This window comes from Hemibagrus wyckioides, linkage group LG06, assembly GCF_019097595.1.
Source record: "Hemibagrus wyckioides isolate EC202008001 linkage group LG06, SWU_Hwy_1.0, whole genome shotgun sequence".
Classification (NCBI taxonomy): domain Eukaryota; kingdom Metazoa; phylum Chordata; class Actinopteri; order Siluriformes; family Bagridae; genus Hemibagrus; species Hemibagrus wyckioides.
Genome location: NC_080715.1, coordinates 38,177,142 through 38,236,145, shown reverse-complemented (window position 1 = coordinate 38,236,145; position 59,004 = coordinate 38,177,142). Strand labels below are relative to the sequence as shown.

Sequence of the window (59,004 nt, the reverse complement as noted above, 5' to 3'; positions counted from 1 at the left end):
CCTGGAGGAAACCCCTGAAGCAGATGAACTGTGGCAAATGTGTTAACCACTAAGCCACCATGTTCCCTCACAGGGTAGATCTAGATGTGTTAAACAACTAGAACATGGCACATTTTGTTTGAACCCGCCATAGTTCAAGTGTTCAAAAATATTGGAACATGTGACTGACAGGTATTAGTTCTTAGACCGATAGATCTAGCTATGAAAATCTACTCCTGGACATACATGAATACATGAATGTCGATTCTTGGGCCGAATGTATTCAGAAGACTGCAGAAACTTTCTGTCTGACAATTTACAGAGAAATACATCCAATCTAATTGAGAGGAACTTCATCATATAGCAAGATAATGATCCAAACACACTGACAAATCAATAAATGACTTAATCTGAGGGAAAGGTCAGAGGTTTTAGACTGGACAAGTCAGTTAGCAGGCCTTGACCTAAAAAAGCAGCATTTCGGACACAAACAACAACAAAAAGAAGCTCTGGTACAAACCTGGAAAAGCTTCCCAAAGAAGAATGCAACAGTGATGATGTCCATGGGCCATCAGATTGCTGGTGCCATGTTTTTAGTTGTTGAACTACATCTTTAGATATAAATAATATTTAAATAATAGAATTTGATCTTCCTGTTCCAATACTTTTGGAGGGGACTGTATTGGAAACTTTTACTGTGACAATTCCTCAAAAATGTAGCATTTTTTACTTTGTCAGTTTATGTCCTTGGTGATATTTATACAAATATTCATTTGTGTAAATAAGTAAAAGCCAAAATTTTGTTTTGTTTTTTTTGTCTCCCTTCAGCCTGCAAGATGACAGCATACAGACTAGTTTTGTGGTCACAAGACGGGTCATTTACTTTCTCCTGTGGCTTGTTTGGTCAAACTGAATGAAGCTGATAAGGAATGATGGAGCTTCTCATTGATTACAAATGTCTGATGTGATGTTTCCGAGGTGACTGAAGGACGAAGACAATTGATGGCACTTGTCCCTCTTATGAGTTTCTTGTTCAAGCTGTCAGGTTCATTCGTTCTCAGGCAGGAATTATAGTCTAGACTCAATCACCTGAAATCACAAATTTCTCTCACAAGTTCTGCAGTGTTCTGTATTATACCCTACAACATTTTTAAATGATCAGATTATTTTATGATATGATCTTTTTTTTCTATGTTTGATCAGAGTGAGGTTACTGAACTGTTCTACGGACTCTTCCACAGGTAGTGGGCTGTACATACTTATTTTCTGCTCGAGTAATTACAGGATAACTGCCAAGTTCTTTGTGCACGATGCTGCGTCATGATATTACAGCCTTGGAATTTGCATTTGGAATTGTAAGACCGAATTTAGATGAGCGTGCTGGTGCAATCAAATAAAATGTATCATTAGCAGTGTCATGTGTGGTTAGGCTTTCATTGCAATAACATAGTATTAAGAGTAAGTAAAAAGGAAATCTCAAATAACATGTGCGTAAGTGGGCCCAGTTCTATAACTGGAGAGAGAGAGAGAGAGAGAGAGAGAGAGAGAGAGATGGGTTCTTAAACTGCTATGCCACCACCAGGACCATCAGCTATATTGTTACAAACAACCAGGAAAAAGATTGTATTTTCGTTGCTGTTGGAATTATATTCAGAAATGCAAAGGCATTATGGGTGCTGTGAATTTGTGTGTATTTTTTAAGACATGTCATATTTACACATGATGTTTTACGCATATGATTCCAACGGTGCGGCTCCAGGGTTTGATCCTAAGCCTCACTTCACTGTCTGATCATGTTTCCCCAGTAGAGTGGCTTTCCTCTGATAGGTGGATTTATGCAAAATTGTCCCTAGCAGTGTGTATGTGTGTGTATGTACAGTGCCTTGTGATTGACTGTTGTTCTCTACCCTATTCCCATTGTTCCTGGGATAAAGAAGTCTGTATCAAAGTCTGTCAAAGTCTGTATCAAAAACAGTTGAAAAATGTTTGCCTAAAACAGCTAGTCTGTATGCTGGATGATTACGTTGCCCACTCTCAATTGCATAATCTTAATCAAAACTCTTAATCTTGATTAGGGCTATTATCTATGCCACTCATGTTCCTCTGCTGCCCTTTACATCATTTGGTTCGATGCTTTTATCCGAAGCAACTCTACAGTTGAGAAAAGAAATGAACAGAGCGCTTCCAGGTCTGAACAGTAGCAGAGTTCAGCTGGTTAGTGATGATAAGAGATGATAAGAGTTATGCTGTTGAGTGTGAAACGTAAAGCTGTGGAAGCTGATGAGTTTGAGCAGAATTCACAAATGAGAAAGGACTACAGAATACATGAGTAAAGCACTGCAGCATCACTCTATTTAAGTAGAGATGGGCCCAAAATCCAAGCAGAAAAAAAAAATCATATTAGTTGTATGGATGAACACGGAGGTGCCAGGATTTTTTTTTTTTCCTTTCCCTGAGGTCAATTTATGAGGACATTCCATTGCAGCATTAAAATGACTGGCACCATCATCAGCAGGTAGTCGAACGGCTTTGTGGGTCATGTAGTAAACGCCCAAAAGTGGACACAGTGGAGCTCAGAATTTCCATTTACAAAACAAATTTGGTTGAGAGCAAAGCTCACCTGCTAATGTTGTTAGTGATCACTGTGAATTTTTTTAAAGCTTAAATCAATGCTTAGGTTAGAATATTTTGTCTAACTTGGCATCAAATCTCCCAGATGAATGCCATGTACAGTGTCATTTAGCATCGCAATGACTAAATCAGACACTAGAGGGCGCAGTGACGCCTCTTCACACGCCACAAGTTTAGGAAAGAGCACCAAAAATCCCCACTCTGTCCGCGCGAGCTGCTTTTTTTTTTTAAATTGAAGTTTACTTGGATACAAACACACCGTTTTCACCTGCTGAATGATTTCTTCTCTAAAGGTACGATGCATTTTTTACTTGTACTTGCTCTCCAGTCAGGAGCAATCTCTTCTTTATGTAATTTTTCCCTTTAAGACATTTAGTCCAAGCTGTGTATTGCGCATTTAGTTATTTTCCTTTTAGGCGCGCGCACATGTCGGGATTTGCTTTTCTTTTAGTCTTTGGTTCAGATATGGAGTGAAAGCTAAACATATATAAGTTTATGCTGTGAAACACGGGTGACTGATGCTTTCGTATTATTCTGACATATCATGCAAGGGATAAAAGAATCATGCGCCACATTTGGGAAGTGAAGACGAGCGCACGTGATCCCGTAACAGGTTAATGCGTAGCTATTCATCAACATTTCTTTTTCATTGTTTACTTATTAAATATGACCGAAAGTAGTTTGACACACACAGAGAAAAAAGTAGTGTTGCAAATGGTGAATGTTTGTTTATGTATGTGTGTGTGTGTGTGTGCGCGCGCGCTACTGTAAACGTTAGGCAAACAGGCCATTCTGTATATATATATTGCCAAATGTTTTGGGACATCTGCCTTTAAATGCACATGTATGTAATATGAAGTTGACCCGCCCTTTGCAGCTACAGCATCAACTCTACTGGAAAGGCTTTCCAGAAGGTTTAGCAGTGTGTTTATGGAAATTTCTTCTAGAAGTGCATTTATGCATTTAACTGCTGACAGATGTCACTGATATTGGACGAGAAGGTCTCCACTCTAATTCATCCCAAAGGTGTTCTATCAGGTTGAGGTCAGGACTCTGTGCAGGCCATTCAAGTTCCTCCACACCAAACTCGCTCATCCATGTCTTTATGGACCTTGCTTTGTGCACTGGTGTGCAGTCATGATGGAACAGGAAGGGGTCATCCCCAAAACTGTTCCCACCAAGTTGGGAGCATGAAATTGTCCAAAATGTCTTGGTTCCTTTCACTGGAACTAAGGGGCCGAGCCCAACCCCTGAAAAACAACACCTGAATTCAATTATTTGGATGGGTGTCCCAAAACGTTTGACTATATAGTGTATATTTTTAAAAATATACATTATATTATAACATTAGAGGTTGAGGTTGATTTAACTCTGTTTCTTTTGCACTTGTTGTGAGACCATCAGGGGAAATGACTTGCACTAATTATGGTGTATAACTCTGGTCTGTAATTCCGTAAAAAGGATTTGATGGATTAATGTGACTGAGTGTTAACCCACTTCACATGGAGCTATCAGTGTGTTGCTGGTGGTGGCTTTTATGTGTGAGATGATTGGGGTTTTCCGGTTCAAGGATGCTTTTGACCACAGTCAAAACAATGCAAATAGCACCTGGTGTGTGTGTATTTCGCTCAAGTGTTTCGGTTTATATTAGATGTGTAGGTTCATATTACAGATCTCTGTAGGGTAAAGTGCAACTGAGATTACATGAAGGACACGCAATTAAAAAAAATAAAGCCAAATCTGATCAATCAGCATTTCTTTGTAGTATTGAGAATGTGTAATGCTCACTCTTACGCCTGTATTCAAGAAAGCACTGTGATTGTGCTTATAATTCTTTATGGTTTTTTAAACAGTATATTGGAAAGTATTCATTGACACTGTGTACAAAGAATAAGACACAACATGGTGTGCTGTTGTAGGAATTTAGCCAGCAATGTGCTTTTATTCCTCTTATACTGCAGGATCTTGTTACTAGTTTCTACTGTTACACCTTTTGATCAGTTAAAATGGAACATTTATTGAGACATAATCCAATCTCAGTCTTCCTAGTATTAAATTTCTTGACCAAAAGTTCGAAACTTAGCAGCTGAGCACACGCTTTAAAGCACTATACATTGATTAGAATTGGCATTTAAAATGCTATCACTGAGTCAGTCAAGTTACGTAAGAAATGTTAGAATCTAAAAAATGTCGTAAAGTATTAAAATTGTGGCAAATTACAGTGGCTGAATTGCAGTTTTGAAAGTAATATTTTGTCTATCACTAACAATAGCTTGGTTAGCAAGATTAGCTAGCATGCAGGCTCCACAGCAGTTATATAGCTTTTTGTATGTTCATTTATTGAAGTATTAAAGTGTTTACCATCTGTTTTAAAGATGTGACTATTGACGTCACTGCTCTACCTATTCTGCTCTAATATCACTTCCTGTACACCGTGAAAAAGATAATGTAATTCCGCTACAGGTTCCAACATGTTTATCAGTCATCAGTAGTATTTGCTACTTTGAACATGAATAAATATTATTATGATTTACAATATATTTACCAAGTATTAGTACTACATTATAAAGATCAAGAAAAACAGGCTTAATATTCATAATGAGTTCTTTCATTGCTTTTTCTTTCACACTTTGTCTCTTTTTGTCTGAACTGTAATCTACGGATGTCCAGGCTGTTTATCATTGTGCTGTAATATTCCTCTTTTCCGCTCTCTCTCATGTTAGATCGTTCTTCCGCAACTAACCCAGTCAGTCCAGTTAGTTTATTTTTTTCCTTTTTTTTAATTCCCCCATTGAAAAGCCAAACGAAGGCAGAATAGACAGACAACTTCACTCACACACAGTCGAAACTGTAAGCAGGAATAATCCCCAAGAAATCATGACAAACATTGGCTAACTTTGGCTAACAAACTTGGATATAACAGGAGTAAAAATGAGTGTGATATGGGACACGAGTAATTTTCACCTGGTGTATGAAAAGCTGTGCAGAGAAGAGATCTAACTGTTTCTTCATTGTTCTCTGTGTGTGTGTGTGCGTGTGTGTGTGTGTGTGTGAGTACCCACGTCATCAAGTCTGCCAATTCCAGAGAACAGGCAATGAGTGGATGAAACTCCAGGCTTTAATGTGAGATCAAGTGACATCTCCTGACAGGAAGGACAGAGGACTGGTGTGTGTGTGTGTGTGTGTGTGTGTGTAGAGGTACAAAGACCCAAATAGCAAAGTCATATATGATGAGTTTACAGTACATCTTTGTAACAACCTTTGCATTCAGGAGCAAAAACATTTACTGTAACAGATGAACTAACCTGACAGGATATCTGTAAGGATTTTTAAGTCGTGTGTTAAAATGGATCTGAACTTCACTCTTAAACCTATCAGCAGGCAATCCTGATCTAAACAGAATTCCTGACAGGAATTTTAAGTCATATTCATAAATGTTAATTATGCTGCATTTGATAGAACTTGGAAGGGGGAATTGTGAACTCTGGACTTACATAATTCTTGAGTTTGACACATTCAAGCTAACGTTAGCGTTAATAAACAGGAGTTCATACGATATTTGCTTTCTCAAAATACATTAGCTATATAGCTATGTATATTTACCCAACTGTATATGTCAATTGATGTGAATTTTACTGTTTACTCAGTAAAAGTATTATTATTAATATTGTTGGTGTGGGTGGCCATGTTGACTTAATCTGGAGCATATTAAATTCTTTGTCAGTGCTAATGCTAGCCAACAGGCAATCTTGAGCTAAACTGACAGCAATTCTGTGAGGATTTGAATCATATTCATAATGTAAATGCTCTACAATGTTTAACAAAATCAACAGGCAAGCATGAACTAGTGTGATGGGATTTTTCTCAGAGACGTTTTAATACATTTTTAGAATCCTGATATTTGCTAAGACTAACATAAAAAGCTAAACTGAGCAATAAACTGAAGCTAAACTGAGCAGTGTTTGCCCCAGGTTTCTTTCTGGTTTCTTTGGATATATAATATACAATAGTTATGTTAAAGAGCAAACCAAGACCTTGTCCACCAATTGTGTTTGATATAATTTATTGTACACTTAAGAAATACGTGACTAACTGTGTTTACGTTATCTTCACTAACCACAGTACAGCATGCTCCTGACTCATAGCAGGGTGTAATTTAAACCCCTCTAACACTGAATTCAGTGTAGAGCAGCTGCCCTGAAGCACGAAAGCAAACCACAGACTTACACAATGGAGTCTATAAAGGTGGAAAGACATTCGCATGGCTTTTGTCATCAGGTGTAACACAAATCACAACGCTTCACGGACATTCAGAACAGAATTTTTTTCAAGAAGTGTCAAAACCAACTCAATAGCTAAAGATTAAGGGTTTTTTTTCTGTCTTCACTTTTTGTATAATGCAATCACTGCAGTCCTGTAACACTTTTAAGGAAACTTTATGTTATTTTTAAGGATTATATACCTTATTGCTTAGTTGCTCTTATACATAGCTCTTTTTTGAATAGGCAGTTCACATTTGTGTTTTTTAACCTATATGTTAATGTGAATGTGAACTCACTTCTACCTAAAAAAGAGAAAATATGACATAATGGGTGAAAATTCCTATTTGGCTGTGGTCAATGAGTTGTGCACAACCAGCTGAGATATGACCATAAGTGGTTCAACCAATTTTTGTCTTTCTACAATAGTAGATCAGATTATAACCGCCTTTATTATATGTTATAAAGCATACATAATACTTTAAAATGCATGGAACGAGACTTTAAAAACATTTGAGGGGAGTAAAATTATATAACTGATTACCATTTTAATTATTTACCCATGAAGCAAGTTAGTTCCTGTCATCACTTATTATCCAACTACTTGTCATTAATTGTTATTTCGCAACACAACAAAGTTGTGCAGTGAAAGCATGAGCTTTGAGAACCCCTGATTTATCCATTACAGTTGTTTATCATTGTTATGTTACACTTACATTTAGTGAGCAAAAAACACAGTAGCTACTTTTAGCTATATGATGTATTTCGTACTGAAGAAGCCTGGTTATGCAATTGTCACTGAAATCGTTTCTGTACTGCTGCTGCAACCATGATCCAGCATATTCCTGATATATATGCATAAATAAAGAAGAGAAATTATTTATAATTGTACAATCTGTTGTCACCCAGATAAATATCTGTCCAGAAAAAATCTACATCCAGACCTCTGTAAAGCTGATTTGTGGTGTTATCTATTATTAAATAATTCTGGACAAAAAAAAATTCCATTGAATTAAATGGTGCAGTTTACAAAATTGAATTTGTCTCCTAATTCACAAACATATTTCATTTAGTTTTTGTTGTGTTATAATTCTGAAAATGCCTGAAAGGTGCCTTCACAAAGTCTGCAAACCCTCAAGCCCTGAACTGAACAGAGACGAGGAGGGCAAGAGCTGGAGTAGTGGATTTTTTCAAACAGACAACCATTTGCGCATTCTCAGGAGAGCCTTTCTTAAGGGCCTAACCTCTAACTGACCTCGCTTAAAGACTCTCCGCACCCTGCCCTCCAGCGTCAAGACACCTTTTAGAGCAGCTGATGTACAACCAGGGAAAAGTTGTTCAAAGAAGGTTAGCATGGTCACATCACTGACATTCATGTTTGGTGGACGATATATAAAATGTCAGTATGTAATATAAGAATTTCTGTTAGGGTGTGTTTTGTTTGTGCATCAAAAGAAAGAGACAGAATTTATGTGTCCATAGGAGAGAAAGAGAACACGGGCCCCCATCTGAAGGTTGGGATATAGAGGGGGGCAGATGACAGACGGCGCATTAATTCACTGGGCTGTAAAGAGCTGCCAGTCAGCCTGTAGATATGCTAATGCTTCATAGCAGGGAACGGACGAGAGGAACCAGGCTAACCAGGCTAACACAGACACACACACACCCTCCTCGTTACCAGATCACAACCAACAAGGACACATTCCATTCCTCTCATCTGATTTAGAGACATTTTTTGGAGTGGATTTGGATGTGGATTTATCCGAATTTGCTGGTGTTTTTTAAATTAGGAACAGCCTGATGTTAAAGATTGGGCTTCAATCCCTGCACTGATTAAACTCCAGCTGTTTTTGCAGGTAGGAAAGTACTGTTCCTGTCTGTCTGGCTTCTGCTTAAGCTAAGTTGTTGTTGAAGAAGAAGAAGTCAGGGTTAGTGAACACTGTAAGAGCTGGCAATGGGCTGAAAAATCCCCTGAGGATCATTGAAGCCACAGATGTTTGATTGCTTTATTCACAGCTAATTTTGTCTCAGAGAGAGAGAGAGAGAGAGTGAGTGAGTGAGTGTGTCTATGTTTGTGATATAACAGGTAAGAAACAAGACAGGAATGTATTTTAAATAGCTTAAAAATTGTCATTGCATAATAATTCATATATATATATATGCACACATATTTTAAACAGCTTTTTTCCTTTTCCCCTGCAGAAGAGTGAACATTAGATTTATTGCTACAATATGCATTCATATCATTTTTGTTTTTACATTTCTTTTGAGCTGATGGGGCAGATTTGTTCATTTTAGGCCTCTGTTTCTGATAGGTGATGTCACACAGACGGGAATTAGATCAGCACTAATTTGTGCTCGGATTTCTAACATGCTCAAGTTTCCATAATTAAGTTAAAAATGGCTTTTGTGTACTGCCTTTCTTGTGCAGTAATCCATTATGTGTGTGTCCATATGCCAATGCTCTTTATGCGGGTGAATATACAACGTCTGTGTCTGTGTGTTATAGTCCCTGCTCTATTCTCCAGAGACCTGATTAGTAGGTTTAAGGAGCACCAGGTGTGTAAAAGGCATCTAATGGTTTCAGGGTGGATGTTAATGGACGCAAGAGCAGAAGGTGATTTGCAGTCCCAATGCACATCACATACATGCTACAGAGATGTGCAGTATCGATCTCGGTGTCTTCTTCTTGCCTGAGGGCGGCTGTTGTTTCAGAGGCGCAGCACGAGGTCTGATAGCATGCTTTGGCGCTGTGTTTTGCTTCACAGAAGGATTCAGTAAGGCATGTTAGCTTCCTGGCATTCAGAGAATGACTCTGAAGCTTAAATTCCAAAGTGGTTGTTTACCTTAAACTAAATCGAAAGGAAAGCCAACAAGTAATAAATTAATAAAGCACTTGCAGCATGCTGTTGAAGAAAAATTAACTGGTGTTAATCTAATCTAAAAGTACAATTTGTCTATCTTGTCCATTTTATTAAGGTAGTTCATGTTTATGTTGCTTCTGTCTTTGAGATTAACATCAGAAAAAAAAAATCAGCCATTATCCTGAACATTTGCTAGTGTTGAGAAATTTATTTAAACAATAAACTTTGTCGCAAAGCAGCTTTACAGAAATCTGTATATATATATATATATATATATATATATATATATATATATATATATATATATATATATATATAGGATATAAATTTATCAGTAATGAGAAAATCAGAGGTGATGTTGGTGAGGAAAAACTCCCTGACGATGAGGAAGAAACCTTGAGAGGAATTAGACGCAAAATGGAACTTCATCTGCTTCTGGGTGACACCAGTGTGATTATAATCATTTCTTTTCTATAACTGTGTACTATATGATCAAAAATTGCAAATTAATGGACAATTTAACATGAACTTGTTGAAGTCATCAGCTAACTCGTCACTGATGGAGACTTGAGAGCAAAACCATAATCATACCAGCAGTGACATACCAGCAGTTCAAAATGATTTAATCCATTTGTGTGTCATGAAAGTCCCTATGAATTTGTTAACTGTTACTGTAGAAATAATGCAAAGCCTTGTGTTGTGATAACAATATAACAAACACAATTTGTGCAGTCTGACTCTCCAGCTGGCACAACATTTCTGTGCTTTCGAGCTGTCTGGAGTTTTTTCGTGCTTTTAGAGAAAAGCCCGGTTGCCCAGTTGCACCCAAGCGCCTGTTTGCTATTGTATGAAGCTGTGTTCAGGGGGACGAGGGAGGGAGAATGTCTCCTTCTTAAGTCTTATTCATTTTTCTTCTGCTCAGGAGGGGGTCTTTTCATTCGGGTACGACAGTGCTCTTTTTTTGCCCAGATATAAATGGTTTCTCAGACGTGATAAAAGAGAATCAAGTCTGCGAGCTGCTTTGAATTCTGAGGTGGTCTAGATGACTAAAGCGATGGCTCAGTTTTGTTTTTGAGATTTTATCCCTGCTCAGAAACTTCTGGGCAACATCTTTGTTTTAGTGGAACGTTTAGGAATCTGAGAATGTCTTGTGCAATCTCGCATTGGCATGAAGGAGGGACCTCTTCTGGGATTTCACTTCAAGCTGGTTCAAAGACCGTAACTGCTGACAATATTCTCGAAAACTTCCATACTATATGTTAAAAAAAAGTATTTAGTGGGTGGACTAAGTAAGCTATCAGGAATAAATCTAAATTCATTAGATATCATCAATAAGCAGAAATCTGGATGTCAGTTTAGATCCTTAAAGAGCAAAATATTTTTTTTTCTCATCACTAATTCACTCACTTTCACACAGGTTTTCATATATATTTGCTGATTCAAGTGCTTGATGAAAAAGGAGCACTTTAGTCTTTGCTTAAAGACTACACCTTAGACATAGACTTACACCTTATCAAATCACTGCAGGTTTAGTCTTATATGAAAGATATTCACTTTGGGTGTCAGATATCCTGAGTGGTTTATCTTGTCACAGGGTTACTGCAATCGATACACCTTCCTGGCAAGTGTGCCTTCTGAGAGCGTTAGATAAAAAAAACACATTTTGTGAAATCCTGCATGGTTTAGTTCGGAAAAAAAGCCCACCAAACTGTACGGGTTTGAACAACATGGCCTCCGGGGCTAAAGGATAAATGTGTAGGAGTGTTGTGGAATGGTTTTGCCAGGGTTTGCACCCTCCAGATCTTCTAAATCTGACAAGACGAAGCTAAAATTATGTAAAGAATTTGCACCAGAGATAGATTTTCAGGCTAAGAGCAAAGCAATAACAGCACATTTACATCTGAAGATTAAGAAGGTATGCGGAGCTCTAAACACGTCGAAAGCCTTATCATCATAGAGGTGATTTACTTCCATGCGTGACGGAAGGGCGACAAAATCAGATATGTGGGTAAGCCTGTAAAACACAGCTCACTCGCAGCACCGGTGCTTCGTCTTGGCAGGGAAATCTTTGTGAAGCTTTACAACATCAACAGCAGTGTATTAAAGCCCATGCCATAATTACCACTCTTTACGTGCTTCAGACTCCATAAACAGAGAATTATGGGATTAAGCACTCCAGGGTTTGGGGAGGTGTCTGATGGGAAAAGACACTAAACACTGATAACACATTTCTTTGTATTTTTAAGTCTTTTCAAACACTATGTAGGTGTTATAATATCAGCTATGTTAGAAATGTACGGATATTTAAAAGAAAACGAGCAACATTATGCGATATATATTTTTAATATTCAGGGAATATATGCGTCAAAACTACACAAAACAGTAATGTTTTGTTTATAATAACTTAAATCGATGCCGTGTTACTATAGATCAGTGGGCTGGTTGATTCCTTGATTCAGTGAGAAATCAAACTCAAAGATTGATGAGTCTTTCAGAACGATTCATTCAAGTGTCATTATTGTCCCTTATAAAATAAATTTAAAAAAAACATGACCCGTAATGTTGCTTGTTTTCTTTTAGGTGTTGTTAGAATGATGGTTAGAACGTGATTCCTCCATGATAAAGAGTTTATAACGTGAGAGTTTGGAGTAATATGACATTGCTCCCATCTTGACTGAACAACAAAATGTGACAGGTTAGAATGAGAACTTGCATCACCTTACATCATCACATATCTGCATGGAGAACACAACCATATCGACTCACCATAGTTTGTTGTTTTTTCATAATTTTGCAGCTGTCAGGTACGTCACCATGTTTTGTACATGTGTGTTATGGAAAGTAATGATGTCCTTTCCGACTACCTGCCTGAACTGAGTACAATCGCCAAGTTCACCTTCACAGGAATTGCAGCACAGTTCACATCATGCTGCACTTCTCTGTCCATATTTTCATGTAAACTGTGCTCTGAATAAACTGCTAGTGTGAAAACCTCCTTAAGATAATGGCTGTTTGGTGTGTAAGTGTTGAGAAAGTAATGGAGGTTGGTGAGGTTGGTGTAGAAACAGCTTCTGTCAGTAAAATCCTAACAAATGGCTCCAAGCTGTTAGCTGTGCTCAGTTATATTGTGTTTCACCAGGTTAAATTGATGTCCCTGTGTAATATACACTATATTGCCAAATGTTTTGGGACACCTCTCCAGATCATTGAAATCAGGTGTTCCAGTCACTTCCATGGCCACAGGTATAAAAATCAAGCACCTAGGCATGCAGACTGCTTCTACAAACATTTGTGAAAGAATGGGTCACTCTCAGGAGCTTAGTGAATTCAAACGTGGTATCTTGTTAGGTTGTCACCTGTGCAATAAATATATTCGTGAAATTCCCTCACTACTCAATATTCCAACAGCAGCTCAGCCACAAAGTGGTAGGCCACGTAAAATCACAGAGCGGGGTCAGTGCATGCTGTAGCGCACAGTGCGCAGAAGTCACCAACTTTCTGCAGAGTCAATAGCTACAGACCTCCAAACTTTATGTGACCTTCAGATTAGCTCAAGAACAGTTTGCATAGAGCTTCATGGAATGGGTTTTCATGGCCGAGCAGCTGCATTTAAGGAACTTTTAGCACTTCAGCATACCAAGACATTTTGGACAATTTCATGCTCCAAACATTGTGGGAACAGTTTGGGGATGGCCTCTTCCTATTCCAACATGACTGCGCACCAGTGCACAAAACAAGGTCCATAAAGACATGGATGAGCGAGTTTGGTGTGGAGGAATTTGACTGGTCCTGACCTCTACCCGATAGAACACCTTTGGGATGAATAAGACTGTGAACCAAGAGGAATGGTCAAAAATCCAAATAAACACACTCCTAAACCTTGGGGAAAGCATTTCAAGAAGAGATGAAGCTGTTATTGCTGCAGTAGGGTGGGCCAGGTCCAGATTAAATACGGATTAAGAATGGGATGTCATTGAAGTTCATGTGCATGTAAAGGCAGACATCCTAAAACTTTTGGCAATATAGTGTATATGGTGCTTTAGTATAACAGTGGATGTGTTTATGTTACTAAGAAAAAAAAGCAGAAATTATTAATTTACTTCAAATTAAATGTTACAGATTTATCGATTTATTTAGATAAAACAAACAAATCTAAGATTATTAAAAATATAATTAAAAAATCTATGTATAGTATGTAAATACACAACATATATATATATATATATATATATATATATATATATATATATATATATAAAATAATCTTTTAATACTCATTATTAGATGAGTGTTCATTCTGAGCTCACACACACTCTTCATACATTCTTCCTGTTTTCCTCTTTTCATGCTCTCACATTTTCACCCCATGTGTTTCCTGTCCATCCGCAGGCCCCAGCTGATGACATGTTGCTTCCTTTGCTCTGATGTCTATAGCGCTTCTCTGCTCTATATTGACTGGTTGAAGATGAGTTAGATTGGTCACGGCTGATCTCTGCTTCATGAGCCAGCAGGATGCGGCATCGGTGCGTGCACTCTCTGAGCGTCTCCTGGTAGCATCGCAGAAGGGCCAGGTCGACAATGTGGTGCAGCTGATCAACAAGGGCGCCAAGGTAGCCGTCACCAAGGTGAGTGAAATAGCCAGGCTTTGGTATGCTTCCATAAAGAGCTTTGCTCAGTGGGGACTTTGTTCTCAAAGATGGGTTTTGTAACAAGTGTGAGTGGTGTTTTTGTAGATTCCTAGAAGGGGTTTTGCTTGTCTTCTGAAGCATGGAAAAAAATGGTTATAGCTGAATTCCAGAAAAGCGAGGAATCAGGTTTTGTCCAAAATAGTTTTTTTTCCTACCTTTATTTTAGGTTTTGATACACTCTGACACCTCAACTTAAAGTAAATTAAACAAGTTGTTGGATATCTAACTGACTATTATGACAAGCTAAGAAACTGTTCTTTTCAGTGCTTTTTCGGTCACAAATCTCAGTTGTATCCTGCTAAAAAAGGGTGGTGGAATGTATGCATGATAATATAATGGCTCCACTGCAGTAAGTAGGTATAAAGTTAGAAATGAGAGAGAAAGAGAAGGAAAATGGGTCAGAGAGATTTCACAACTCTGACTAAAGGCAGGCACAAGGCAGAATCCGGATCAGAGCCAAAACCTCAAACGGCTTTCGTCCATAGAATGAACAATGAGGTATAAAGCAAAGCAGTTCATCAGAGAAATCCTGCTCATCTAAATAGCACCAGGCATATTATACACCTGCTCAAAGCTCCAGGAAATATATCACAAATACTATATTGTGATATTGCATCATATTGAAGCTGATACATAAAATGCACACTTGACTCTTTTTCTCAGCGGGTTAGTTATTAATCACCTAAATGAGCTTGCTGGAAGATTTTTCAGGAATTTTGTTTCACCTCTGAACTAGGAATTTGTGTGAAAGAGAATGTAAGTGAAGAATAAAGTAGAACTAAGCTGAGCGTTTCTGTGTACGTGTATGTGTGTGGCTGCAGGGCAAATGCAGGGTGGACTGAGATAATGGCTCAGTGTTAGGGGTCACAGCAGGTCACATTGCTGTGGCTATGGTGCCTTTGTCCTTGGAACCCGCCTGGGGCCTCCACCTGAAATAAAACAGGTGAAAATGGCAGTCCTCCAAAGCCAGGTCAAGGAAAACCAAACCCAGGAGAGCAAACCGCTCCTGCCACGCCTTGAAACCCCAAACAGTATGACCTACAGTACAGCGTGGAAAAAAAACAGCTTTTCTATTCAAGCGCAAACATAGGATGAGTATTTCATCCATGTTAAATGTTTCTAATAGGAAATCCCAGGTAATACAGTGAGGGAAAAATTATTTGATCCCCTGCTGATTTTGTACGTTTGCTCACTGACAAAGAAATGATCAGTTTGTAATTTTAGTGGTATGTGTATTTGAACAGTGAGAGACAGAATAACAACAAAAAAATCCAGAAAAATGCATTTCAGAAAAGTTCTACATTGATTTGCATTTTAATGAGTGAAATAAGTATTTGATCCCCTAACAATCAGAAAGATTTCTGGCTCCCAGGTGTCTTTTATACAGGTAAGGAGCTGAGATTACAGTAGGAGCACTCTCGGGGAGTGCTCTTAATCTCAGCTGGTTACCTGTATGAAAGACACCTGTCCACAGAAGGAAGCAATCAATCAGATTCCAAACTCTCCATCATGGCCAAGACCAAAGAGCTGTCCATGGATGTCAGGGACCAGATTGTAGACCTACACAAGGCTGGAATGAGCTACAAGACCATCGCCAAGCAGCTTGGTGAGAAGGTGACAACAGTTGGTGCAATTATTCCCCTTATCTTCCTCGGTCTGGGGCTCCATGCAAGATCTCACCTCATGGACTTTCAATGATCATGAGAACGGCGAGGAATCAGCCCAGAATTACACTGGAGGATTATGTCAATGATCTCAAGGCAGCTGGGACCATAGTCACCAAGAAAACAATTGGTAACACACTGCGCTGTGAAAGACTGAAATCCAGTAGCGCCCGCAAGGTCCCCCTGCTAAAGAAAGCACATGTACAGGCTCATCTGAAGTTTGCCAGTGAACATCTGAATGATTCAGAGGAGAACTGGGTGAAAGTGTTGTGGTCAGATGAGACCAAAATCCAGCTCTTTGGCATCAACTCAACTCGCTGTGTTTGGAGGAGGAGGAATGCTGCCTATGACTCCAAGAAGACCATCCCCACAGTCAAACATGGAGGTGGAAACATTCTGCTTTGGGGGTGTTTTTCTGCTAAGGGGACAGGACAACCGCACCGCATCAAAGGGACAATGGACGGAGCCATGTACTGTTAAATCTTGAGTGAGAACCTCCTTCCCTTAGCCAGGGCATTGAAAATGGGTTGTGGATGGATATTCCAGCCTGACAATGACCCAAAACACACGGTCAAGGCAACAAAGGAGTGGTTCAAAAAGAAGCACATTAAGGTCCTGTAGTGGCCTAGCCAGTCTCCAGACCTTAATCCCATAGAAAATCTGTGGAGGGAGCTGAAGGGTCAGCCACAAAACCTTAATGACTTGAGATGTGAGATGTGTGCAAACCTGGTGGCCAACTGCAAGAAATGTCTGACGTCTGTGATTGCCAACAAGGGTTTGCCACCAAGTACTAAGTCATGTTTTGCAAAGGGGTCAAATACTTATTTCACTCAATAAAATGCAAATCAATGTATAACTTTTTTGAAATGTGTTTTTCTGGATTTTTTTGTTGTTATTCTGTCTCTCACTGTTCAAATACACCTACCATTAAAATTACAGACTGATCATTTCTTTGTCAGTGGGCAAACATACAAAATCAGCAGGGGATCAAATAATTTTTTCCCTCACTGTAGGTAGTGACTAACAGAGGTGCTAATTATTCTGAAAGTAAAAGTGCAATTTAACATACTCAGGTAGAAATAAATTCTCTGGAAGAAAACTAAAATGCAGCTTCAAACAATTTTAAAGTTGGAAATTATAAACAAAAGTATAAGAACGTTTCACGGAAACACCACATACTGATTTTAATGCCACCAAAAAACCAACAGGGTAACTAACTATAGCTAAACTGATGCTGCTTTATGACTACAAATATACAATTACAGAGAAATGTTGTGGTTTTTAACTGTAATGAGGAACAGATTCCTCTTTTGAGATGTACCACATAAAAGATAAAAGTATTAGAATAAAACGAATACGAAACGTACACTATAACAAATGTAAAAAAAATACTCTAGGTACGTAAGAAAGGGCAAAAATAATGAAAGCTTAAAATAAATCTAAAATATCAATCAATGTTAATTCTGAGGAGTTGTTACACAGTCCTTTGTGTGTGTGTGTGTGTGTGTGTGTGTAGTATGGCCGGACTCCACTGCATTTGGCTGCTTATAAAAACCACATCGAGGTGGTGAGGATCCTGTTGAAGGCCGGCTGCGATCTGGACATTCAGGATGACGTGAGTAGCTGGAAACTGCACTTATCACTACTGATTTAAGCTTACATCACGTTCTTTATGTTAGTTGTAGTTAGTAATGAGTAGAGATACATCTTTTGATATGTAGCTCGTAAAAGCTAAAGTATTAGGACAAAAACTTGCAGCTAAAAGCAAAATTAGGTACCAAAGTAACAAAGCAGCTCCTGTACTGGCTAGCATTCTGTAAACAATGCCATGCTAATTTGCTCCTGTTTAGCTTTTAGCTTTCATTATAGGACAAGAAAGTTTTTAGAACATTACTTTACATTCTTTAGATAAGTAAGAAATTGCGGTAACAATGAAGGTTGTTTGTCCTAAATAGTCTGAAGACAGTATCCGGTACATTCTGCTAAGACATTGCTGACAGCATTTAGCATGAGGGAAATAGTAAGAGATCAGATTTAACTGTTTTTTTGCAGTTTTTATTTATTTTATTTTTATTTATTTTAGTAATATATTTATTAGTTTTTTTATTGTTGTATCGTTTATGATTTAAAAACTAACCTGCACTCGTAGAGTGGCTCATTGCTTGTTTTTGTGGTATTCAAAGAGCATGATCCGGTTTTGCATGTTGTGGTTTGCATGGGTCCTTGCAAATGTGGCTGGTTTGTACACGTTACTTTTGGTGGGAGCCTAGCGCTAACAGAGATGTGCTAAATTTTATAGTTCGGGAATCATGCCTTCAAGCTTACCTAGCTTTGTATGAATAACACTGCTGTAGGCAGTGCTGCAGAATTGGCCCTGATTCTCAGCAACTATCAGCATGAAATAATAGAAATTTCTTCATCATCCACATTACTCATTGTAATATAAAAACAAGACCTATCAGTGAAAACAAAAACTATCGCAGGCTATGATGACCAGTGTAATCCATCCCGTGCTCCTAGAACCAGAGCCTGTGGACACTAAAATAAACTCCTGGCTCAGGCATATCGTTTCCTCCCAGTCTATGACTTTGCTCTGGCGCTACAAAAATGCACTCAGGCACTCAGCTGTGAGCAAGAACTAGAAGATATTTAGTTTTCCCCTTTTTTCTTTCAGATTAGTTCAGGCTATCAGAGGTCAGTAAAAGTCTCAGCTTACTGCCGTATCCAGTATATCTCTTGTTTTGTCTATACTCAGCCATCAGCAAATGTTCATCATGCATGCAAAGATCTACATTTCAACTCGAAAAGCAAATCTTGATTCCGATTTTCTTTGTAACGTGACATAAGCCTGAACAGGTTTTACGAAAAACATGTGCACATTTGGCCAAAGAACAGCACGCACACAATTTAACAAGTTGCTGCATCTGTGTAATTATTCAACAAGTTAAAGTTGTATTGATGTGAATGTTGACCTGCTGTTACCAGGGCGATCAGACTGCGTTACACAGAGCAGCTGTGGTGGGAAACAGTGACGTCATCACAGCACTCGTTCAGGAAGGGTGTGCACTAGACAGGCAAGACAAGGTGAAAAACACAACACAGTACTTTTTATTAAAATTAATTGAAATGTTGAATAAATTGTATAGATTTTGTTAAGGCTGTAACATAAATTCAGGATATTATGCAGGCACCAGTATTTTTTTTAGACTCACACATGCACACACACACACACACAAACCTAATAATCAAGTGTGGAGACATGGATTCGTACCGATATACTACACTTCCCGTTGTACCCGAAACACAGGATTTTACAGCATTTTTCTTCTGTTTTATCTGACAGGATGGAAACACGGCGCTGCACGAGGTCGCGTGGCACGGCTTCAGTCAGTCTGTCAAACTGCTGGTTAAAGCCGGGGCTCACATCCACGCTAAAAACAAGGTACTCTTACTTTCATCCAATTCTGATGAACAATTTATAAATATTGGGATTGATTAATAATTACTAATACACTCAGGCCATGTTTTACTAACTAAATGTGTGTTAAAACAACTGTGTAAGGTGATCTAACACATTATACAGAGGGGAATTCATACAGCAAGTGTTGTCCAATTTAGTACATTTTCCTTAAGAATACCCATTACATAGAAATTTAGATAAAAGCACAAAATACAGGTCGGTGTCTATACCTATAATAATTTTCCCACAATGCTGTCACATTCTTAAATATGATTGGTCAGAAGTTGTTAATTTAGTCACATATTTAATATTAATTATATTATTTTTCTATTTTGCATCAAGTCTATTTATACTCATAATAAAATTTTATGAGATTGGAGATAACTAATACGAGATAGAGAAGATATCTTTACTCCTATTGGTAGTCTCTGCACCAAGTCACCCCATATTCACATAAAGAATAAATGATCCGATATTTAAATGCAGATATAATAATTAAGTCTTACTCTGAGACATTTATCTCACACTGATGTGTTTGTGAAACATTAGTAAAGTCTGAGGAAGCTGTAAGTTCTCAGGACAGGACAGAGGGCTTTGCAGTTTCTCAGTAACAAGACAGGCAGCATTTTTTTATCTTATTAGTTTTAAGAGAGAAAAAATGAGAGAGGTGATTGTTTATAGCTGCTATAACATGGTATGATAACATGATAATATGAAGCAACATGATAGGAACTTGTTTCTCAGACATGAAACGTATAAAAAAATATTTTTAATATGTTTAAAAATGCAAATCTGAAAGCGTGTGGTCTTATTAAATCTTAATAGTGATTACTTAGTAGTAATTTAAAAAATTCATCCTGAACTAATGTATTTCCGTAGCTGCTGTCAATTGATAAGAGTGCTATACAAATAAAATTAATTGCTTAGTGTGGGCAAGACAGCTTACTCAGAATTGCAGTGTGTAACAAATTTAACTATGAAAAAAGGGCCAGACCCCTAATGGTTTTCTTGATGATTCCTTTACAACTGAATGTTTCTCTCTTAGAAACAACGGTTTAAGAAATCTAACTATCGAATAACTATCTGAAGAATCCTTGAAGAAGACACACTATATTGTCTGCCTTTACATGCACTTCAATGTAATATGGAGTTTGCCCGCCCTTTACAGCTATAACAGCTTCAATTCTTCTGGGAAGACTTTCCACAAGGTTTAGGAGTGTGTTTATGGGAATTTTTCGACCATTCCTCTAGAAGCGCATTTGTGAGGTCAGGCACTAATGAGCAGGCCTGGCTCGCAGGCCTTGGCAATATAGTGTATGTATACATATTATGGACTCAAATTTGTAAAAATGTTCAAGTACACAAGTGTGCCTCTTTCCATTATTATTGTTATATTGATGTTATTGACATATTATATTATCAGGCCCTTTTTGAACATGTATTCTCTCTCTCTCTCATTCAGGCAGGGAACACAGCTCTGCACTTGGCATGCCAGAACGGTCATGCTCAGAGCACTAAAGTTCTGCTGCTGGGTGGAGCTCATCCCGACAGCAAAAACAATGTGAGTGCTCTCATTTTTACCCACCCCTCACTCTCTCTCCCTCTCTCTCTCTCTCTCTCTCTCTCTCTCTCTCTCTTCCTCCTTCTCTTTTTCTCTTTTCACTGCCCTGAACACGTTCACAGAAAAAGTAACAACTGAACAATATGTTCAAGCACTAACATGATGCAACTCATAATGTGTGTGTGTAGGAGAGAGAGAGAGAGAGAGAGGGAGGCATAGTACAAGGCTTTTCCATCATTCAGTGTGTTTAAGTGCTTGTGGCTGCACAAATGATTAAGCTGAAAAAGAGTAAAAGTTCCTGTCTGTGTTCTTTGAAAGGTATGGTATGGTATTTAGTTATGAATGCGTGTGCGTGTTTGTTTTCCTCAGGTGGGTGACACGTGCCTGCATGTCTCCGCCCGTTACAACCACGTGGGTGTTATCCGCATTCTGCTCGGCGCTTTCTGTTCAGTGGCTGAGAAGAATCAGGTATGTTTCTTTAACTGTTTTTTTTTTTCTTTGCTTGCTAAAAGAGGTCTAGCGACACTGTCATTGGTTTCTACCTAGAGGGTTTTTTTTAAACACTGTTGGGCTAAAAAAAAATAGGACGGGAAATGAAAATATGGAATAATGAAATATGTAAGGTGCTTTATGTTGATCTTTCATGTTTTTTTTTTGCACATATGATGTTTCACTTATTAGGCAGAATGTTGTTACTTAATATTTCCTTTAATATCACATTTTCTACAGCTATTAATAACAGTATGTGACTTAAAACAGCATGGATAAAATACAACTCATTGTAAACATAATAATCAGTTCCTCTAGGATTTCCCAGAGTATTTTTTTCTTTCGGATTGTTGAAGTATGTATCCTTAGAAATCTTACAGGAACAGCTGGTTATCTGACTGTTACACAATGGATACTCATTCCATAAATGTTAAATAAGTGTGTGTGTGTGTGTCCGTTTTACTGGTGGAGTAGGCAGGAGATACGGCCCTGCACATAGCAGCAATGCTAAATCATAAGAAGACGGCACGTCTACTGCTTGAAGCTGGAGCTGATAGCAACATCCAGAACGACGTGGGTTCTCTTCCACCACACACACACACACCCTTACTCAGCTACTTTGTTTGACTCGACTCGCAACCGATTGCTATACGTTTGTGTTACAATTAGACACACGGCATATTAATAATTTTCGGTGATACTGTTAGTGTTGTTACACTATGAGTGCCATGGAGATAACAAACACCACACCATAAATGCTGTCGTATGATGAAGCTAAATCCCAAATGTCATGCTACTCTGCTTCAGTTCACTATATACCAGAAAATATTTTTCATTTTGTAACGTAATGGTAATTGAGATGGATGCAAGTGCTGTTCAAGTCAGGCAGCAAAACACTGAATACACTGAACATTATTTCATGCTGAACACTTAAAAACAAGGGATTAAATGCAAACTAGGTAAGGGATGAAGTGAGTTAGACAACCAGTGACAAGACAGGGGAAAAGAACCTATGGCCAAGTAAACACAGCATAAACACATGACAGCTGAAAGCATGTGTTGTAGTGTGAGGGAAAGATCCCTGACATGTTTATTAGATGTGGTTATTATAATAACAGTGTTATTAGAATATAGTGGTTGGGCATACAGCAGTTATTCCCCCTTATTTTGCTCGCTCATACTTAATACTGATTTTTTAACCCATTCTGAGCTCTTTACACAGGCTAAAAACTTAAAAAAGCAAAACCTCTAAAAAGTCGTATGATATGTCTTATGGATTTCAACAACTGCATAATCTTCCATTATGAGGTTATAACCTTTCTGTTCCTTTAGGCAATCAGCCATAACCTACATGCACAATGGACAGAGATTTTGAGCATTCAGCATATAACATGACCCTTCTTGACCCTTCAGCTTTGACAGCAGAAAGTGTTTCACTTTTTTTATATGCTATGCTTCCTCATTAAAAAAACAACTTGGGTGACTTGGGAGAAAGTATGGTCATCATTATGTAGATTGTTTTTATATTAAGATTACAATAAACCAAATATCAGATTGTTAAACCTATTTCTGGACATAGGACAAGACTATTTCCAGCTTGAAGTGAGTTCATATGGCTTGAAATGATCTTACATTAGATTTATTGTAATCCTTTAATAAGAAATACTATATAAATATGATTATAGTTAAGGTATTTCTACTGGCTAAGACGGCTTAGAAATACTGTATGTAGAAATACTGTATGTAGCGGGGAAAAAAACATCTGCTTGCTATGTAGCAGAAGAAGACATGTACAGACTTATCTATCATACCTGTGTGTGTGTGTGTGTGTGTGATATAGGCAGGACAAACTGCACTGGACAAGGCCAGAGAGAACAACAACCCTGAAGTAGCCCTGCTGCTAACTAAAGCACCACAGGTGACCAGATAACACACACACACAGTTATTTTCTTTGTATTGTCCCTCTATCTGTTATAATAATTAATAATATTTACTATACTAGAATGCAGATGCATTGGTTTGTGCTGTTATCAGACAAGACTGTTCATCACAACAGGCCAAAGATAACAGTGCAGACAGGAAACTGAATTTTATTACAAGTAAAGACAGAGTGCCAAAAACCACAAGCACACACAAACACACACCATGCTGAACTCAGTATTAAAAATCTGTCAAGTAAAAAATCTACCCAGTGAAAAATTCCTGTGTGCTTACAACCCTGTGTGGTCACACCATGTCAAAATTGTGGTAATTAGCATCTCACTTCACATCTGCCTCGAATGCTATAATTTTCGGAAAACTCAGATTTGTCAGGATGTGACATCACCTTTTAAACAAACCTGACCACAGTATTCATTTTGGCATTCTCTCACAGACACACACTCACAGACACATTCACACCAAGGGGTATTATTTTTGTATGTGTGTGTGTGTGTGTGTGTGTGTTTAGATCCAGAGCTTCACCCGTGGCAGAAGTGTGAGGAAAAGGAGGGAAAAGTTGAAAGCTGAAGGACGAGCACTGTCTGTCCCACGTGATGAGATGCTGCAGAGTAAGGTAGACTGGAGAGGCCACACTTGTGTACACACACGTATTATGGATTAATTAGTGTCAATATTTGACATTATAATAACACAAACATGATCTTAAGGGGATGTGAACATACATATGATGCTTGATCACACATCAGATCGCATGCCAATGAACATACTGTGCTTAATGGGAATCTAGTAAACACAGATAGTGATTTACAGAGGATCCTGTAACTCCATTTGATTTCCAGTACAGTGTCTCTGCGGCGGAAGAAACTCCGAGCAGTGATCGTTCTGCGCAGAGACGTGGGAACTGCAGGAACGAGTCACCACATGGCCCTCGGCATAGAAAAAGCTGCGACCGGAGCCGCAGCCGAGTCAAAGAAAAGGTGGAGTTCATGCTTTTTTTTTCTGTCTAAAACAGGAATCGCTGTAAATGCTAGTCTTCAGCTGTACAGTTTTGTTGAGTCCTACAAGTTTTTACCTCAGTGTGTGAATTCTGAAATACTTTTCAGCTCACCATGGCTGTACAGAGTGGTTCTTAACCTTCCTGCTAGCTTGAACTTGTCTAAGCCATTCTCTGACTGTTTCCATCTGCTGCTGGCTGTAGGTGTTTTTTAACACCACTGAAAATGTGATCAGGCATCAGGGTGACTCCCACCAGCCTATCTGGCACCTGAGTCACTGAGATGACATTTTTCCGCCTCATTTTGATGAGCTGTAATCTGCATGATTTTATACACTGTGCTGCCTGATTGCATAAATAGACGTGTACAGAAATACAAGTTTTTGGCTAGTGTATAACACTGGCAATACAACAAACGGACAAAACTTTTAGAGAAGATGATATAAAAAACAATGCTAAGGTGTGATCTGTGTATCGTAAATATTTTATTAGACTAGCAGACTAAAACCTGTGTTATTTAGTCATTCTTTTGCACTGACATCACTGGTGTGTGTGTTTATTGCAGCCTTCCCTATCGGACCCTCTATCCAGCAGGGAGAATAAGTGTAAAGAACAGAGAAAGAGGAGTAAATCGAGAGCTTCACCTTCCCGAGCTGTTCCTCCTCCACACAGCTACAAGGCTTATCAGCTGTACACGCTGTACAGGGACAAAGACGGCAAGGTCATGCAGGTAAACATGTAAAACTATTATACCACTGAGCTGCTGAATTCTCAAATCCGATTGGTTATGATCAGACATAGAAGGATAGAAGGTGCCTACTCAAGGATTTGACACAATCACATGAATCTAAGACTAATCATGAATAGATTTAAACAGGATAAAGTCAGTTTTCGTTAAACAAATTTCCTTAAATAAAGTCACACTAAATGTGAACTGCTCTCTCACATTAAAAACTGCAACTGATGTAATACCATTGTTTTTTTTCTCTAAAAGAGAGACTTCCTGTTTGTGTGCTGTTTTGTCTGCAGGCTCCTCTGGAAGGCTGCAGGTGTGAACCGCTCATCAACAAACTGGAGAACCAGCTGGAGGCCACCAAAGAGGAGATGAAGTCTGAGATCCACATGGTCCAAGAGCTTATGAACAGCAAGATGGGTCAGCTGGACCGCAAGAACAAGCACCAGGTACACACGTTATATAGTGAAGCTTCCTCACAGCTTGTTGTGTTACAGAAAGATGCTTTACATGTTTACTAATGAGTCAATCTGTAATAAAGTCATTCCTAAAATCATAATGTTTATAACACCGGGGAAATCCCCTGTGGTTGTTGTGTTGCTGGTCTCAGATCAGAGCTCTAGATAAGATGACGTTAGAGAGAGTTTCTGCTGAAAGGATGGAGTGTTTACGTCGCATTGACGAGAGGACAAAACAGGAGCGCCTGGAAGGTGAAAAGAGACAGGTAGTGTTCACATTACATGGGACGCAGCGTATGATGACGACTTCTAGAGTTCTGCCCTCTGGTAGCTGTGGATCAGGTGCTCAGCCAACTGTTCATTGTATACAACTGAAAGTTATTTGTGTTCTGGAATAACAAAGTGTACAGACGATTAGCAGTTTGCCAGTGAAACTGTCATTAAAATTAATTTGATATGAGCTTTCTCACAAAATCTCAAAAATCATGTGTCAGTCCTTTCCTAATATTTGGTCCAAGACTGTAAAACTAAATCTTTTTTTATCGTCCAGGTTCTATTAACATTGAAAGACACTGCTATTGGTGGATGCAGCAAATGGCAGTAATAAATGCTACAATTGTAAATGCAACTCATTTGGTTGTTTGTTTGAGCTAAATTGTTTGTACTTACAGAAAATTCACCAGATGTAAATAAACCTTCTTACCAGCGCATTAGCTGGGGCAACAAGCTCTTTTTCCACTGTGATGGATCATGTCACATGTAGCTAGTTGCAAGAACAGAAATGAGAAACCACACTATTGCTCTTATAAGATCTTATTACCCAAATTCCTTCCACTGTACCTCCTGTGGACCGGACAATCCTGACTGTGTCTACCAAAGCACTACTTTCTTACTTTATTGTTTCCATATAAAATATTCACACAATAGACAGCTTTTGCATTTATTTTCAGCTCTCGTCAGGTGAAAGTTTGTGTGTCATGTGTGACTGTTTGTGTGTGTAGCGGGCACACCCCCACCCACAACACCCACCACACTAAATAACTTTTTGCAAGCTATTGGTTTGAGGTGCGTAGTGTGAAAGGGTCAGCGAGTCTGAGATTTTGAAAGTCAGGTAGCTCTTTTGAGAGCTTAAAAGCTGGCACTTGGATGGATGGTTCTTGTATTAAGTGCCTCTCTTTGTTGCACGCACTCACACAGGCCTCGATGGTGAGTGAACTGAAAAACTGGTGCATGTCTAAACTCCAGAGGATGGAAGCACGCCTGACAGCAGATGCACGCTGCGTACCTCTACGCCGCTCATCCTCTCTAGATGGGTGTACAACGCTTCGTGATGAAACAGAGGGACTGTCTGCAGTCAGCACTCACTGTCTGATACCCAATGATCCGACTGAGCACAAAGAGGGACAAGGAGAAGGAGAGGGAGGAGCTCCAGGTGAAGAGGATGTGTTGGACAATCACTACTTTGTGGTTCAGATGGACAGCTTTTCAGGTGAGTGACACACTGTTCATCTTAGACTGAACCATAACCTTAATAACCAGAATTAAACATTTTGGCTCTTTTCAATATTTTTGGGCACCAGGTGATAAATAGATAAATTATATATTTAATAATAAACTGAGACATACTTTAACAAATTTAAAGATAAGGAAAAGTGGCTTATTGAAGACAAACAAATGTTAATAATGTCTGTTGTAAAATTTACTATTAATATTTTTTTCTGAATTGAAAAGAATATGTTTAAAAGACATCTTTTGTACAGTGCTTGAAAAGACCTTGAAATGATTGGACTCAAATTATTACACATTTATGTATTTATTTATTTAAGATAATGTTGAACAGCTTTTCATTCACTACTGATTTAGCATTGTTCCACTTGTTAGAAAAGTGTCATTTTGAACTGAACTGAAAATAAAGGTTAATTGTGTTCCTTCTTTTTTAAGATGGCAAACAGAACATCCAAGAGACTTTCTCCGTGGCCCCGGACAAATCAGCAACGTCCTCTCCTCTCGTAGTACGACCGAAAGAGCGCACGCTGTTCTCTGCTGACCCCCACAGGCCAGACTTTGAACTACAGGAGACCTTAAATTTGGGTCAATCCAACAGCCTCTCGCTGACCACAGAGCGCCGCAGCAATGGCCAAAAGGACCAAAAACATGAGCGGAACTACAAGCACAGCAAGAGATCTAAAAGCAGACACCATAAAAGGCATTTTGAAGGGAGGACTGAGGACCAAAATGGTACCAAGACCCTTGAGGTGTTCGGAGAGGAGACGTTTCCTCAGGAGCGGGTCAACTTGCACGCTCTGGAGGTGACGCAGTGCTTCTTCGAGGCAGTGTCAACGCAGATGGAGCGCTGGTATGAGCGCAAGGTCCAGGAGGCGAGCTGGCAGGCTGAGCAACGAGCACGAGTCGATCAGACCACCCTGCTGGAGAGGATCAACTGCCTGGAAGATGAACTGAGGCTCCTCAGAACCAACAGGCAGGAGGACAGCTAGCACAGGCTTATGTGAAGAACGGGATTTGAGGAGTGGATGACTGAGATCATAACCTCCTGTGAAACTTCACATGTTTTGTCCATGAAGGATTTCAGTCATCCAGATCTTATAGATGGATATAAATAGCATTTATATATTATAGTAGTATTAGTATAACGTCAAGGCAACTGGACTTTAGTTTTAGATGTTCGCCCATTTATTCCCTACTCACAAGACGTCCGCTGGAGTCTTTGTCTGAAATGATATTTTAAGTATTAATTGCTTAATTTTTTTAGTCTAAAAATTCTTTTCAATGTCAAACAACTATTCACTTCCTGCCAAACAAGATTTGGGACTTTTTTTCCCTTTTTTTAATTAATTAAAAAAAAAAAAAAAGAATTGTCCTATAATTGTCCCAGTTCTTTATTCTCACAGGGTCTAGAAAGAAATGTCATTTCAGCCCAAACCTCCTGCTGGTTAAAACCTCCAGTGAAAGCCTTTGAGCTTTAAAACACTGTACGAATTTGTCCTTTAATTGTCATATTTTTTGCTGTAACCCCAGGTGATGTTCTCTGGGTGATTTTGAAGTTATTTTCTATTTTAGGACACTCAAGGTATTCATTTTCCTTTGTGGACATCCTGCACTCAACCATTTATTCCCTCAGTTTAGTTATTTCCATTTGAGACCAAATAAAGCTAAATAAGTTCAAACACAATTCCTTACCTACATATTCACTCCTCTTAAACTTTTCAGGTTGTCACTAAAATCATTGGGATTAAAATTAATGAATCATTACAAAATAGCTTGTAAATATTAAAATAGAGGGAAGTCAATATATCATTTATTCCTGTTGGTATGAAACCTCTAAATCAGATCTGATGAGAAACATTTTTGACAGAACTCCATCACCCAGAGAACACCAACGTATCCCATGGTGAAGCATGGTGGTGGTAGCATATTGATATATATCTGTGGCCTCTTGGTTGCTTCTCTGACTAAAAGGCTTATGAAAGGCAGCATACATGATGTACAATTCTCCTGCCTTTTGAGTGTTTGGGGTCAGATTTTATGACAGGCACATACACACACACACAAATACACTGTACTTAAAGACTGTTTACACTGGACAGACAAAGATGCAGTAAAAGCACAGTTTACAGTTTACATTTATTGTAAATAAAACTTAAACTATGAGTTTAAGAGCTCATAAGCTGGTAGATTTTATAAGCTGTTAGAGAAGTGGCTCTTTCATTTCTTCCAAAGGAGTGGTCAGAAGAGTCACTAGGTGTGTTCATCTTTTTCAATATTTACACTGTATGCTGCTGTCAGTCTCTCCTACTGATTCTTGATGCCAGTATGAGTTCAAATGATCTACGATCCTACGTAACTTTGTTTCTATAGTGCAGGCACAGCAGATAGGGAAAGGGCAAAAAACTTGCTTAGAATAATAAGCTGAAGGGATTTGAATGTTTTGTTTTGCACACAGAGGTGTTTCTCTCTACTGAGGTCATGCTGATTCCTGTTGTTTTTATACATTTTTATCAAACTGACTTTTTTATTATTATTTTTTTAACAATGTCTTCTTTTGTTTGCATTTCACACCATCTAAAATCATTAAAATGACTAAACATGCAAAAGCAGCTACCTTAGCAAATGTGTTAACCTAATGAAACATTTGTTTTGCTAGAATTGAGCTTCTTTCATACCCAAACTAACCCCACTTTCACAGATTTCTGTAACATTTGCATCATGTTGCGAGGCTTGGTCATGTTTATGACTAAAAACAAGGAATTATAGAATTCAAATGGTTAAAACCTACACGATTCACATGTTCACACTGTTTCGGTTCCAGTCACAGCCGAGACAGATCAGGACATGGCATACACTTTGCATACTAACCATACTAAACCCTACCTACTGTAAAACCTCCTCAGATTTTATTTAACTCAGTCTCCACTGTGGAATAATTCATTCTAAAGCTTTGTTGTTTGTGTTCAATAAATATGATTTTATGGTTAATTCTTTGCTTTTTTATTGCTTTTTTATGCACTAATGCACTGCTGTCCTTAAGGTTAAAGTGGCTTTTTTCCTGGCTTAGTATCAGTGTTTCTTTTTGTACATTTTATTAACAATTACACTGAAATAGAGACATTATCTGTGACTAAAATTGCTGGTACAGTGACAGTATATTGCATTCAGTACCTTCTAAATTCAATTCAGTTCCTGCTGCATTCGATTTGGTATCTACTGCATTTGATTCAGTACCTGCTGTATTTGATTCGTACTTATTGCATTTGAATCGGTACCTACTACATTTGATTCACGACCTGCTGTACTTGATTCGTTATCCACTGTATTTGATTCAGTACCTGCTGTATTTGATTCGTATTATTGCATTTGAATCGGTACCTACCTACATTTGATTCACTACCTGCTGTATTTGATTCGGTATCTACTTCATTTGATTCTGTACCTGCTGCATTCGATTCACTACCTGCTGTTTCGGTATTTACTGCATTTGATTCAGTACCTGCTGCATTCGATTCTGTATCTATTGCATTCGATTCACTACCTGCTGTATTTGATTCGGTATCTACTTCATTTGATTCAGCACCTGCTGTCTTCGATTCGGTATTTACTGCGTTTGATTCAGTACCTACTGCATTTGATTCGGTATCTATTGCATTCGATTCACTACCTGCTGTATTTGATTCGGTATCTACTTCATTTGATTCAATACCTGCTGCATTCGATTCGGTATCTACTGCATTTGATTCAGTACGTGCTGCATTCGATTCACTACTTGCTGTATTTGGTTCGGTATCTACGGCGTTTAATTCAGTATCTGCTGCATTTGATTCACTACCTGCTGTATTTGATTCGGTGTCTGCGGCGTTTGATTCACTACCTGCTGTATTTGATTCGGTATCTAATGCGTTTGATTCAGTATCTGCTGTATTTGATTCACTACCTGCTGTATTTGATTCGGTATCTAATGCGTTTGATTCAGTATCTGCTGCATTTGATTCACTACCTGCTGTATTTGATTCGGTATCTACTGTGTTTGATTCAGTACCGACTGCATTCGATTCAGTACCTGCTGTATTCAGTACCTACTGCATCTGTCATAACCACAAAAACTTTCTTTTTCTTGGAAAAAAATGGCACTATTTTTTCTTGTTTAAATTGGCAACAAGTTGACAGATGTTGTTAAACCAATACAGTTTTACCACAATGAACAATGTTTATTACTTATAGCACTCTGCTCTTCTGCACCAGTCCCTTTGCATTATGGGATAGCGCAGTGTATTTTGGTTCCATACTGCAGGATCTCTGAGGAAGCAGTACATCATTGGGGTATTTCTCTCCTTCTAATTTCTGAACAATGAGAATTCACACTACTCCTCTGATGAAGTGCTTTTCACCTACTGTACAGTAGAATAGTAGGGATATTTGGATACATCCAGATGCCGTCCTCAGTAGCCATGTTGGATCTGTCGTTTATCTGCTTACCTGCTCATTCACTTCTATTCTGTTGTACATTATAGAAGGTGTAGTGTGACATTCATTAATGCACTCAAAATGACCCAGGAGAGGACAGTCATTCAGCTTAAAATACAAGCTACATTTATTAAGCTTGTTTGTTTAGAAAACCTTCACTGTGAAGAGACTGGAGCTCAAACTCAATCACTCTGACATAATCCATCTGTCTCCAAAAAAAAAAAAAAAAAAAAAAAAAATGAACCCAGCATAATCTAATGATTTCTCTGCTCTAACATACGATCAGGTGAATGAGAGCTAGGACATGTAACAACGGTGCAGTCCGGACATGCAGGACTCTCCTGCTTTACAGTCCAACAGCACTCACAGCTTATGCTGGAGTTGAATGTGGTTATCTCTCTGTGTGTATCTCTCAACACTGTCCCGTCAGCACAGATCACTCGTACAGGAGCCTGCAGCTGTTCACCTTCCAGCCAGAGCAAGGGATCTCTTCAGCTCCTCCAGGTGATTGTTGGCCTGTGTGATCATCATCCGGACAGCATCCTACAGGAGGGAGTAGTGATGCTGAAAACATCCAAAACAGCATGGCTTTTTTTTATAGCCTTGCTCAAGTTAAACTGGAATAAAAACTAAGTTGTTCTGATGACACAACTTTCATGCTTTCCATTTCTATGCCATGTACCAGGAAAGTAAGTTGTAAGTAAGTTATGCTTGTTCACCTGATCTGTGGCCTCCTTGTTCCTCTTGAACTCCTCTCTTGCCCAGTCCTTCAGATATTTACGATCTGTGTCATCTGGAACTTTGCGGATTGTCCTCAACATATTACGGTACAGACCTAAAACTTTTTGCCTCTGCAAAAACTAAACAAAGGGGGAAAAAAGTCAAGCAAATAACAAGAACAACAACAAGAACAACAACAACAACAACACATTACTACTGCAGTTAACCTACTGCTAACCTCTAACACTTATTCTTTCATCTCTGTAGCAAACACAGAAACGTGAACAGACTTTAAATGGAAATAATTAAATGGTCAGTATATTAAAAATCATACACGCGCGCTAACCTGTTTAAGGTTGAGTGTAGCAGTTGGTAATCTTGACACGGACATTTTCAGTCACATTTTGAGAGCCACGGTCAGAGGCGTTATGGCGTAGTACTGCCACCTAGTGGACTGGAATTACATGAGTTGGAAGGCTTTTTAATATTCATGAAAAGCGCCGCCTGATTGGCGGGGAAATACTTTCCGTGACTATGGCAACCTCCAACCAGCACCGAGTTTATCGGCGGATGTGAAAGTCTGTTTGTGTATTTCGATTTAGAAGCATTTACTAACAAAATAAAACAACCATAACGAACAAAATAATCAGATTATCATACAGAAATTTGAAAAAAAAATCAAAAATATGTATTCAAGCATTCCAGCGTCAAAACGAAACGTCAGAGCCAAATGTTTTACTGGCCAATCAGGTATTGCTTTCTTGAATATTAATTAACCGTCCCTTGCGTGCCCTACGTTTTCAGATTACTTCTTCGTCGTCTTTTTCTCCCCCCCCCCTCCTGCTTCTTCTTCTTCTTAAACGTAAGTCTACAGCCAACGTTATTGTGTATTACCGCCGCCTAGTGGATTGGAGTGGAGTTACACGGATTTCCCAGAAAAACATACGGAAGTAGAAGCCTCACTAATATTCATGAGGGACGCGCCACCTTATTGGCCGGTCAAATGGTGTCCGTAACTATGGCAACCTCCAACCAATACGGAGTCTAACGGCAGATGTTTTTACATATTATAAATTATTTCTTCACATTATAAAGAAATAATTTTGGAGCAATATACAATTTGTTGTTGTTGTTGTCATTTGTTCATTTTTTAATTGCTGTTTTAATTGCTCATTTTTAGCATGGAAGGTGCCAGATCGAAATAACCTTTGTTTTGTATTTTTAAATTGTTTGGTTGGATTTAGTAAAATGCTAAATGTTTTTATTAAAGTGTATTTAATATTTAAACATCTGTCAGTCAGTAAAGTGTCATTTTTGTTCAAATTTATTTATTTATTTATTTAACCGCAAGTTGTTGAAAAAGTGCTCTAACTCTTTTATTGTTGTGAAATAAACTGATAAAGTAAACTGAATTATACTGATCCGCTTATTCCATCCCTGTATCTGTAAAGGAATTCCTTTACAGATACAGGGATGGAATAAGCGGATAAGTATAAGTATATAATTGACCATTGGGTTTAAGTAATTGACCAACTAAGATAATGTTTTTGTTAAAGCAATTTTACAAAAAGGTAAATTGGTTTTTAGGAATAATGTTAATGAGATAAAGGGAGCGCTGCGTATGTGAGTCTGGAGAGACCTTCTGCCTTAGAGAGCAGAATCCTTCCCTTTAGAAATAAATCTCTCTGAAGCCATAAATTCAATTTCTTTTGAGTTTTTTTCAATAATGGGGGAAATATTGGAAGGGCGTCTTGTTTTGCAATCTTTGGTTATAACAACTCCTAAATGTCACCTGATTTTTAACAGGGATATTGCAAATAAATGGAGTTGTGCAATTTTTTAATTGCCATTAACTCACATTTATTTATATTCAAGCATAAGCCAGAAGCTTTTGAAAATGAGTCGATTAAATCTAAAGCAAGAGGAATTTGAGACGCATCTTGCAACAACAGAGTGGTATCATCAGCCAGCTGACTGATAATAAAATGTCTTTCTGCCAGCCTAATGCCACTTAAACCACTTTGCCATATATATGTTGCCAAGAACTGAGAAACAATCAGGAAAAGGTAAGGAGAGATTGGGGCGTACTTGTCTGATACCACAAGATAAATTAAACCAAGGAGAAGTTCCATATTTTAGTTTAATTTATAATTATTATACAAAGTTCTAACTGTTTTGCAGAAAAAGAGCCCAAAGCCACATTTTTCCAGTGCTGTAAGTAAAACGTAATAAATGAATTAAACGAGTTTGTTTGATGTCTGGGTTTGTGTTATCTAGTAACAGGAGGTGGAAAGGTTTCACTGACCAATCAGGTAGAGCTTTTAGGAATATTAATAAACCTTCCCCTCGCCGTCCTACGTTTTCAGATAACTTCTTCGTAATCCCTTGGATTTATTTCCAACACCAACACAACTGAAAAAAAAAAAGAAGAAAACACAATGTATGTGTAAGTATGTGTGTGTGTGTGTGTGAGAGAGAGAGAGAAAGAGAGAGAGAGAGAGCTTTGAAATTTGTGGAGCTAGCAAAGCCCATTTCATTACATCAAACTGAACACCATGTATATGTATACTATGTTACCAAAGGTTTTGGGACGTCCCAGTCTTGCAGTCTCCACTCTAATTCATCCCAAAGGTGTGTTTGAGGTGTCATCCTCAAACTGTTCCCACAAAGTTGGGAGCATGAAATTGTCCAAAATGTCTTGGTATGAAGCTGAAGCATTAAGACTTCCTTTCACTGGAACTACGGGGCCGAGCCCAACCCCTGAAAAACAACACCTGAATTCAATGATTTGGAGGGGTGTCCCAATATTTCTGGCAATATATTGTATATTAACTCCTGTGCTCTTCTATAAGCTCACTTTTCTCCATCATACACTCACGGAGAGAGATTTGGACACTTTTATTGCTGTTTGATGGAGTATCTGTTATCCAAATGTTGATCTGAATAATTTATGGACCTTCCCTCATTCCAAATAAAATTAAACAGCTCTATTTCAAAATTAGTCATAGATATTCCCCCTGTAACCTTCGTCAGATTCTCCGTCATGTTTGTTTTGTGATGCTGAAGAAGAGTCTATTCTACATCTGTCCTGCCACTGTCCATTCACTAAGTGTTTTTGGTCAGAAGTTACCGTGTTTCTATTCCTTTGTTGTAAGAAAATTGTACAATTCACTGATACTATTATTTTTCTTTCAGATGTGTGCTCTAAAGATGTTCATTTTGAGTATACTGTTATGTTACTCTGTCTCTTGGGTAAATTTAATATTCACAAAGCCAGAGTTATTCATTGTAAACCCAACTTTAGATTATTTTGTTCTGATATTAAGTCCCTCTTCTCCTGCTTTAAATACATGTCAGAAACTCAAAGGCCTCCAAAACTTACTAAAATTACTAAAAATACTATTCTTGACTCCATTATTCAACACCTTTAATGTTTTATGGTGACAAAGATGTGTTTTCTATGCTTTTGTAATGTCTGTATGCCCCCTATTTCTTCTGCTTCTGTGTTATTATATATATATATATATATATATATATATATATATATATATATATATATATATATATATATATATATATATATATAAAATAAAATAAAATAAAAAAAATCTTGACACGGACATTTTCAATCATATTTTGAGAGCCACGGTCAGAGGCGTTATGGCGTATTACTGCCACCTAGTGGACTGGAGTGGAATTACGTGAGGTGGAAGGCTTATTATTATTCATAAAAAGCGCCGCCTGATTGGCGGGGAAATACTTTCCGTGACTATGGCAACCTCCAACCAGCATCGAGTTTATCGGCGGATGTGACAGTTTGTATGTGTATTTCGATTTAGAAGCATTTAATAACAAAGTAAAACAATCATAACGAACAAAACAATCAGATTATCATACAGAAATTTGAAAAAAAAAAAAAAAAAATCAAAAATAGGTATTGAAGCATTCACGCGTTAAAGCGAAACGTCAGAGCCAAAAGTTTTACTGGCCAATCAGTTATTGCTTCCTTGAATATTAATTAACCGTCCCTTGCTTCTCCTACATTTTCAGATTACTTCTTCTTCGTCGGTTTTTTTCTTCTTCATCTTGCTTCTTCTTCTTAAACGTAAGGCTACAGCCAACGTTATTGTGTATTACCGCCGCCTAGTGGATTGGAGTGGAATTACACGGATTTCCCAGAAAAACACAGAAGTAGAAGCCTCACTAATATTCATGAGGGACGCGCCACCTTATTGGCCGGTCAAATGGTGTCCGTAACTATGGCAACTATGGAACGAGTGCAGTGCTGAACAGAGCTCTATCCTCCTCCATCAGTTCTAACTGCAGCTACAATCTAAAACATGTTGCACTGAAGCTTTAAGAGAGTTCCTGAAACTTTCTCATCTTTCTTGTTTGATCTGGAAATCAGCTTTTTAAAGATGCACCAATCAGATTTGCAGACAAAATGAAAAACAAAGTGAGGTGAGTGAGAGGAAGGGAGCTTGCCCTTGGATTTATTTCCTACACCAACACAATTGAAAGAACAAAAAAAATGTACAAAAATGTACACTACATAATTTATAAATACATTCAAGTGTATAAATTAGAAAATACACAAAATGCTAATAATACAATCCACACAATGCTCTATGGATAAATCTAGTGTCAGTTCAGTTGACTGGCTAAGATGCTGCTACTTCCCCTCGAGTTTTTGGTGAAAGAGTGTAAAAGAGAAAAGGCACAGCAACAGAAAGAGTTAATAATTTCATCAATCCCTGGATAGGCCGAGCGAGACCGGATCGGCATGAGAGAGAGATCTAGTCAATCATAAATTAACAGGACATTGGTGAAGAAGGCATAATTGAGCGAGTCTTTTCCACTAGAGTCCTCATTGTACGAGGGTTCAATAAATTACGGCTTTAAACGGCATCAGGACAGATTCTCATTTAAATCCTAGTTTTGTTCAAACGGCACTGATCAAAGTGCAAATAAATTATACACAACCGCAGCCTCGAAATCGTACCTCTACATACAGGTGGGAGGCTGAACACACACACACACACACACACACACACACACAAACATACATACAAACACACAGACAACATCCAGTATATATATTCTGAAAATTCTGTACACACACACAGGTCCCATCCCTGCTTTGACATATAGTAGTGTTCCATGTAGTGTAAATGAGAATGCTAAACATAGACAAGGCCCCGCCCCTGTCCATGGGCCTGTCTCTGGAGCTCCTCCTCATCCTCCTCTCCGGAGTCCTCGTACTCGATGGGCTTGGGGCAGCTGTACGGGTGGCCGTTATCGTCGAAGAAGCGGCGGAAGGTGAACTCGTAGAAGGCGTGCTCCGGGTGCTTGCCGTTTCTGAACCAGGCGCTCAGAGTGTCATTGTGGTTGCCGTCGTCACTCCAGAGCTTGTCTGGGTCCACGGGGTCGAAGTTGGACGTGTCCGTACAGTGGGCGATCTTGGGCACGTGAGGTGGTGGGTGTGGCTGCTGCCTCATGTCCACGCTAAAGTCAACATGCCTGAAAAAGGCGTGTGCTTTGATCTCATCTGCCCCGTTCTTGCCCAGCCGGTCCTCGGGTCCACGACACAGCTTCACGATCAGATCGGACGCCTCGGGGCTCAGCTTGGCCTGAGGGGGGATGTGCAACGCCGTCTGCCAGTTTATCACCTGAGAAGTGAGACGCACAAACAGAACATCAGGATGGATTTTTATCAAACAGTTATTATTTTGCTCACTCCTGTGCTTATTGTTTGTTAACAAGATCTGCTGGAGTGGTCCAAAGTAAACAAGACAACATGTCCCACATACTCAGAGACACAGGCTCACCTAAAGTATATGTAAATAACAAAACCTTGACTGAAACGTTTTCATATTTTTGTCCTGGGTAGATTTTAATAGCTACCCTGTTTTATAGACTCTCAAACAAACCCGTGTATTTATATAAATCATGTGACAATCTGAGATACAAATTTAATATACTTTCCAGACTATATTAATATTATAGGATATTTTGTATAGATTCCTTATATCCTCCTGACTACCCACAGCTCAAATGTGTCCTCTCTAGAGGACATATGTAAACTTGAATATCTCCCACCTCCTACATAATACTGAACTAACTCCTTTTGTTCTGTAAAGAGGACATTTAGGACTTTTAAATGATACCAAATTTGTAGGGGTGGGGTTTTGGGAACACCCTCTTCCCCTTCAAAGAATATGATGTCCATCATCAGAAGGACATTTTATGGAAAGAAGAAAATTAAATGCTTAATCACTTTCATTGAGCAAATTTTCTCTTGAAATGTTAGTTATTTTTTTATATGAATCTCTAAACACTTTAAATAATTTTCTAAATGTCATGTTACATTATTTTACCATGATTGGAGAGTGTTTAAAAATGTGGAAATTTGTAGTTATTACCTCCTATTTTGCATTTTTCCCCCAAATAAGCAGGAAGGTATTAACTATCATTCCCTAGTTGTAGTGCTACAGCATGTCAAACTGCTTAAAGGGGATAAATACTTTTTAAAATAACGTTTAATTCCTGGACATTGTCGTGTTCTGGTGTCTGCAGCTCATCTGCGAATCGGTACTCCTGTTACTGGAGACTGAAATCCGAGCTCTGATGATCTGCACTGTTTATTGCTTGTCCTACTTTCACTCCCTACATTACTGTTCCACTATTCAGTTTTATTTTGCATTTATTTTTTAAAATCTCACCTTCATTTGAGTCTCCAGAGGAGTTGTAGCCAGGAAAGGAGGCTGGCCGACCAACATCTCGTACAGAATCACGCCCACGCTCCACCAGTCACACAGCTGTGTGTAGCCTGCCAGAATACACATGCGCGCACACACAATATATTTCAACAGCATCATGATATACTGCATCTTGTTCATCTAAGCACAGAAGTTGTATTGGTGCCCAACTTGTATGTATAAAACTTGCCATTAATGTATATAGTGTTTGTACAATAGTGTGTATGCTGACACTGTGCATGTACCTGTGCGCAGGAGCACCTCTGGGGCAATGTAGTTTGGTGTGCCAACTAATGAGTGTGCCAGGCAGCGCTGGTGCTGTCTCGCTGCTCGCCTCTCCAGCGGTTTGAGCCGATCACCACAGCGGCAGTTCGACGGGTCCTCCCACTCCTTACTGAAATCCATACTGTCCTGCCTCACATGATCACCTAAAAGAGAGAGTATGTGTGTATGTGTGTGTGTGAGTGAGAGAGAGAGAGAGAGCTTTAAAATTAGTGGAGCTAGCAAAGCCCATTTCATTACATCAAACTGTACACCATGTATATGTATACTATGTTGCCAAAAGTTTTGGGATATGTGCCTTTACATGCACTTTAGTTGGCCCGCCATTTGCAGCTATAACAGCTTCGACTCTTCCGGGAAAGCTTTCCAAAAGGTTTTAGAGTGTGTTTATGGGAATTTTGGACTATTCCTCTAGAAGCACATTTGTGAGGTAAGGCACTGATGAGAAGGCCTGGCTGGCAGTCTCCACTCTAATTCATCCCAAAGGTCTTCTATCAGGTTGAGGTCTGGACTTTGTGCACTGGTGTGCAGTCATGGTGGAACAGGAAGGGGTCATCCTCAAACTGTTCCCACAAAGTTGGGAGCATGTAATTGTCCAAAATGTCTTGGTATGAAGCTGAAGCATTAAGAGTTCCTTTCACTGGAACTAAGAGGCCGAGCCCAACCCCTGAATTCAATGATTTGGAGGGGTGTCCCAAAACTTTTGGCAATATAATGTATCTCATATAATGAACATGTCAGTCTTTAAAACTGTGGTCACTACTGAGTCATATTATTGGCCAGAATGTTTTACTTTAACTGAATACTAATTTTTTTTTAAGAATAAACAATGGTTGTGTAATTTTTCTCCACGTTCCAAACACAATTGCTGTTGCTGTACAAAGTCTGCTATAGGCTTTCCATAAAATCTGAATGCTGATTTTGTCTTGCTGTCATGACATTTTTTTGCTGTACAGATCACAGTAATGGCTCATTTTGAACACGGGGAACACATCAAACTAATCCTATCAACCAAGAACAGGCATCTGAATCTACAGTGGACTCACGCTCTCCCAAACTGGACAGGTGAAAACTGGAAAAGATGTGAACATGAACTTGACCTGTACTATCATTATTTTTATACACTGTGCTTCTGCCACATGATTGGCTGATGACGTAAATTGTATAATAATTCTCACTGCACTTGTTCACTCCCATCTTACCGCTCTGGTAATACTTGGAGTCGTGTGTCCAGCGGAAACCTGTGCATAAGCCAAAATCTGTGAGCTTTATATGGCCGTCTTGGTCTATCAGGATGTTGTCTGGCTTGATGTCACGGTGAATGAAGCCCATCTTGTGCACGCTCTCGACAGCGCACGTCAACTCTGCGATGTAGAAGCGTGTCAGCTCCTCACTGAACACGCCTAGGCGGATCAGCAGGCTCATCATATCACCACCAGGGATGTAGTCCATGACGAAGTACAAGTTGTCTTTGTCCTGGAAGGAGTAATAAAGCCGCACCACCCACTCGTTGTCCGCCTCAGCCAAGATGTCCCGCTCGGCCTTGACGTGCGCCACCTGGTTCCTGAGGAGCACGTCCTTCTTGCGCAGTGTCTTCATGGCATAGAGTGTCCCCGTGTCTACCTTGCGTGCCAGGCACACCTCACCGAATGCACCCACTCCCAGTGTCTTGATCTTTTCAAACATGGATTTTTCCATTTTGGCACGCTTCAGTCTGATGTAGTTCGATTCTTTCTGCGATAGCATCATGCGCATCTGCTCTTGGGCGTCCTCGGACAAACCGACCTGTAGGTTTGATACAAGTATACAGGTTACACAGATGTTTAAACATCCACCTAACTAAAGCACTGGATTATTACAACACACACCATGTTACACAAATCAGCACAATCTTAGATCATTAAAACATCCATCTGTTAACTGGAGTTTGTGTTGATCCAACACGATCATACTGCCCTCTCCCATCAATAGAAACTTGGTGCTGCCTTATGGACTAGCAGAACTTTTTAAAGAGCTGGTATTTAAACTGGTTATAAAGCTAAACATTATGATCAGATGTAGACTTTCTACATGGCATGTCCACTCTAGTAATGTTTACTATTCTGCTTTTTTTGATAACAGAAACATTTCTATGTAAATTATTCTATTCACAAAAATCCCTGGCATCAGCGACTTGCATTCCACTTAAGCTAAGCATGCAGTCATGCAACACAAGAACTCCTGCAATAACAATACTGCAAAAATAATTCACTCTGTTTCATGCCAAGTATGTTTGCATGCTTTTAATCTACAGAGCCTTACTTCTTCAGCTGTCTGCGCAGACTATTTGGCTGGCAGGAGAAAGTGTTACACCCTCAAACCCAGCTGCCATAGAGAGAAAAAGCAAGAGAAAAGAAAGATAGGGCTAAAAGTAAAGAACAAACACCAAGAGAGTGGAGTAGAGCCTCCCATTTAGAGCAAGACTGGAAAAGAGAGGCTTGGAGAAAATGGAAGATCAACAGAGGAAAAACACGGGGAGGTAAAGAAGGGGTTCTAACCCGCTGCATCTCGCTCTCCAGTTGCTTTCTGCGACGTATTCTTTGTTGGTGGTTCTTCAGAATGTTCTCCACATGCTGCTCCATATAGAACTTGAAAGCCTGCGGTGAGTAAAGCTGCACCCTTCCCTCCCCCCGCCGCTCCTCGTCCCGTTTGTTCTTCCGCACAGGTACCGGAGACGTAGTGATCTGCTTCTTTTCCCGCTCTGTGTTGCATGGGACGGTCTCTAAGCCATCTGCACGCTCACTGGAGCAAGTGCTGGCATTGTCCGCCTCATCTTCAGCACCCTCATCCTCCTTGGCATATGAAGCGGCTGGCGGCGGCTGCTGCAGGAGATGCTTAGGGTATGGAGGTGGGGGACCTTGGTAGCTAGGTACCTCCGAGACTGGCATTTGGGACACAGGCATGGAAGATTCCTGATATGGAGAGGGGGCTGGAGGTGGCTGTTGCTGCTGCTGAAGCCAAGGTGGGTGCGTTGGTGCGACAGCCGTGTGCAGCTCAGGTTTGGGAACACGTGTGCTCTTGACTGGCTGTAGGACTGGTGCCTGAGTGATGGCTGTGACTGTGGTAGCAGAAGGCTGTGAGCTAGCTGCTGGTGAGCACTGACGTGTACCTGGTGCAGCGTTTGCGAATGAGTTCGAGCGTGCTGGCATGTTGTGAGGCCAAGATGGGGATGGAATATCTGGACTGTTGCCATTTCCAGAGGAAGAAGGAGGCTGCTGTGGTAAAGGTCTAGGCTGGGAAAGGACCCCTAGGTTATACATCTCCAGGTTGTGACTGTTTCGGTTGGGCACCTGCATCTGCTGCGCAGTGGGACTGTGCCCACTTGCCTGAGCTAAAGGGTATGGAGGGGGAGGTGGAGGCTGCCTGCCGCTTCCCACCATGCCCATGCCATGTCCATAGTCCACCTGTGCAGAGCCGTTCTGGGGCCAGGAGGGCGAGTAGTTGAACTTATTTCCCCCAGATCCCTGCATTATAATGGGCTGACGCCCCATGGGCACAGGGCTGATGCCTCGCTGCGCCTGGGCAGGAGGGTTTGCGTAGCTCTCAGCCCATGGCCCCTGAGGAATAGGTGAGATGCGAGGTACGAGGTAGTCCATGTTCCCAGAGTAGCGTTTGGTGGCAGGGTTTGAATCCCATGAGGAAGGTGAAGGATTCACCCGCTGACCACCAACTCCAGCTGCATGACCCTGGGGATAAGTTGAAGGTCGAGGGAGGTCAGGCTGAGGGCTGGGGCTGTTTGAGCGGTATAGACCGCTGTGCCGCTGAGTAGCCAAAGATTCCTTGGAGCCCTTCCAGCTTGGTCGCCGCAGAACTGGCTGCTGGACATGTGAGGGGCCTGCATAGGCAACACACACTGTTAATGGATGAAAACACTGTTCACTGTAATTACAGCAAGTCACCAGTTTATTAGCTGCACAAAGCAGGGTACAAATTGCTGATTCAGAGTATATGAGATTATCTGAGGAAAATTTTACCATTCCTTTTAGTCAAAATATTCAAAAGATTACTTCAGCCAAAAATAAATATACACATTCTTCCCATTACCCCAATGTACTACTTTGTACATACACTATATTGCCAAAAGTATTCGCTCACCTGCCTTGACTCGCATATGAACTTAAGTGACATCCCATTCCTAATCCATAGGGTTCAATATGACGTCGGTCCACCCTTTGCAGCTATAACAGCTTCAACTCTTCTGGGAAGGCTGTCCACAAGGTTTAGGAGTGTGTTTATGGGAATTTTTGACCATTCTTCCAGAAGCGCATTTGTGAGGTCAGACACTGATGTTGGACGAGAAGGCCTGGCTCTCAGTCTCCGCTCTAATTCATCCCATCGGGTTGAGGTCAGGACTCTGTGCAGGCCAGTCAAGTTCATCCACACCAGACTCTGTCATCCATGTCTTTATGGACCTTGCTTTGTGCACTGGTGCACAGTCATGTTGGAAGAGGAAGGGGCCAGCTCCAAACTGTTCCCACAAAGTTGGGAGCATGGAATTGTCCAAAATGTCTTGGTATGCTGAAGCATTCAGAGTTCCTTTCACTGGAACTAAGGGGCCAAGCCCAGCTCCTGAAAAACAACCCCACACCATAATCCCCCCTCCACCAAACTTTACACTTGGCACAATGCAGTCAGACAAGTACCGTTCTCCTGGCAACCGCCAAACCCAGACTCGTCCATCAGATTGCCAGATGGAGAAGCGTGATTCGTCACTCCAGAGAACGCGTCTCCACTGCTCTAGAGTCCAGTGGCGGCGTGCTTTACACCACTGCATCCGACGCTTTGCATTGCACTTGGTGATGTATGGCTTGGATGCAGCTGCTCGGCCATGGAAACCCATTCCATGAAGCTCTCTGCACACTGTTCTTGAGCTAATCTGAAGGCCACATACAGTTTGGAGGTCTGTAGCGATTGACTCTGCAGAAAGTTGGCGACCTCTTCGCACTATGCGCCTCAGCATCTGCTGACCCCGCTCCGTCAGTTTACGTGGCCTACCACTTCGTGGCCGAGTTGCTGTCGTTCCCAAACACTTCCACGTTCTTATAATACAGCTGACAGTTGACTGTGGAATATTTAGGAGCGAGGAAATTTCACGACTGGATTTGTTGCACAGGTGGCATCCTATCACAATTCCACGCTGGAATTCACTGAGCTCCTGAGAGCGACCCATTCTTTCACAAATGTTTGTAAAAACAGTCTGCATGCCTAGGTGCTTGATTTTATACACCTGTGGCCATGGAAGTGATTGGAACACCTGATTCTGATTATTTGGATGGGTGAGCGAATACTTTTGGCAATATAGTGTATATGTATACAATATACAATGTACTACAATGTAAATATATTTGCTTTGCTCTTTCTATTGCTTTTTTTCATTTAAATTCCCACATGTTGATCATATAATATATAACAGTCTTTTGCAAATTATGAATTCAGACCTGTACCAGCTGCTTTGATAGCTGTATTAGTTGTGCGTGCTGCTGCAGCTGCCATCTGGTCTCTCCCTGGGTCCTGGTAGCTCATCTTACTGATGTACTCCAAAGCTGCCCCCAAGCTGCGACTGTTGGTCTGCTTCAGAGCCCAGATCACCATCTCCTATATATATATACACACAACTTTATAAACAGATATGCATTTGAAGGTCAGACTGTCTAACAAATGATTGTTCAGTTGCTGTTAAGTGTTAAGTTTGCACAACACAAACCACTTGCAAAGGATGTCTGAGAAGCAAGAAAATTTACACCGATCAGGCATTACATTATGAGTAGTGAGAGGTGAAGTGAATAACACTGATTATCTCCTCATCATGGCACCTGTTAGTGGGTGGGATATATTAGGGAGCAAGTGAACATTTTGTCCTCAAACTTTGTGTTAGAAGCAGGAAAAATGGGCAAGTGTAAGGATTTGAGCGAGTTTGATGGCTAGACCACTGGATCAGAGCCACCTACCTAAGCATTGTTGCAGACGGTGTACACCCTTTCATGGAAACAGTATTCCCTGATGGCTGTGGCCTCTTTCAGCAGGATAACGTGCCATGCCACAAAAATGGTTCAGGAATATGTTTGTTGAGCACAGCAATGAGCTTGAGGTGTTGACTTGGCCTCCAAATTCCCCAGATCTCAATCCAATGGAGCATCTGTGGGATGTGCTGGACAATCAAGTTTGGTCCATGGAGACCCCACCTCTCAACTTACAGGACTTAAAGGATCTGCTGCTAACATCTTGGTGCCAGATACCACAGCACACCTTCAGGGATCTAGTAGAGTCCATGCCTCGACAGGTCAGGGCTGTTTTGGCAGCAAAAGGGGGACCAGCACAATATTAGGCAGGTGGTCATAATGTTATGCCTGATCAGTGAATACTTGCAACAACATTACACTGACTGGTTTCCAGACTTTGTCACTGTGTTATAGGTATTTGTTATTTGTGACAATATGTGTGTTGGCCTGGAAAAACGTACAGGATGTCAACATGTGGGGGGAAAAAAACTAACAGTGCCCAAACCTTGGTCTTTCTTTTCACAACATGCTTTCACATATGAACTATAAGAAACCATAAATATATTTCAACAAAATATAATTTACATAGAAATGTCCATATTGCTATGGAGTATATCTAAAAACATAAGCATTTTTATTTCCTATAAAAATATTAAGTCATTCACTGAATTATCTGAGAATATTGTTTGTAGCCTGCAGTATCATACGGACATTAAAAACATTCTGAATAGTGCGAGACAGAATATTTTCTGAAACCGGTTGAAGGAAAAGAATGCATTGCAAGACAGAAAGAATGAGGAAGGGGACTAGGAGTATGTGGTGGTTGAAAACAAACAAGCAGAGAGATTCTTTGAGCCCTGTACTACAACTAAAACCCGTCTGTCCACATACCAATGCTGTCATACCTAAAGTATGTCGAACGATCTCCTGACGAGGGAACGTTGTTATCCTGGCCAACATGTGTTTACATACAATAAAGAAAAAGTATTCACAAACAATGTTCCAGATCATACCTCTTCAAACCCTGCAGCCAACAGCTCCTGCAGCATCTGAACATTGACCTCAGGGGCATGTCCCGCAGGGGCAGGCCCGTTGGCAAAGGGCTCAAGAGACTCGCGGATCTCCTGCAGGGCTTTGTGATAGGGGTTCTTATGGTTAGTGCTGCGCCCTTGCTGCCCTTGGGTCTCTACCTTGAGAGCGTCCGAGGGCCGGGACAGCGAGATGTTGCGCAGGCTCTCCCGGATCTCGTGCAACATCATCTGCTGACTGTTGCCGCTGTAGTTGCTCGCCGGGAACGTCTTGGGCCGCATTTGCCTGTATCCTTCGGGTCTGTCTCCTCTCTTCATGAAAAACACATGTGCTGTGCCAACCAAGGAGGTGAACAGAAGAGGTTGGCCAGAATGTGCCAGTAGTAGGGTGTTAACAACCTGATTCACCTGCGTAGGAAGATGAAGAACATGTTTTTATAAAGAAAGAATGTAAAAAACCAACAGCATCAAATCAAATCAAGGTTCACACTTCGGATAGCATGTCCAGTATCCCAAACAACCTGCACACAAAACCTCCATTATCTAATCTTATAAAAGGGTTTGCAGTGTGGTGCTTTCGACATAACACAGTTATAACGCAGTAATAACTTGTTAATGGCTAGGTGAAAGGTTTCTACCACATTCCTAAGCGCTGACAGATCAAACGAACCAGTTAGCCACTTCAATTAATAAAATTACAAAATGAAAAAATAATGAATATGTTGATATTTGGACGTGATCGATAAGAAGCCGGTGTGTGATTTATAAAATATCAGCTATGACTACTTTCTAACAGGGCCTTGTCTATTCATTTAAGCTAAGCTCTTCTATGACTATAGCTAAGCGACGTAGCTAACACGGCTAAACCTGGAGTAAATTTATTTCCCAAAAGCTAAATCGTTTTGACACACAACTGCCTGAAACACTTCTCCCTCGAGTTTGTTGGCTACATATAGGGAAAAAATATCGCTAACATAAATCTATCGGGCCTAGCTAGCAAACTACAAACACAAGCTAGGCTAACTTAGCTTCTTTTAGCGTTTAGCTAGAAACCCCGAAGCTTGTGGTGCAAAAAGAATTGATAAGCCACTTACCCTCGACTAAAGAATATCCATTTTGCTTGGGACAAACATTTCTAAAGCGGATATCTTTTCCAGAAATCATACAATTATTGAAATATTTTAAAATTTTTTTAGCTAATTAGCGCGTGAGGTCTTTTTTTATCGCTTTTGTATTGACACTGTCGCCTTGGTGCTCCGCCGGTGTCTGTCAATGTGAGCCGATGAGAATACCCGGATGTACGCGCACTTTACTCTAATTCCCAGAATGCTTAGCGCCTTCTAAGCCTCTCCTGCACCATCCTCAACACTTTTAATAAATCTTTTCTTTTAAAACAAATGATCAAATCTCAAAGTCCCTGCGATGAACTAGAGATTATGACAGTAAATATTTCACACATGCACGAAAACAACTAGCAACAACACCGGTTTATATATTTTTTTTATTTTATTTTTATTTTTTCCAAGTGCATTTCCATCCAAAAACAGTATGTATTTTCATTATGATTAAAGTCAAACAATTTAATCCGAAAAAAAATCACACAGGGACCCGTCTGTGAACATAAACTGCCTCCCCGTCTGTCCCGCACACTAAACACTGTCCCAGCACATCCAGACTGTTGACAGAGAGCGTCTGGCTCGGGAGCATGTGTGTCGTCTCCAGTCTTCCTTTGCTGGAGTCTCCATTCAGCCAGGCGCTGATGAGAGACTGGTTTCCACCTGCAGGAGCTGCGGCACTGCGTGACATCATGCTGCTGTTACGTCCTGACCGACAGAAAGAGCACAATATAAACCACATTTAAACCTTACAGAGAAGAGAAAAGGCAGATGTTGGCGACAATGTGAACTTCTGATCTTAAAGCTCACTTTTTAAACTGTACATTTATGGCATTTGGCAGACGCCCTTATCCAGAGCGACTCATATTTTACCTCATTTTTATGCAACTGAGCAATTGTGGGTGACAAAAAAACTGGGTGACAGCCTTTCAGAAAATGTTCAATAAAAATGGAAAACAATAAAAAAAGAGACAAAGAATACTCCACACGTTTACTCTCCAGTGAGTGTGTAATATGAATTTTGTGACCTTGCGAGGCATAAATCAACTTAAATGTATTTACACACAATGTCTATTCATTTACAAACATGAACAAAAGGGTGTATTTTTAAACAAACAATCATGCTTAAAAATTAAAGAGATCCAAAAACAGAGAAGCCTGCGGTTACTTGAAGAGTTGAGGACGACCTAAAATCAGCAGGAACAGCAGCTATACAGAGAGCAAAGAACATCACGATCATCTCCTTTCCTAAACCTTATGCAAAACTCCTGCTAGTCACATTTGGAGAAAGAAAGATTGTGTATATGATCCTAAGAACACCAACACCAGTGAAGCACGGTGGTGGGAACATTGTGATATGGGGCACTATCATGGAAGGAAACATGAACTGGGACATATTAGGAGATCAGAATTATTTAGATTTATTTAATAATAATGAAATGAAACAGAATAAATGAATAAATCCAATAAACAAACAAACCAGAAGTGTCTAAAAGCTTATTTTCCCATTACTGTAATTTAGTCACTTCCTTCCCCATGTTAAACCAGTGCAATAACAAAAGCAGCACTTGCATAGCAAAACTTAATGGATTCTTAAGACCGGTAATGATACAATAATAGTCAACTCTAATTTTTAGATTTAATAACAAATATTAAAAAATTTAGAGAAGCTTTATATACCTAGAATGCCTCCAGGAAATTATTACCACCATTAAATATTTAACAAGATCCCTCTTACCCTGCAGGAACAAAGGGGCATCAGACCCTGAGGACGTCTCCCAGTGGAGCAGAGAACCATCTTCCGAGCAGGTGAACAAGTGGTCTGGGTTTGTTGGGTGAAAATGCACCTCCCACACTTGATAGAAAAGAAGAAAAGTTCAACATTTACCGGACATCGGGTGCGTTTAATTCATACTTAAACAAATTAATTAGGAGCACAGACTCACTTTCAGCAGAGTGTGCCTCCATGAGCGAGAAGGGCATGTTGCCCTGACGCACATCCCAAATACACAGCATGCCGTCCTGACCTCCAGTAGCCACTATATGCTGCTGGTTTGGGTGTCGGTCCACGCAGTGCAAAGGAACCCTGTCTCCGGTGCTGCACAGACAACAGGGGTTATGGTCACTAAATATACAAACAAGCACCATTAGAGTGTGACACTTCCACAGTATAGAGAAAAAAACCAAAAGAAAACATTAGACAGTACTTCTGGAGCATGTTCTGAAGAAATTACGATTGTTTACCTCACAAATTCTATTAGTGATTTTATAACAAATAGTTTTGAAGGATTAGAAGGATTTGAAGGATTACAAGGATCCATGTACACTCCATGTACACTAGACTACTGAACTGGGGAGCGGATCGAGACGAAACCCACTGTTCTGTCCCTACAATCCTGTAATCTTTGCCTGGCAACCAAAGCTGTTTATAGACTACAAATACAGTATAATGGCATAAGAACATTGTACACTAAATATTATAATGGTTATAAGAGTGATTTCATAACACCCTCCTTCTTGCTTTGATAAATCACTGAGTTGGGATTGATTTCATGATGTGCCCAGACTAAAAATTCCATTAACTACACATTCCCAAAAAAGATGATGGATATTTATGTCTTTCTACTGTTACATTTCTAACACTAAGTGCTCGTGTGTGTATGTGCATGGTAGTCTTACAGCGCGAGGATCTGAGCAGGATCACTGCCCTGCTGCCTGAAGTCCCAGAGTTTCAGCTGTCCAATGGAGTTCACCGTCAACACCTCAGTCGTCCGCAGGAACGTCACGCCATGGATCGTGCTGCTGTCTGCATTTTCTGTGTGCGGATTTTAAAACAAGTTACAGTGGCCATATGAAGAAAACTACTACACTGAGAATGTGCTTTGTAACTGCTGATTACAACATTTATAGATTTTTTTTACATTTATCCTGCATTTTTTGGAGCCTGATGATTTGAACAGAATCTGCATGAGTGTGCATTTTAACGTAGGCCACTGTAAAACAAACGACGATGTGTCTAATAACGAGTGCCATTATTCAGCAGAAGACTCAATATACTGACCAATGACGCGCACAATGCCCCTCTGATCGGCTTTGTAGAGGACGACTCTCCCGTCCTCGCCCACAGAAACCAGCTCGGGACTGTTACACGCCACTCCGGTGCATGGAGCGTTAGCAAGCTCATAATGATGTGCCCGATCCCACATGTGAGCTACAGAGAGAGTCTAGATTGCAGAGTAAACACACAAGCAATTCTTTAACCTACTGCACAAAGATATTAAGGAAGGAATAAAACACTTTGCAAAATGTTGTTGTAGGAAAATAATCAAAGAAAGGCAGTGTAATGTGGCCTGATGTAAAGCAGAGTTACTACCCTAAAGTTGACTAATTTCCTGTAACAGAATGTACAGAAGTGTTTTTATTCCTCTTATACCACAAAGATTTACCAGTGATTATGATTCACAATACAAGTCATCAAAGATATTAATACCTGGTTTGTAGGATGGAGTTTGTAGACAGTGACTGATCCGGTTGATGATGCTGTAACTAGTCTGTCTTGATCCAAGAACTGTAATGGAAATGAATCACTAAACAAATGAACCAATCTAACAACCCTGAGGTTTATACCCACACAAAAAGAAGAATGAATAGAAAGCAAAACTGTTAAGCTGAGCCAAATAATCTGATTCACTCAAATAAGCAAAAATCATTGCTGTAATCATTAATTTAAATAATCTAGTGACTTTCTGATGAGACGGTTGAGACTGTCAAATAACAGCAGCTGTTATATGAACTGCGAAAGTAGCATTGTTTGACAAAAACTGTGTGTAAGAGCTTGCACAAGCCTACATCCCTAATGACCTATAGCTGATTATCACTGTTCCCAAAAAAACTCTGTTCCTTACAATTCATCACCAATCACTGCTCCCATCAATCAATCCAAGATCACTATTGTGTCTGCCACCAGCACAGTTCATTGTATTTCATTTCTTCATAGATAGGTAGATAGAGCAGGCATAACATTATGACCACCTGCCTAATATTGTGCTGGTCCCCCTTTTGCTGGCAAAACAGCCCCAATAGCGTTAGTATTAAGAAGTTATAAACTGTTGAAAAATAAATCACAAAAGGTGAGCCAATTGAAATGACATTGGTAAAAGGTCTTGTCCACCTGAGTGACCTCGGATATCTTGAAATTTTATTCTCACGTTATTTATACTATACAGAAACACAGAATATTACATAAATATGGAATCTGGCATGGTAATTATTATTTTCTGCACTGCTAAAACTATTAAGTCTTTAGAAACTCTTCCTTCTCGGACCTCATTTTTACATACAAATAATCACGACCATTAATTGAATATGCAAATTAGCCTATGGCGTCACGTGGAGACCAGTTTTGAGCATGCGTGAACTACTTTCCCCTGTAAAGTGTTGGTATAACTACTTACTTCCGGTTTGATTATCCAATGAGATCCAATGAACTCCAAACTCACCTGAAGGTCCAGCACATCACCGCCGTGTCCACATTCACACAGCAGCTGAGGATCGCCCTCCAGTTCATCCTCCATGGTGCAGCCTTCATTTTCTCCCACACTCCAGAGACAGAGTTTATTATCCTGAAAACACACAGAAGTCAATTTAGGCACGCGCTGTTTCTCGGGTGAAACCGAAAGTCGTGTCCAGACCCTGCTAGCTTAGTTAGCTTGCTAAGTTACATCCATGTGTCTAAAAGCTTTTCACCTCGTTGTCCCATGAGCCCGTAGCGAACACTTCCGGCTGCTGTAACGAAGCTGCTGAGACGGGTCTCCATCGCGTTTTGCTGATCTTCTGTGACACGTATTTCGCATTAATGCAGTCCATTTTCACCCATCTGTCTCGTGCTTTACTTGAGCTTATGCTAGTTGATGTTTTTCCCGCCCATATTTTCGACAAGCCACGCCCACATCTCGCGCTACAATTGGCTACGAGTTTGTTAGCTCGCACAACTAGCCAATCAGAGCAAGCGAGTGTTACACTAACGGCCAATCATAAATAAAAAGGCGTGGTTTTCTCATACGTTTCGCTCACTACGGTGGCTCAACGTTGGCAAAAATATGCGGTTCTGAAAACAAGCAACAATAAATAAACAAATTTAACAAAATCTTCACTGTACATCATTGAGCGAAATCTGGTCTAAAAAAAATAAACTAAAGCTCTGTAAAATTGTTAAAATAATATACAAATATTAAATAGAATCCTAGCATTACAATAACTCATTTTACAAAATGTAATCAAAAAATATATTTTACAGATTTAAACATGGGGTAAAATCACTGACAGTGACATTTTTATGTTTACTTTGGAAGGAGTCTTAAGTGTCAGTGCTTTGTAACAGTCAGAAATAAAGCAGCACTAAATCTGGAATAGGTGTGTGTCCACAAACTTTAGGCCATATAGCGAAAGCTATTTCCTAATAAAGAACTACACAACCCACAATTCCACAGTGCGTCCCCACCAATCCGGAGCGTCGTTGTAAATGCATTAAACATCCTGACGTCAGTTAGCTCGCGATCTCCCCCTGACGGTAGAGCGCGGCAGTGACACTCCCACTCCAGCCAGGCTACCATGATTTCTGCAAAATGCATAATAAATCCTTGAATAGACGCCTTGTTTTATTAGCCGCCATGAACACTACACACACAGCATACTGAGAGAGCGAGAGATCTCCAAAGGCACCCGGTGAGCGCGCGGGCATGCCCGGTGACGTACCGGCTCCGTCCGTGTGGGAAGTGGTGAGCGTGCTGGGCAGAGCGTTGTGCGCAGGCGCGGCTCTCACTGCCGCTCTCTACCTGATCCGCAGAGTGTGTTTAATAATGGCCTGGAAATCAGGAGGAGCTAGCCAAGCGGAGCTCGTCAACAACCTCCGCAGTAAGTGTTTAAACCACTAACACTTCTCTGCAGATTAGAAAAACTTAATGTATTAATAACCTCCATGCACGGAGTCATTGGTTTGCTCTTAACTGTTGACGACGTAACTAGCCGTAGCAACGGCGCGCGCGGCGCGAGTAAAAAAAAAAAACAAACCGAGGTCTTGCTGTTATGTTTAGCCACTGTATGCTAGCTAGTGTTTATTTTGGTTGTTTAAACATTGAAATTATTCCTTTTTCCAAATTAATAATTGCCAGTATTTTTTAAATATATGTGCGTCACAAACTTTTCTATAGCAGCTAGGTCAGTGTAACGTTACCAGTCATGTCATGTCATGCTAACCGAACCTGTATATGCTTTGTAATAATAATAAGATTAATTACAAAACCTCGACCTGTTTAAAGAGATTGAAAAGTCATAGTAGTTTGTCAGGTTTTGCTTCAAAGTCTGAACATTTCAGTCGTTAAATATATTTTGTATGTCGGTGTATATCTGCCCGAGTGCACGAGCACGAGATTTCACCTGACCTAAAATAACCCCATGACTCCTGTGTTAAAGTATTAATGCAGAGATATCCCATGCTATTCTGATAACCTCTTCTTTATATTTCATATTTAACTAATGTTTAATAAAAAATATCACTTCATGTATTAGCTAGGTGGGCGTGGCGGTGCAGCGGTCAATGGGGCGGTTTTGTGCCGCTCCTCGATATATCGACCGATATTACCGTCTGGGTAGAGATTGTAAACTAGCTAGCAGTTTCTTTCTGTTAACATATTGTATATCTAGAAGACTCGCTTGTGGCATCCTTTAATAAATCTAAAACTTAGAAAAAACATAAGAGGACGGCACAGCGACATAAACGTGTTCCTTTCTTCGTCTCGAAATCACATCAAATGTGCCGTGAATAGTCTTGTGAGCCTTTTTGTAATGTATAGTGAGATTTTCCTTGCATTAAAGAAAGGAGAAAGGAATAAAACTCTGATTAGAGGACAAGATTCATTTGCTGACTTGCTTGTCAATCATGTCTGCGAATACAGGAAGTCCCTCCTCTTGCACCAGAATGCCTATGGGGCTGTGGAGGGAATTTGGGTTTCAAAGGAAGACTGACTTTTTGATAGCCTGCACATCTTTCATCGTTAATACCTTCCTTCATCATCGCAGCCTAGAATCGGACTGTGATTCCTCTCTTGTGCTTGTATTCCTCCATCATCCGTAAATTCTAGCTGTCCTGACAAACACTAAAACAGACCTACCGTTTAAGTGAACGAGGCAGTGTGCCAGGCATTAACATTATAGTGTATACCTTAAGATATTCCTGTTTGCTTTAGTGGCTGAACACAGCCTCAATCTTTTCTCCGGCGTATTTGTAATCCCTGGTCTGCGATCTTGCCATTTGACACTCGTGTAGCGACCTAGCCTGCCTTGAAAAGAGCTGGCGTGTTAGCGCCCTGGCTGGCTCTCGTCTCGGCTCTGCCACATACCTGCCGGAAATAGCCAGGCCTGCACACACTGTTCGCTTTGACGTGATTAATCATTGCACAGAATGTCAATTGCATAACTCGGTGTGTGTGTGTATGAAGATATACAGAATATTTGATTGCCTGCATGTTATCTTATTGCATATTCGTGTGTGTGTGTGTCCGCACAAATTAAACTTGCCATGTGTCTGTCTTCAGAGAATGGCATCATTAAGTCGGACCGCGTGTATGAAGTCATGCTAAGCACAGACCGAGCCCATTTCTCCAGATGTAACCCTTACATGGATTCTCCACAGTCTATAGGTATGCATGAAGGTGTTTCCTATATACTGCTCATTATACCGTTTGATAATTGTTATATTGCAACAGCGACATAAACCTCTAACACAATATCTGTGTCCTGTGAGCATTCTTATCATATTAGAAATCCCAGACAAGGCTACCGGTCTTGTTTTGATGAATCATGATGATCAGCAAGTTCGGGTTAATAACGCGGACCGAGCTGTAACTCGGCTAAATCACAGCATCACCGGAGGGTTCAGAAATGCTTGGGGTTGTTTTTATAGTAAACCATTATTGTTTGAAAAACAAACAAAAAAAAAAAGGCTCTGATTCTTTTAGTCCTCTTTTACTACAGCAAATCATCAAATGAAGATTTTTCAATGCATTAAATCACAAAATGTCAGGCTTTGTACTCATTTATAGTCACATTTATAGCTATAGTCACCGTCTATGGTTATGTTTAATGTTTAATGTGATTGTTTGCAAACCAAGTTAGTTCCTGCTCACATACACAGCCAAATGTTTGCTCAAACCTGCTCATCACACTCAAATGTGTTGGTTGAACGTCCTGTTGCAGAGTCATTTGTTATACTGAGCTTCAATCTTCTGGAAAGGCTTTCCGGGAGATTTTGAAGCGTGAGCGTGTATGCTTATTCAGCTACGAGAGCAGGAGTGAGCTCAGGCACTGATTTTCAGTGAGGCATGATTTCAGTGTACAGTGAGGATGAGGTCAGGGCTCTGTGCAGGAAACTTCCATTGCAGCATTAACACACCATGTTTTCATGGAGCTTGCTTTGTGCACAGGAGTATTGTCATTCTGAAACTTGCCTTTTGTCATTGCTTTTCAGTTCCTTTTAATGAAGGGAAATTGTAATGTTACTATACATCATTAATATTCTAAACGATTGTGTGCTTCCAATTTTGTGTCTGGGGAACAACCACAGGAGTGTGATGATAAGGTGTCCACAAATGTTTGGTCATGCCGGAGCAGCTTATAGACTTTTTAACTTTTCTTGACTCTTCCTAAACATCTTCCAATGGCAGGCAATACATATTACGTCAGGAATCTGTCATGCAAGTCCCTATGGATGAGCTGTTGCTATAGAAACACTAATATAATAGAACGAGAGCGTTAAAATGTTATACCCGTGATTTGAATTACAGCCAGCGCTACAGTCTGAGAGGCTTGTTATAGAAAAAACAACACCAGTCAGATTTGTGAAATGAACAGCGCTGTGATTTCAGATATTGATACTAGATTTACTGCGAGACATTGCAGTGTACAGCAATATAAGGTGTGTGTGTGTTGATGATGTGAGAGCACTTTACTTAAGCATGCTGTCTTTTAGCTGTTCTGTGTTATAGACTAATGAATCTTTGTGCTACTTTTGAATTTCCACAGGATACCAGGCAACCATCAGTGCACCACATATGGTATGTTTCTTGTTCTTTTTTATTTCATTAGCCTTTTGTGACAGATCATAAATAGCTGGATAGAAATATCAATATCTCTCAAGATTCTGCTTCATGACATGAGCAACACCCTTACTTATAAAATCACTGTAACACCTTCTCATGAATTCAAGCAACGTTTCAATCCAGTTCTGACAGAATAACAAATCATTTAAAAAAAGCCGAAAGCTGTAAAGATGTTCACATTTGATTGCAGTCTTGCGGAACAGCATAAAGACACTGCCCAAGTGGAAGTGTGGCAATAACATGTAAGCAGACACAACAGACCAGAAATAGTATAAGTACTTTTCATAAAGCACCATGCAGTTTGTTTTTCCTATCAAACTTAAGCCAGCTACAGCGCTAAATATATGATTATATAAAACATATATTATGAAATTATGACACATGTATGACCCAGGAAAAATGCCAGCGTTTACAGAATATACTGTGCATGTACACTGTATTGCCAAAAGTTTTGGGACATCTGCCTTTACATGCACATGACTGTAATATAGCCATATACACCCGACCTTTGCAGTAATAACAGTTTCAAATCTTCTGGGAAGGCTTTCCACAAGGTTTAGGAGTGTGTTTATGGGAATTATTTTACCATTCCTCTAGAAGCACATTTGTGAGGTCAGGCACTGATGATGGACGAGAAGGTCTGTCTCACAGTCTCCGCTCTAATTCATCCCAAAGGTGTTCTATCAGGTTGAGGTCAGGACTCTGTGCAGGCCAGTCAAGTTCCTCCACACCAAACTCTCTCATCCATGTCTTTATGGACTTTGCTTTGGGCACTGGTGTGCAGTCATGTTGGAACAGGAAGGGGTCATCCCCAAACTGTTCCCACAAAGTTGGGAGTATGAAATTGTCCCAAATGTCTTGGTATGCTGAAGCATTAAGAGTTCCTTTCACTGGAACTAAGAGGCCGAGTCCAACCCCTGAAAAACAACACCTGAACTCGATGATTTGGAGGGGTGTCCCAAAAGTTTTGGCAATATAGTGTATTCTGACTTCCTTCATTCATCATGGTTCACTCTCGAACTTTCTTGCACCCATAGTGAGGCTTTGCTCAGGATGGGTGTGTGCGGCTGCATTTAGAGATATTTCATAAAGCTAAAGAACAGTTGTTCCACTTCCTCATCCTAAATAGAAAGATTTTGTTTAAGCCAACAGCTGCTATCTCCTCTAAATGCTGCCAGTGCATAACGGGCATCAGACTTTCTAACAAAGCTGATCATTTGACTCCAGATAGCATACAGTTGGACTAGTGCCATGAGAACAGGTGCTGATATCTGTGTGTGTGTGTGTGTGTGTGTGTGTGTGTGTGTGTGTGTGTGTAGCATGCATATGCACTGGAGTTGTTACATGATCAGCTATATGAAGGTGCCAAAGCTCTGGATGTGGGATCAGGCAGCGGCATCCTGTCAGTCTGCTTCTCCAGAATGGTGAGTCACAAATTATTGCAGTATCACTGTGTGACGTCTGTTTATTTTTTCCATTGTGCTTCTTCATAAGGCTCTTTCAGTGACATGAACAGTGCTTCACATGCTTTGATAAGTTATCCTAAATTAAGCAGCAAGCAAGCTTAGTGCAATCAAGTCGTTATATTTAAAAAAAAATTCACAGAAATGTATAATGGTGCATGGTCTTGCGTTTACGTGCTCATGTTTGTTGCATTTTAAACACTTTACGTGTTTTGAATTGCAGGTGGGGTCGAAGGGGAAAGTCATTGGGATTGATCACATAAAGGAGCTGGTGGACGACTCGATCAACAACGTTAAGAAAGATGACCCAACACTGATCACGTCAGGACGCATCAAACTTCTCGGTAAGGTAAAGGTCCACAGTTGCAGATTCTTAAACATGTCCTCCCTGAAGTGTCATCTACATGTACACTGTCTAGCCAAAAGTTTGTGCACTCTGACAATCACACCCATATGTGCTTGTTATCATATTCCAGATTTATTCCCTCTTTGCTGTTGTTATAACTTTCATTTTTCTGGAAAGGTTTTCCACTAGATTTTTGGAGTGGATTTGTGCTTATTTACAGACAATAGCTTTAGTGAGGTACTGAGTAGGGCTGCAGCTATCGATTATATTAGTAATCGAATATTCTACCAATTAGTCCATCGATTAATCGAGTAATCTGATAAGAAGTACTTTTTCTTTATTAAAGAGGAATACTAAATATGTAAGGGAAAATAAGACAGGTCTCTTAAAATGAACAACTA

The 59,004-nt window shown here is 39.9% G+C and overlaps 5 protein-coding genes across 12 annotated transcripts in view; 2 read left to right on the top strand and 3 right to left on the bottom strand.

Annotated features, from left to right (window-relative positions):
* Window positions 1-2,781: 2,781 nt before the first annotated feature.
* ankrd6b (ankyrin repeat domain 6b) lies at window positions 2,782-30,216 on the top strand. 2 transcript variants are annotated; one of them, XM_058391756.1, is made up of 16 exons: window positions 2,782-2,903; window positions 14,123-14,358; window positions 17,602-17,700; window positions 19,071-19,169; window positions 19,429-19,527; window positions 21,008-21,106; window positions 21,476-21,574; window positions 22,070-22,168; window positions 23,436-23,513; window positions 24,046-24,150; window positions 24,377-24,514; window positions 25,097-25,261; window positions 25,561-25,713; window positions 25,875-25,988; window positions 26,920-27,211; window positions 27,664-30,216. In XM_058391756.1, the coding sequence occupies exons 2-16, from the start codon at window positions 14,233-14,235 to the stop codon at window positions 28,215-28,217; spliced, it is 2,319 nt and encodes a 772-aa protein (XP_058247739.1). In that variant the 5' UTR covers window positions 2,782-2,903; window positions 14,123-14,232; the 3' UTR covers window positions 28,218-30,216. The 2 variants fall into 2 exon arrangements, with proteins under 2 accessions (XP_058247739.1, XP_058247738.1); XM_058391755.1 differs by lacking the exon at window positions 2,782-2,903 and adding an exon at window positions 3,205-3,223.
* Window positions 30,217-30,356: 140 nt separating this feature from the next.
* Window positions 30,357-32,903, bottom strand: lyrm2 (LYR motif containing 2). The gene is made up of 3 exons (XM_058391768.1): window positions 32,765-32,903; window positions 32,418-32,558; window positions 30,357-32,241 (listed from the first exon to the last, which is right to left on the bottom strand). Exons 1-3 carry the CDS (start codon window positions 32,807-32,809, stop codon window positions 32,161-32,163), a joined length of 267 nt encoding a protein of 88 aa, XP_058247751.1. The 5' UTR covers window positions 32,810-32,903; the 3' UTR covers window positions 30,357-32,160.
* A 3,977-nt stretch (window positions 32,904-36,880) lies between these two features.
* On the bottom strand, window positions 36,881-47,817 carry lats1 (large tumor suppressor kinase 1). Of its 2 annotated transcripts, none has more exons than XM_058391753.1 (8): window positions 47,619-47,817; window positions 46,510-46,932; window positions 44,936-45,092; window positions 41,996-43,332; window positions 40,661-41,243; window positions 39,422-39,604; window positions 39,141-39,247; window positions 36,881-38,087 (listed from the first exon to the last, which is right to left on the bottom strand). In XM_058391753.1, the coding sequence occupies exons 2-8, from the start codon at window positions 46,840-46,842 to the stop codon at window positions 37,599-37,601; spliced, it is 3,189 nt and encodes a 1,062-aa protein (XP_058247736.1). In that variant the 5' UTR covers window positions 46,843-46,932; window positions 47,619-47,817; the 3' UTR covers window positions 36,881-37,598. The 2 variants fall into 2 exon arrangements, with proteins under 2 accessions (XP_058247736.1, XP_058247737.1); XM_058391754.1 differs by having other exon boundaries at window positions 44,942-45,092.
* Window positions 47,818-48,031: 214 nt separating this feature from the next.
* Window positions 48,032-52,588, bottom strand: nup43 (nucleoporin 43). The gene is made up of 8 exons (XM_058391761.1): window positions 52,386-52,588; window positions 52,139-52,261; window positions 51,130-51,207; window positions 50,701-50,863; window positions 50,319-50,454; window positions 49,586-49,737; window positions 49,378-49,494; window positions 48,032-48,347 (listed from the first exon to the last, which is right to left on the bottom strand). The coding sequence occupies exons 1-8, from the start codon at window positions 52,503-52,505 to the stop codon at window positions 48,121-48,123; spliced, it is 1,116 nt and encodes a 371-aa protein (XP_058247744.1). The 5' UTR covers window positions 52,506-52,588; the 3' UTR covers window positions 48,032-48,120.
* A 703-nt stretch (window positions 52,589-53,291) lies between these two features.
* pcmt (protein-L-isoaspartate (D-aspartate) O-methyltransferase) overlaps window positions 53,292-59,004 on the top strand; it is an 11,345-nt gene continuing 5,632 nt past the window's right edge. Inside the window, exons 1-5 of one of the 6 annotated variants that reach the window (XM_058391765.1) lie at window positions 53,300-53,552; window positions 55,232-55,336; window positions 56,718-56,749; window positions 58,114-58,218; window positions 58,481-58,601. In XM_058391765.1, coding sequence (XP_058247748.1) covers window positions 53,378-53,552; window positions 55,232-55,336; window positions 56,718-56,749; window positions 58,114-58,218; window positions 58,481-58,601 — 538 coding nt within the window. In that variant the 5' untranslated portion in view covers window positions 53,300-53,377. Of the gene's footprint in view, window positions 53,553-55,231; window positions 55,337-56,717; window positions 56,750-58,113; window positions 58,219-58,480; window positions 58,602-59,004 lie in introns of all 6 variants that reach the window. The other 5 variants (XR_009204731.1, XM_058391764.1, XM_058391763.1 and 2 more) reach the window with 5 other exon arrangements.

Coding starts and splice junctions, on each gene's coding strand:
- ankrd6b (XM_058391756.1), top strand. CDS start 14,233: ATGAGCCAGCAGGATGCGGCATCGGTGCGTGCACTCTCTGAGCGTCTC. Junction 23,514..24,045: donor TGCTAACTAAAGCACCACAG/GTGACCAGATAA, acceptor GTGTGTGTTTAG/ATCCAGAGCTTCACCCGTGG. Junction 25,989..26,919: donor TGGAAGGTGAAAAGAGACAG/GTAGTGTTCACA, acceptor GCACTCACACAG/GCCTCGATGGTGAGTGAACT.
- lyrm2 (XM_058391768.1), bottom strand. CDS start 32,809: ATGTCCGTGTCAAGATTACCAACTGCTACACTCAACCTTAAACAG. Junction 32,559..32,764: donor CTACACTCAACCTTAAACAG/GTTAGCGCGCGT, acceptor CCCTTTGTTTAG/TTTTTGCAGAGGCAAAAAGT. Junction 32,242..32,417: donor ACAAGGAGGCCACAGATCAG/GTGAACAAGCAT, acceptor TCCCTCCTGTAG/GATGCTGTCCGGATGATGAT.
- nup43 (XM_058391761.1), bottom strand. CDS start 52,505: ATGGACTGCATTAATGCGAAATACGTGTCACAGAAGATCAGCAAAACG. Junction 50,455..50,700: donor GGGCATTGTGCGCGTCATTG/GTCAGTATATTG, acceptor ATCCGCACACAG/AAAATGCAGACAGCAGCACG. Junction 48,348..49,377: donor TGCCCCTTTGTTCCTGCAGG/GTAAGAGGGATC, acceptor TCTGTCGGTCAG/GACGTAACAGCAGCATGATG.
- lats1 (XM_058391753.1), bottom strand. CDS start 46,842: ATGAAGAGAGGAGACAGACCCGAAGGATACAGGCAAATGCGGCCCAAG. Junction 45,093..46,509: donor TGGCTGCAGGGTTTGAAGAG/GTATGATCTGGA, acceptor ATATATATATAG/GAGATGGTGATCTGGGCTCT. Junction 38,088..39,140: donor CTCTGGAGACTCAAATGAAG/GTGAGATTTTAA, acceptor CTCACTTCTCAG/GTGATAAACTGGCAGACGGC.